The sequence below is a fragment of the Lissotriton helveticus genome, chromosome 6, assembly GCF_964261635.1.
Source record: "Lissotriton helveticus chromosome 6, aLisHel1.1, whole genome shotgun sequence".
NCBI lineage: Eukaryota > Metazoa > Chordata > Amphibia > Caudata > Salamandridae > Lissotriton > Lissotriton helveticus.
In genome coordinates, this window is record NC_136067.1 from 2,073,298,996 (window position 1) to 2,073,371,084 (window position 72,089).

The 72,089-nt window shown below is 43.3% G+C and overlaps 1 long non-coding RNA gene across 1 annotated transcript; it reads left to right on the forward strand.

Moving 5' to 3' along the window:
- The first annotated feature begins 20,066 nt into the window (after positions 1–20,066).
- Positions 20,067–60,358, forward strand: LOC144762040 (uncharacterized). Its single transcript, XR_013596017.1, has 3 exons — positions 20,067–20,147; positions 24,957–25,103; positions 59,863–60,358. It is a non-coding gene; the product is annotated as an uncharacterized LOC144762040 (long non-coding RNA).
- Positions 60,359–72,089: the final 11,731 nt, after the last annotated feature.

Below are 72,089 nucleotides of genomic sequence, written 5' to 3' on the forward strand. Positions count from 1 at the left end.
AGGAAGAGTTGTGTGCTTACATTTAGATTTTAAGAAAAATATTAAAACTGTTGGTGTAGACAGAGAGGAAAATGAGGCAGTAGTTAATGGTCTACCAACACAGAGTAAAACAATCTGGCAAGAGTCTTTAGATATTAATAAACTGCAAAAATTGCAAATTAGACCTTATACAGAAATATATTTTTCATAAGAATGTAAATTTTGATGATTACAAGATGAAACACTAATCTCAAGTGGCCAAATTGAAAAAGTGGAGAAATCCAGAGATTTATGAACATTATATCATACATCAACACTGTAAATATGGTAACTGTTGCAATATGAGCGCACAGCAGGATTATATCATACATCCTCCCGATTCAAAAGAAAGCATAAGAAACACTATTGAATTATTTCAAATGAATGAAGAAAACAGAGCTCCCATGAGTATATGGGTAAAAGTTTAGAAGCTCATTGTTTTACACAGCTATTCCCTACTGGAGAAGGTAGTCAATTTGATAAACAAGCGGTACGGATTACAGCATTAGAATACTGATCGACAAGAGGGTTCTCTGAATATCAATATTTTGGCAGTGCACTCCATATATATATTTCATCTTTTGTTTGAGGGTGATTTGTCTGCACTTTCATATGCAGTGAACCATATATGAAAAACAGGAGTTCATCTACAACATGTTTCTGCAAAGGTACTCATAAAGGAAGTTGAACAAAGAGATGAAAATTTGGAATCTCAGTTAATCAAAGTGATGTGTGTCAATGTGGCATCAATGAATAATAGTATCATAGTCATAGTGAACTTAAACACGTGTTTAGAAACCTAGGTACACCTAAATGTTTTCTAACACTTGATTGTGCTAAAATGTGTGGGATGGTTTACTTGACTACCTAGGAGAAGCAAATTCAAATGTACAAAAGCATTGAACTAAAGACAGCTGGAGAACTTTTTTCCTTGCATCCTGTCTGCACATATTTTAGCCATATATTTCAAGGTATGATGTCATGTATCTACAATACAAAACTCTTAGAGAGGATAACTGATTTATTTTGGTTAAAAGAGTACCAAGTCAGATGTGCTCCTCATATACCCAAGCTATTATGGATAAAGAATGCACCAGAATTTTCAACAGATAGTGATGTAGCTATTTTGTCTTTCATTGAACAGTATGTTACATGTGCCATTCCAGGAGAAGGAGGAGAAAAGGGCTTGATACAAGAAGTTCTATAGTTTCATAGCCATATATGTAGAAAATACTGCTTCAGCTCCAAAGTATATTAATTACTATAATCCAGTCATTTAAAAAATGTAAAGCGCTAACATGAATATTCAGTTTGCTGCAGACTGCTAAATTGCTGTTGCTCGTTAAATCACATCATATATTACAAAATCTGAAAAGTCAGAGATGAAAGAAATGTGGGAAGAAATTTCTGCAGAAAAGAGTCCCAGCAAGACATTGTACAGGTTTAGCTTGAAGATGATTTTGCATAGAGAGATAGGATCCTATTAATCTTCGGATCACTTTAGCTCAGCCAGTTTGTATTCAAAGTCAAGAAGATTCATTTGGATAAGTATAGTACTTGCCACTACATGAAATAGAGTATTGACATTTTTTCCAGGAATCTAACACTTAGCACAGTATGAGCCAGAAAGCACTGATATTTGTCAAATCTAATATGTTGGATAAATACTATCCCAAAAGAACTCTTGAAAACCTGAGTCAGTGTCAAATACTTCAACATTAAAGATTTAAAAAAAGTTACAGAAAATATGAAAGAAGATAAATATGCAGTTATTGGTTGTGATGGATGTTTAGTGAAACATGCCAAAGGAAATCTTATTAATCAAAAAAAGCTCAATTGTGAAACTCAAGATAAGAGAAAAAGTTTCTATTTAGGACGTATGCAACTGTTCAAGCCTTAGTGTAGTGAAACGAAATTACTTGGAGATTTTGACTGCTATGAAGATTTTTTTAGTGCAAGTAATGATAGTATTCAGTAAACGGTATTTCTGATTTACTTAAAATAATAAATGATGAGATTGAACAAGAAGGAACTATTGCAGCTGAATTTAGCATGAGAACGTTCACAAAGCAGTCAAAGTTCTCATCCACTGACTAAAGATCCATTTGGACAACCAATTTTTGAAAATGAAGCAGCAATACCCATGAATGAGGTGGAAACTGCAATGCAGCAAGCACAACACGATATTATTCAGCTTGAGAAGTTAGAAGAAGAACCTACTATTGAACAAAAAGAAATATATCTAAATGTGAAACACAAGTAGAACATGGCTTTCGCCATGAAAAAAAATATCAATGTTCATCTTTTCAATCTGTTCTATTGTACATTAATGGCCAAGCTGGATCAGGAAAAGGTTTCTTAATTGCAGTTCTGACAAGTTACATACACTGGACTACAGGATCACATGCAGCTAGTGTTGTAACAGCTCCAGTTGGACTCACAGCACACAACATTAAAGGTTTTACTTTACTTCGAGTACTTATGCTACCTGGTGAGCATGATAATAAATTGGAATAGCTGAAGCTGTTAGGAGAAGCTTATTATGAATGTTCAAGAATATTGAAGAAACTAAAACTTTTAATCATTGATGACGTGAGCATAGCTTCAAACCTACTACTTGCCTTTGTACAGTTGAGAATAAAACAGGTTTTAAAAACAGATTATGATGTGCTGTACTCCTGTAAAATGACAACTTGTTTTTAAAGCACTTCTCCATGATAACACAAGGACATCTTTGGAAAGTATTGGGAATGTACATATTTGTTTAAAGTTTCAATGCAAATAACTTTTTAAGATTATGCAACAAGTACATGATGCTTGTATGACACTATATATAGAGTCATACAATCACTGAAACAGTGCCTATTTGCTCTTGGAATCACCAAGCACTACATCTACACTAATTTAATTACACACACTACACATTTACTTATCTTAACACCAGAACACTACTATTGCAGTTATACAATCAACATGGTGCTACACAACTATTATTCTAAAAAAAGGCACTATCCAAGCAGCCATGCAATAACTGAGTCAGTACCTTTGTATTGATGCAATCACTAAGACAGTAACCATATACTCGTCCTGTTCCCTACATAAAACCTATATATAAATCTGATCAACTAAACACTACTCATGCCATCATACAATCAACTACGCTCAACTGTTCTACTAATTTAATCATCCAGACAGCAGTCTTGCACTTATCTAATTACCCTGTTGGTGCCCATGTAGTTATTGCACCACCTAGATGGTACTGACACAATCATAAAATTATCCAGGCACTAGTAATGCATACAAACAATGTCGTAGACATGGCTCATGCACTCTACAGTTACCCACATTATATACTCACTCAATCATCCAGGCAGTACATGGGCATTCATTTGATTACCCAGGTACTACTCATCCACACAAACAACCTTTAAGGCAGTAGTCATGCTCTCTCACAATCTTTTATGCACTACTTATGCATTCTTCCAATCACTAGCGCATAACTCATACAAATGTAAATCAGCCAAACAGTAGTCACGTATTTCCACAATTATCCAGGCACTACCCATGCACTTATAAAGTCACTCAGTTATTCAATAGCACAAACAATACAATACTAATGTACTCGTAAAATCAGTAAGGCACTAATTCATCCAATCAACTAAGCTTTCACACACTAATCATGCACTAATTACATATATATTTACAATTATAGAAATCACTCTCCCGTACACACATTTAGTCGTTCAATCGGCTTCACAACATATAATTTTTCTATTTTCAACCAGAATCGGTGGGTCCATAAGAACCTTCTTTTCTAACTATTTTGAGATTTTTTTTTGTATTTTCTAACTATCATATTTTTGGGGGTGTTTTTGACATTTATTTTTCTTTTTCTTTTTCTTTTTTATTCATCATCAGATAATACAGTTCAAACAATTATTCCATTCCATATATTTATAACATACAGCCAATGCTCATCATTTACATTTCTTCAAACGCATAATGCAATATAAAATATTAACAGAAAAAGATATACCAAGGGAAAAGAAAAATAAATAAATAAATAAATTACAAGAAGGGGTGGGGTTAAAAGGGCTAGCAACAGAAAAAAACAGTTTATAATATTATTGAGTTCATGTCCACTTTGAGCAATACAGGCTATTTTCCTATCTTTGTGAAAATATCTTTTTGTCCATTACCCCTCTAATTTCAGTTTCCATTGCTCTACCGGTGCCCAAATCCGTTTACCAATCTGCATTGCCTTACGCCCTTTTATTCATATAGAGCTTTCTCCAAAGTGTACATAGCTAACATTCTTGAAAGCCATTAGTGAAATGACGGAGCCTTAGGATCCTTCCATAAAGTTGCTGTGCAAAGTCTATCTAAAGCCATTGCGATAAATATAAATTCTTGATGCGGTATATCCTGTCCATCATTTCCTACCCCCAAAATCATAACCACATTTGTTAGCCTAACAGAGATCCCCAGTTCATCATTAAAAAATATTACAATCGCCTGTTTAAGAGGATCTAAATTAGGACACGATGCAAACATATGAATTGTATCAGCCTGCAGGCTTTGGCATCTCGGGCAAGATATTCCATTCGTTCCCCCCCCAGCGTGCTATTCTGTGCGGTGTATAGTACAGTTCATAAAAAGTTTTATAGCATTGTGCCTGTAAGTTTGCCAATTTAACAATAGAATTTGTAAATTTTAATGATTTTTCCCCCTCATTTCCAACTAAGTTTAGTTTTGTTCTCCGTTTATCAAAAGATTTTATCCTATCATCATCGTTAGATTGACACAGTGCCCCATACAATTGTGAGATTGAGCATCCCTTCTCATTTTGAATAGATTCCATCAGATCGACTCTTTTGAAATTACAGTTCCCTGCCAGTTTCCTTTGTATTACTAACCTTATCTGCAAGTATTTAAAAAAAATCTCTATGATCTAACTTATATAATTGACATGCCCTTTCAAAAGAAATTAAACCTAAATCATCCATAATATCTCCTATTGTACCCACCCCAGATTTATCCCAACGCTTCATCACTTGATCATGGAACCCTCAGGGAGGAGTTCATTTTTATATAAAGGGGTATAGAAATTAATTTGCCCTAGCTTAATCTTTTTCCGGACAGTGCCAAAGACCACTTTGTTCTCTTATAATAGTTTAACTCCTTAAATGTGAGCAATCCCTTATTAGAATCCCGAACCAATAAATCATATATGTCTGGGCTAGCTCCCTCACCCCTCCAAATATCCTTCGTATTTCCCCCTAAAAGTCCTCTGAGATAATGCAGAGCTGCTGCCAAATAGTAACCCTTAAAGTCTGGCACGGCCAGACCTCCCCGTTCCTTAGAGAGCGCCATCAGTTTTATAGCCCTCCGGGTTTACCCTTTGCCCATATAAATCGGTTGCAGATCCAAACAATTTCCTTGAACCACTTGTTATTGAATATTAAGGGGATTGTTCGGAAGAAATATAAAATTTTGGGGAGGAATAACATCTTGATAACATTGCAGCGTCTGATTATTGTTAGGTGTAGGTTGTCCATTCTATCCAAATCTAGTTTAACATTTCTGCTCACAGGGGTCAGATTTTCCTCGACCACCTAAGATAAGTTAGAAGTTATAGTAATGCCCAAATAGACAGCCGATTCTATTACTCTCACGTCATTTATCGTGACAAATTGATTTACGGCTATCTGTGTTTTAGCTTGATTAAGTTTATATCCTGACAGGAACCCATATCATTTTGCCTCTTTCTCTATTTCCTCTAGCGCTGTTACTGGGACTGATGATGTGATTGCCAAATCATCTGCATATCCCAGAATTTCGGTCTCATAGCCAATTTAGATCAATTGGGCAGATATCCATGTTTATTTCTATGTGTCTTATAAAGGAATCTATATAAAAGGCGAAGAGCAACGGGGAACAGGGACATCCGATTTTAATAATTTCGCTCTGTTCCCCCGCTACTCTCACCTTTATGACCAGACTTCTGTATAAAGCTTTTAGCCCACTTAAACATCTCTTCCCGAAGTTAAGTTTACTCATTGTTGCCCACAGAAAACCCCACGAGACCCTATCAAATGCTTTTTCAGCGTGCAGTAATATTAAGGACATAGGGTATTGTGAGGCTGCCGTTCCGTCAAACAGAGTAAAAACCCTTCTAATATGGTCAGCTGTCCCCCACCTGGGATGAACCCGTGCTGACGATGGGACACCACCTTGCCAATTACCAAACTCAATCTGGTAGCCATAACTTTAGAATAAGCCTTAGTGTCGCTATTCATCAGGCTGATCGGTCTGTATGACCCGGGGTCAGTAGAGATTTTATTTTTCTTTAAAAAAAACACCATTGATGCTTCTCCCCAGGATCCCGGTGGCTCAGCTCCATTCTGTATTGAGACCATAGGTGTATTAATATCGCCTTCTAGGATTAAGAAGAATTTCTTATAGAATTCTAACGGTATTAAATCAGGTCCTACAGCCTTCCCCGGCGGCAAGCCCTTAAAGGCCATTACTATTTCTTCGCGGGTAAAGTTTACCTCCAACATGTTCTTGTCTTCTTCAGTGATTTTATCTAGTAAAGCTGCCTCAAGATAGCTCTCCATTTCCTCCCCTTCTGGTTCTTCTCCCTCCTGGCTATGTAGTTTTTTGTAAAAGGTTTGGAATACTGAACAAATTTCTTTTGGGCATTTAACTACTACCCCTGCAAATATTTCTGTTATCTGCCCCCTAGCAGCTGCCTGTCGAGTTCTTATCGCTAAAATCCTTCCAACTTGTTTGTTATATTCATACTGCTCTTCCCTCCTTGCTAAATACATTCCTGCTGCTTTTGCCGCATAGGTTTCACCTACTGATGCTTTAGCCTGGGCTAGATTTTGTATCACCCCAGTCACATCCCCTTTGGCCCTTATAATCTTTACCAGTTCTTCCTCTAAGTTTACTACCGCCTTTATCTCTATTGCTTCTTTTTGCAGTTTATTACATCTGAGAGAATAACTTATAGTTTCTCCCCCTTATACCAGCCTTCAGTGCGTCCCACACTATTGAAGGTGATGCCGAGCCTCTGTTATGCCCCAAAAATTCTTTTAGCCAAATTTCCATATGGGCAATATATTCTGTATCCTGGAGTAATGCTCTCTCAAATGTCCATGAGGTTGGGCTTTTGTGTAGATTTAGTAAAGAAATTTCCAGAGAGAGTGGATTGTGGTCTGACATCAGTCTCGGTAGTTTTTTAATTTTTACTGTTGGCACCAACGATGGGGAGATCAAAAAATAGTCTAACCGTGCTAAAATGTTATGGGGTGCCGAGTAATATGTGCTGCCTCCCCCTCCCATCAACTGCTCCCAGGTATCCACTAATCTATTATCCAACATAAGATTAATCAAAGCTCTATGACTTTTTTTCTTTCTGCCTTTAAACCTGTTCGGGTCGTTCTGCCACAGCCCGTCAAGGCCATTTATATTAAAATCGCCACACATTATAATCGGGGGGCGGCCAATTGGTCAACTGTGTATTTATATGAATTAGGGGCCTCTGGATCATCAACTGTAGGTGCATAAATAGAACATAATGTAAAATTAAAATTTTGTATTTGACATTCAGCCAAAACCCATCGACCATATTTGTCTACCTGTTTTCTTTTCAGCATAACAGTGTTTCCTCGTGACAGTATCGCTACCCCACAAGTCCTTGTACCCTGAGTCGTACAGGCCATTAAATTATAACCCAGTTGTTCCAATAGAAACTTCTGCGATATCTCAATATGCGTCTCCTGAAGACAAATTAAATCAGCTTGCAATGTTTTAAAATATTCTCTCAGATCCCTTCTTTTTCTTGCATGTGCCTATGCGCATAAAAGTTCATTTTTTTATCTCTATTCTGTTTATTATACCACCTTCCCTTTGCCATTGGCACCTGCCTTTCCTTCCCATCATATCCATATCTGATTTCATTTTTATTCTGATGATGAGTTTTTCCCCATTTTTCCCCCTTGTACTACCTCCACCCCACCTCCCCTCTGAGCCCTCCCCCACCCCCCTCTCCACCCAATAAGGCAAGTAGGCTTATGGCCTCTGTGATAGTGTCTGGCAGTCGCGTTCCCTCCGTCACCGAAAAATCACCTAGTGTTTTTCTATACAGTTATATTCACCGACCTTACATTGCAACTAATAGTTTTACTAGCGCTACCCCTACCCAGTGACATTCTATCAATTAAACTGTGGATTTAAGTTAAATTACTAACAGAAATATTAATCAAAGTCAAAATCCACATCAGATTCTAATCTGCTACTTCCCTTCTAGATCATTTATTAGGAGCTAGTGGTAGCAAAGAAATTAGATACTTCTATTCAGTTAATCATCCGGTTTTTGCACTAGTATCTGATTATAGTGAGGTCATTTACTCTCTTGCTTGGATTTCTGAAGTGAAAACTCTGGTAGTGTTCTTATACATAATTTTAAGTCTAGCGGGATTCATTAAGTAGGCCTGAAGTCCCATTTGATGACACGGCTCAATCAATTCACGTGATCTCCACCGCCTTTCGACTGTAGAGTGACAGAAATCTGGAGTAGTACAGAAAGAGTGAGTCTCAAATGAGCGCTTAGAGTAAGGCCGAGCCTTAGAGTATACCTCTTCCCTCAAAAGAAAGTTCCCGAAGTAAATTAAAATTGCTCGGGGTCTTGGGCTCCCATCTTGTGAGGTTTGATGATTCTTTTTTGCCATGATTGGGAATCTATGTACCCTTTGGATTTCTTTCTCCCAATCCCAATGGCTCAGTTCTGGAAAAGCCCCTTTCATCATTTTCACTATAAAGGCTTTAATATTGTCTCCTTCCACTTTTTCCTCAATGCCCAGGACCCGAAGATTATTGCGGCGTTGCCGGTTCTCCAGCTCTTCTAGCTTCCACTGTACGTCGGTCATCAACTTCTCATTGCCACGCTTAGATGTAGAATCTTTATCTCGATTGTCTTCAAGTGTGCTGACTCTTTCCTCGAGCTGAGCCACTCTAGCATGGGTATCCGTGCATATTTTAGCCACTTTCCGGATCGCTCCATGTAAGTTTTTATTTGCCAACCTATTCTTCTTCCCCTCTGCCTTAATTTGCTCCTGCACCTGCTTGATCGACCCAAGAATGAGCTGTAGTGAGGAGGTCTCCCTAGGGTCTCTGGGAGCCCTCTCTTGTAAAGTTTGTTCTGAATAAACATTTCGAGTGCCTGAGTAGTCCCATTTTAACGCAGGTTCTGGGTTCGGTCCGTTTGGTGACTTTTGACTGATCCCAGCTTTTTCTTGAGAATGCGTATCCCTCTGTCTGCGTGATAGTCTCTTCTTTCTTATGACCATTTCTCTTTCTCATGAAGATCCTCTCCTTGCCTCTGAGCTAGAAATAAAGCTTAGATCGGGTGTATCTCTGTTTTCGCTCTCATCTAGCTCCTCTAGCTCCGAAGGAGTACCTTCTGATCCCTCTGAGCCGTCTATAACCGAATAGAAGTTTTCAGTAGCTTCTTCGTAACCACTAGGTACATTGGGGGCGCAATGGCCGCTACTTGCAGTAATTTCTTGAATTAATGATTCCATTGTTGTTGAATCATCTTTTTGCTTTTCTTTTGGCCTCTCCTGTAGGCTCTATCATTACTTCAGTATTAGGGGGGCCAGCTGAGTTTTGAACTAGGGCTTCAGTGTTCATTGTACTATCTGATACGGTCCCTGTATCTATCTCTACCATCTCACTCCACTGAGTAGGCCCCCCTATAGTGCCCCCTGTTATATTGTCCTTCTTAGACAGATTTATTGCTGGGCCTTTTGACTGTCCTGAGCCCTCATCTCCAAGATTTAGAATCCGACTTCCCGGGGGTTCACCTATAGCTGTATTTTTCTTAGCAGTTTCAGTCTGGGTTACTGGTGAGAAGAACCCCGTTATACTGTTGGTGTGTACCCCAATGTTTGTTACCGTATTTTTTTTCCCCTTGTGTTATGTCCAGTGTTAGCATTAGTCTTTTTTTTAGCCCCGCTCTCCACACCTTGGGTTTTCTCCTCCATTTCTTTTCTGGACTCCCTGTCTCCGTCTTTCTCCTGGCCCTGCACCTGTGCGGGTGTTTGCTGTTCCTCCACAGCTCTGTCTTTGCCTCCTCGCGTGGTTTTTGGCGCCATGTCCACCGACAGATTCTGCCACAGTACTTTAAGCACTTTAAGCGCTTTAACCAGTGAAACTCTCTTACGTTTTTTGTTGTTCTCCAAATATAAATTTACTGTTCCGCTCGTCCCGCTCAAAGCCTCGTCTGTCTCATCAACCAGGCTCTTACGGATGCAGTCCCAGGGGCAATCCAATGTGCAGCCTGTTGGACCTTGTAGTTTACCGGTGTCTCCCGCTTCTCCCGTATTACGTGCACCAGCTGCTACTGCTGCTAGTAATTCCTCACACGCTGACATTTATTTTTCAAAAACATAAAGTTTAATATTTGGAATGTTGTCTTTATAAAGAACTTTGAAACAAAACACTGAAAATCTGAATTTTTTTAAACATTTATGTCTTTTGAGGAGATTAATGATAGCATCAATCACCTTCTCACCAACACATAAAATGGTTTGGCACTTTCTACAGTGCACTCAAGGATCTGCTAATTCAGGAAAGACCTGCGGCTGTGGGGTTGTAAGTACTGCTGCACGAGATGTAGAAGGCTGGTCTAATCGCCTTGTGCAGCTTGCTCCCTCTTCCCCAACTATAACTTCCCTTGCAAAGCGAGTCGGGCGCATTGTCTGCAGGTGTCCCACATGAATACTTCTTTTCTGATCCTCTGGAGAGCAGCTTGCTGCATAGGGAACAAGTGACCTTCCTCGCATTCACCTTTTCCCACCTTCACTGATTTTGAAAAAGGTAGACCATGCTTTCCTTCCTTTTCTTTTATTGGTTCTTCAACCTCCACGATGTCTTCCAGCTCTTCTTCTTCTTGCAAATGTGCAGAAGCCATGACCTTTTTGCAAAGTAGTTGGTCAAAACACCAAAAAAAAGAAAAGTAGGTGCAGATAATACAAAAAGGTGCCAAAGATGCAGACACACCCAAAAGAAGAAGTAAGAAATTGGTGTCAAATCCTCATTCTAACAGAATGAAAACATTTTTAACCAGTCAAAAGCCTTCTTTTCATTTGACATAACGTTGACACAGAGTCACGTCCCCATCGTGTATACGTCACGCACCTGTAAAATATGCTAATTTCATTTAAAACTATAATTACTGTTAGTAAATTGATTTTTGTAAGCATTTTGGTACAAAGTCATTAACTAAAAGAAATATATAAAGTTTGAACAGTGGTATTTGAAACTTTTAAAAATCATGCCAGCGTCATGACCCCTACATGATCCCGTGAATATGTGATGTCACAGTGCACAACATCATTCCAGTTCTATAACATAACTAGAAATCACTTTTAATTCATCCTTAACATTTCTTTAATTTAATTTAACTTCTGTAGGTCTAATTGAGCATAATTTAGACGTTTAATGAAATTATTTTAACTGTTCTCAACATTGTAAAAGATAAGCGAGGTCGCGACCCACATGTAACAGTTCCGTGATGCCACACCGTCCATAAATATCTATTTTAAATGTCTTAAAAATATTTTACAACTCCACTACTACTATTTTTTACATTCAGTAATAAACCTCTTTTATTATGGTGCAAATATGTATTTCACACTTACCTTTGTGTAACTGATTGGCGCACTGAACGTGCAGGTACTCGACCAGTGCACAATGTAGTTTTTTAAATTTGAAAAAATGTATACAAAGAAGACATTTATGATACTGAGACAACAATACATCATTTACACTGTTAAAAGTAATCATAGAAAACATTATATTGAAACAACTGTCAATAAAATAATCCCAAAATACTGAATACAAATTTTCCATTTCTAAAGTTATTTCTATCATATAACATACTCTACAAAATTATAAACAATGCAGAAATGTATACATTTTCTAAAAAATGTAATCTTTCAAATAAATAATAATATCTCTATGTAATCAGCTGCCTTAAATATATTTTAAATAGGTGATTATAATGTTATAATGCCATGAGTGATGTAATATGTGAGGTCATAAGCAGTGCATTGCGGGGGTGCGAGCTATAGATCAGCTTACTATAACGGCTGAATTTCTCTGGTTTTGTATGCCTAACCATAGCGTTCCTGTAACCAAATACCTACTCACAACAGCCAGTAGGTAGTTATAGTTAGGACCAAAGTTTCCATCGGAAAATTTTTTTTTGCTTTACCAATAACTTTGGCACTGCTTGAGTTAACTTCATAAATATTTCAAAAAAGAAACTTTATTCGATTCAGCTTCTGTCTTGAAAGTTTGCGAGTGATCTATCAAGAGGAGCTGAGAAAGATGGGGAGTCCCAAAATGCTTTTCCCCCATTTTATGCCTATTGGGACTTTGCACACTGTGACCAATTTCACATTTCTAATCGCTAAACGGAATTGCACCAAATATGGCAGAAAGTTAGATTTGGTTACGCAAAATAACGCTTTCAAATAATTGATGTATTTTCCTTTAGTAGCTTTAGAGATATTTATGATTAAATAATATAGATATCTAGCAACCCGGACAATTCACGGACTCATTTGCGGAGGATCTGGAGGGTAAAGAAAGGCCCCGATTGGCTGGCCACAGCTTCAAAGAAAAGTTGCAGCTGTCATTTTTTTCCCTCACTTCATCCCAGTGCACGGAAAATAGACACAAAGAAGGGGTCACGATATAGATATGCTGACCCCTTATAACCCCAACGTTTCTTTTTTTGTTTTCTTAATTAAACTTAAAATCCATTGACCCTGCACCGATGTAGGGCCCAGTAAAAATAAAATAGAAATTCACTGAAAAAAGGCAAAGGTTACAGAGTCATTATAGTTAAGCTAATATTTTACCCATACAACCAATAGACATTCAGCAGATATAGTTTTATTTATAGTTAAACTTATCTGAAGAAACTATAACTCATGCCATGAAGTGACTTGAAGCAACGGGACTTAAGGCAATGAGACATAAGTTTAACGATAAGTATAGCTATAACTGATTAATGTTAATAGTTTAATGTAAAGGAATGCATGGTAAAGGCATATGTATGGTAAAGACTTGCGTGGTAAAGGAAATGTGTGATAAGGGCATTGCATAGGAAAGGAAGTGTGGTAAAGGCACGTATGGTAAATGCATGCGTTGCACTGACATACACCCACAGATGTTCAGTCTCTGATGTTCACTCTGCACTTATCATTGCCCATTCACTGTCTCCTGTGGTGTGGAAGAAAGGTGCTGCAGTGTCCAGCTTTGCTCATTTTTGACGTTTGATACCCCTGCAGGACACAAATATGAATGTAAGGCATTAGCACACTGACAAAGAGTCTGCTGTTCTGAGGCAACACTTGTAGATCATAATGCAGGAGTGATTATCCTTAGCAGGCTGGAATCCCCATAATTTAAATGAAAGTATATTTTGAGGGTGCAGAGTTAGAAAGAGGAAGAAAGATGTGATCTGTGATGGAGAGAGCAAAGGGCGGCGCCTTGAAATAGAAACATAATTAAATGTAATCCTACTTAGTGGAGCAGAAAAATGTAACTTCTTTAAACCCTGCAGTGGCCATCAAGAAGCTAGTCCAAGGGTCCTCAAAGTTAACAAACATGAATGTGTGCAAAATCCCAGCTGAATAAGAAGATCAGATTATAGTATGAAATTCCAGCATCTAAGGTGAAAAGTGATAGAATTTTACTGAGGCTGGAATTTAGAATACAGCCGATGAATGGCGAAATTGTTTCAGAATTTAAAGGAAATACATACTACTTTACATGAAGTACTAAAATGAAAAGGTTCTGAAAGGTATTGCCATTTGATATCTTGCAAATTGGGAACAAAGGGGCCCATTAGGATGGCAGGCGGACATAAAACAGGACCACCCGCCATAAGGGAGGCAGTCCCGTGGGGGCTATTAGGATGCGCCCGCCACACTGGCGGGCGCATCCCGCATTTTTAACATTGCGGTGGGCGGTGCTAATAGCACCGCCCTTAGCAATGCTAAAAATGCACATTGTGCACTTCAATGCACAACGTGACAGGCACCGTGCGGTGCCTGTCATGTTTTACAGTGAAGTGCAGGGGGGTACCATAGGTACCCCCCATGTGCAACCCCTCCCCCCCCGGAGTACCTGGGGGCCCGCAATGGGCCCCCACAAGACATTTCTGCATGCCTTTCCAAGGCGGCGTTGCCGCCATGGAAAAGCATGTCCCCGCCTTCACCCTAATATAGATGGCGGTGTCTAACAGATACCGCAACCATATGAAACCCTTTTCCACCCGGTCAACTCCTTGACCGGGCAGAAAACCGGCGGATGGTCTTTCCGTATGCCGCGGTCCCCCCCACCATAGTAATATGGCGGTGAGGAAATGGGTGGAGGGCGGGGAAGGATGTCGGGCGGATCGCCACCGCCCGCATGGAAGTGGCGATCCGCCTGACATCCTAATGAGGCCCAAAGTCTCCACAAACAGACGTAACTATACCTGGTATAATTTGTTGCGATTGTGTGAAAGAACTTAATGCACCCTATACTGCTGAGAGTAGTTAACTCTGAAACTTGCATGTTTCATGATACCAGACCAGAAAAATATGTAAATCGCTCTACTAAATCAAATGCCCAATGTTCTGATAAGTTTCCCATGGTCATTTTTATGTTTGAAAGATTTATTGAAGAAAATCATGGTTAATAAAAAACATCAGCAAAAACATTAACGATACATAAGTATAATCTGAAGGATTAACAATGCTAATGTCAATGATTAAGCGACAAAAGCATTTTATGGGGATTTTAAAGATACAAGAAACGGGGGAGAGGGGTAGGGGAGGAAAGAATATTGTTGCAAAATAAGAATATTAAAAGGTAGTTACAGCAGATCAACAGATGGTACAAATAATAAATACAAAATACAAGTAAAAAAGTTTATATAACATATGAAACCTGCAAAAGAAACAAATAAACAAGAAGGAAAGAGTGTAAGTCCTTCAAGGGGGTTTAACATTTTCTGACTTGACATGAGTAGCTTTCTTTACAGCAAATTGGTCCAGGTACGTGGTAAGTGGTAACCAGAAAAGATCCATGTTGCTTATTGGTTTACAGGCAGAGGCAAAGGAGACATCAAGCCTGTGAAAGTGACACAAAGTGTTCGACCAAACCTGTATGGAAATGTTTCTAAGGGATTTCCAGTTGGAAGAAATGTGTTGGAATGCATGGGAAAGCATGAGGTCAAAGAGACCATGTGAGTGCACAGGAAGATCTAAGGAGTCTGAAAGGCTACACAGAAAGAGAAGAGTGATTGAGAATGGAACACAAAGTGTGAAAATGTGAGAAAGGTATGATCAAACTTTTTCCCAAAAAGCAGCTACAACAGGACAGAGGAAGAGTAGATGTAGAAGATCAGCATTTAAAGTACCAGAAGCCCAGCATTTAGAGTATGAAGAGGGTATGAAACAGGATAAAGAAAGAGGAGAAAGATAAAGTCTATGATATAGATAAAATGAAGATTGAGTTAAAGAAGCAGAACTGGAGATTTTTAAATATCTGGACCAGAGTTTATCCCAAAGAGCAACAGACCAAGTACAGTCCAAATCCGCCTCCCAAGCAAGCTCCAATTTGGTTTTGGCACAGTCTGGGTTAGGAGAGAAGAAAAATGTATAAATAAGAGATGCTTTAGGGAGAGTAGAGAGTACTATAAGAAGAGGAGATTGAGGGATTAGTAAAGAAGAGGAGGGAAGAGAGTAATAACGATCAATAATTATTGCCATAAGATTGGTAAATTTCTGCAAAAAAGAATGAGGACTGTGAAATAAAAGTTGAAATTGGGGAAAAGAGCAAGCTAATAAACCATCAAAGAGTTGGTTTATCCACATGATACCTTTGAGTCTCCAAGACGTCCAACAAATGGGTCTATTGTTAAGAAGGATAAGTGAATAAAACCAAATGGGGGTATTTAAAAATGATTCACGCGTGATGATGGTTGGGAGAAGCAAGGGTTTTAAAAGAGAAGAAGTATGTTTAAATAAGGAGAATGAAGTATACGGACATTTGGTAGAAAAGCGTAATACTTCATCAAAAGAAAAGGGCAATAATAAAGTTTGTTCGATGAGAAGCCACAGAGGAGTGAATGGGGAAGGTTCTGAAGAAAGCAATTGCGATGCCTAAAGAGAAGGATTTATGGTAGAAACGGAAATCTGGAAATTTAACTCCACCATTAGGCTGAGATTTGCAAAGGGCTACAAGAGAAATTCTAGGTTTTTTATTCTTCCAAAGAAATTTCGAGAGGGAGGAATCAATACATTTGAAGTAGAGGGCAGGAACATATATACATTAGAATAAGGGTAATCATCATTTTAATGGAATCTAAACAACCCCACCAGGAGAGAAAACGAGGATTCCAGGAAGAGAAGAAATGATCACTTTGGGACAAAACTGCAGACATATTTAATTTATTTGACGAAGAAATGGAATTAGAAAACCAAATACCAAGATATTTGATCTTTGAGCTATTCCAGGCAAAGCCAGTCGAAGACAAGAGATGAGGAAGACAATTTTTGGTCAAGGGAAGAATTTCAGTCTTGTCTGAGTTCATTTCATATCCGGAGACTAGAGAGAATGAATCAAATTCAGTAAAGGGGGAACAGACACTTCTGGATTGGAGATAAACGAAAGGATATCATTTGCATATGCCGGAAGTTTCAATTGATTGTTACCATAGGGAAAACCGGAAATAGAGTTATTATTATGAATGGAAGTCAAAAATGGTTCAAGTGCTAGGACAAATAGAAGAGGGGATAAAGGACAGCCCCGCTGAAGAGGAAAGGATGAAGAGAGTTGACCATTCACAAGCACTGAGGCTTTGGGGGAAGAATATAACAAAGAAATGAGAGATATAAATTTGGGGCCAAATCCATGCCAAAGTAAGGAAGCAAACAAAAAAGACCAATTCACTCTATCAAAATCTGTTTCCGCATCAGCAGAAATAGCTGCAAGGGGATTTGTTAATTGGTAATATTGATTTAGCTGAAAATAGAGGGGATCCTTTGGCGGTAGTGGCATTAGATGCCGCTAATGCCTTCGATCGAGTGAGCTGGAAATATCTATGGGCGGTATTGGAGGGAACGGGTATGGGCCAGATATTCGAAGAATAGTTGCTATGGTGCTTTGGCAAAGATTCTATTAAATGGCTACTTGACTTCTAGTTTTGAAATCCAAAGAGGGATGAGAGAGGGGTGTCCCCTGTCCCCCTCTTGTTCAATATCTATATTGAGCCCCTAGCGCAGGCAATTAGGCAGGATAATAACATAAGTCCTTTTAAGTCCGGAGATTACCAATCCAAAATAGCTCTTTATGCCGATGATGTCATAGTTTATACTGCAAATCCTGACATCTTTACTCCGCATTTAGGAAATCTGCTGGCGGAGTTTGGTGCTATGGCAAATTCGGATAAAACCGAGATTATGTGCTGGAACTCGATGTATAGCCAAGGCCCAGTAAGTAAAGAGTTGAAATATTAGGGATAAAGATTGTAAAGGACTTAAATAAAATAGCTTTGATCAACTGGAAAAAGGTAGAAAAAGATGTAGACTTTCTCTTCGCCAGGTGGAAAAACCTCCCTTTATCGATCTATGGGAGAGTCAACCTGGTGAAGATGTCGGATCTACCTAAATTGGCTTTTCTTTTCGGGGCGGTTCCACTCACTTTTCCGCAGGAATGCATCAATGAAATCCAGGGGAAGATAGGTAGCAGACTTTTGGGGGAACTTATACCAGCAGAGGGGGGTAATGGACAGGATGGGTTTCTGTATAAATTTGGGGCACCCAGATTTTTCGAGCGAGTATGCCTTAAAGTTTTAAAAGCTGCCTTGCAAATATGGTATAAATTAAGGCGTACCTGGGGCATTGGATATTTTTCCCCTTATTCTCCAATCTGGGATTCACCAGGGACCCCCATCTGTCTGGGTGATAACTTGGCAGTCACGATCAGAAGAGCGGGGTTGGAAAAGTGGTCAGATTTGCTAGATTTAGAAGGAGTCCTGCCTTGGGAGGAACTGCAAAATAAAATTGGTCCTGCATTTTCAAGATTTAAGTACCTCCAGATAAGGTCATGGTTTGAGGCGGAGGCCAGAGTTACAGCTGGGAATTGGGAGCTTGAGCAGTTGTTTCAAGATGTTGGCCAAATTAATGTATAAATATATCAAACCTGCGAATATAAAGAAAAATCTTTTTTTTGTACTAAACAGGGTTTACTGTACACCAGCCAAAATGGCGAAATTTGTCTCTTCAGCTGTCGCAATACCTGTCTGCCCGAGGTGTTCTATTAGTAGGGCAGATGATATTCATATGTTCTTTGAATGCACAGAATTAGTGGTAATCTGGAAAGAAGTGGGGGACACTTTAGCAGATATTTTCCAAACACATATTGAGGTCGATCTTTCTCTAGTGATATTTGGTATAAACAACAAGGATCCTAGGGCACTTTCATCCCCGCAGATAGGTCTCCTTTTATATCTTGTGATCCTGGCTAGAAGGGAGATATGCTGTAGATGGAAGGACTTTGCCCTACCCCCCCCCCCGCCCCCACTAGAGAAGGTTGGATTAAGGCTGCCCTAAGAATTGCAAACTTAGATCAAGAAAAAGCTCTTGTAAACATTTGGTCTCAGAGAAACACCCTCAGGCGGCCATCTTGCATGGCGCTGTAGCTACTTTCCCTCCCATGATCATTTTAAAACATAATATTAAAGATTGGGGTAAATTCTTCTTTGCCTGGTTCAAAGAATGTTTTTGTGGGTATGCAGAAAGGAAGCATGTTGCTATGTAACAAGCAGTGGCTAGCCCAAAAGAGGTCTAGCTTTGGCCGCATGCCTGATGGGTCATTATTTAGTATTGCAAACATATGACACAAAAACAAAAGGAAAAACATGTCACCACTTGATTGTGATGACCATATTCTTGTAATAAGCAGTCCAGCAAAAAATAAATAAATACATATTATGGTATATGCCATTTAAAAAAAAAAAAAAAGTGCCATACAGTATAAGGATATTGTAGCCATAGGGAAGTTCCATGATCCTATAGAAAAATGAGATAAAAGGCAGAGTTCCTTAATAAGGTGATGGAACCTCTGAAGTGACGTTCTATATCCCTATCATATACAGCATGAGGTACTTTTCTAATGTTCAATACAGGGCCACACGATTACATTTCCCACAAGCCACGTAGATCCTTAGTGTGTAGCTCTTTTATATGAAAGTGAATGCATTTATGAGCATATGTAAAACCTTTCCTTGTAATTAAGACAATGAAACATGACAATGTCTTTAAAAATGTGCTTTATTTCATTAATTTATTTAATCACAGGAATGTTCATTGCGCTGCTGAATTTATTTATTTTACAGAACCTAAAGTTCCAGTGCAATCTCCATTGGAAGCTATAGAAACTAAACATTTTGTATCTACATACTCTTTAACTTCTTAAACTTATTTGTTTGGGGTTGCAAAAAGCAGTGCCAGGGGTCAAAAGGAGCAAGTCGGTGCTTTGTGGTTGATGGTTCCTGGTGCAATAGTCCTCTGCTGTTCTGATCATCAATCAACTCAACAGTTCCGATTGCGTCAATATGTTCAATATGTTCTCTTCCAGAGGAGTTCTGGAACTGACGGAGCACTCTGTCCAGCAACATCACAGAGCACATAAATTTGTCAGTATTTCATTGAGAGGCACATCCTTTGAGGCGGGTCCAAAGTCACATACTGTAGTCAAACATTTATTTTGTCTCTAACCAAGGGGTAAGACTGAAAGAACCCAATTTGGCTGGGAGTGTGTATGATGCTGTAGCATGTGATAGGTATAGTTCTGAACCGCCCTTGGCTGGTGTCCAGTCTGTCTTTGCTAGCATCATCCTTCCCTCCTTCTCAACCCATGTTATCCTATAAATCCCAGACACTGGTAAAGAAAGGATTCAGAAACTGCTGCCCGAGCCATAATGAAGACTGTAAGTGTCATCTTGCTCCTTGTCACCCTCCTTGGGCTCTGGGAGTCACTTCCAGTGGTTGAAGGTGAGTAGTCAGGGATCAGGTCCTCAGCATCTGACTGTACAATTCATCAGAGGGTTTCTGTCTCTTTCTGGAAATACTAGAATAGTCTTGTATTGTGTGAGAGACACACTACAGTGACAAACAGGTCTGTATAAAATTGATTTATGCAATGTGGGTTTTTCTGTTTTGCTTTATACCAATGATATGTGAATTACTACTTAAATATTCCTCCAGCGTCAAGCTAAGCAGGGATTGGCTGAATCCATTGTTGAATTGACCGCACTACTCTAAGCACTGGTGAAATGTTCATGCTACAAGACAAGATAGAAGAGTCAGAGAGAAGTGTATACACATTTTGAAGATAGATCTTGTGAAACATGGCAAGCCTTTGACCTACATTTTGACTTTAGAGGCTCTAGGCTCTTCCAAATATAGGGAGTCATATATGGAGGCAGCCCTAAAGAAAACTGTAAAGGCTCAAGCTGTAACTGAAATCACCAACACTGCAGGAAGCCCCAAACCCACTCCTGCATCAAAAATAGAAGACCAAAGGAAATTATTGTGTCACTTTTCCTCAAATGGGCAAACTTCTCGCTCATGAGAAGCATAAAACAAATGTAATTATTTTGGAAAAGTATGTCTCTTTTCCTACTGCACCATGGCATCTTCAAGAAAAGCAGTAAACATCTTTTCACCTGTATCATCGACCTTAGGAATGAACAAACGGTTGACGATCAAGAGAATGATGGAGCAGTAAGTGTTTTGCACACCATGGAATAATGAATAAAAAACAGTTGACCTCAATCCTGAAGTCAAGTGCCAATAGGTAGGCAGATGATAATAGCTTTGATTTATACTGGTGCATCAATAAATGTTATAGCAAAGGATTAACTTTAGTGCCCTCAAACCTCTAACCAAACAAAAGCCTACAAAAGTCAAGATGTAGGCTTGCAGCAACATTTTTGTTTATCTATGTGGCACCTTTACAACCAAATTGACTCAAAGGTAGTCTGTAGTGACAACAATGTACATCACTTAAAAGGATCAGGTACCTTGAAAAGCTGCCAAACAGCAGTCTGATAAGAATCACATAGAGCATTCAAGGAAATAATTTAGACAGCCCATTGACAGCAGTTGATATTCTATTCAAAAGTATAGTAAGCATAGAAGACCAAACTGTAGGGCACCTATTTACCAGCCCATCCAACCAATTACACCGAACCAGTAATGATAACTAGGATTGCACTTAAGGTCCAAAGTTGAAACTAAACATATGAAACATGAAAAAACTGACATCATAGAATGTGTTGATAAGCCCACCCTAGGAATTTCACCACTCATTGATGCAAAACAATATTTATACCTCTGGACACCAGTTTGATGTTCTGTGCAAAGGTGTAGCTAACTACCTCCCGAATACCTCAATCATTAGGCAATACTGCCTCACTTCAGCTATATATGACCTGCTATCCAAAGTAGATAGGTCATGATGGCTTCCTAAAGTAAATTTAAATGCTGGTTGCCACTAGCACCTTCTGTTTCCATGATAAGGAAACGCGGGATGCCTGCCATGTTGTTCATGGAACTGCAGGGGGGTACCATAGGGGTTGTGCCACAATTTAGATTCATGTCTCTTGCTAGACTTTTTGGAGTGGTGACGATAACAAATTGCTGATTTAAGTCTACGTATTATGTAAGAGAAAAATGCGTAATTTATATTTACAAGAATCCATGATATCTTGATTGCCAACTTACCCCCTCCTATAATTATGTGGATCTATATGTATATAGTAAATGCTGTACTTTGTATCCTGTTATAGACCATGGCACTATTTATACTGCATTGTAATCTCTGTTTCTGCCTTTTAATTTACTGTGGGTTCTCCATACAGAAGCAGTTCATAGTTTGCAGTGTGATGTGTTAGGTTAAGAACTTTTGAAGATTGCCTGTAACATGGCCTTCGGAGTGTGCTCAAAGCTCTATGTTGTGGTACAAACGGGGGTGGACGGAGCATCTGAACCAATCAAACACTCACATCCAGTCAACAGATCTGGGTTTAATCCATCACCGTTCTTTAGCCCACTCTGCCACCCCAGTTCAGACATGGCCATATGCAAACCAGTCTGACCCTGTGCCTCATGGGAACAGTCCAGCCCGAACTGCCAAGCCATGCCTTCCCTGGACCGGAAACAAGCTTCCGAGGACCGGTTTCTGGCATTTCAGCCGTCTTCAGCCGGGCTTGCTTGAATCCAGTGGCAAAGTGAGCAAGGGACTCACATCTGAGCATACCCGCCAACTTATGGCGAAGAGAGTGGTACAAAAGGGGGTGGTGATGGACGGAGCATCTGAACCAATCAAACACTCTCACCCAGTCAACAGATCTGGGTTTAATCCATCACCGTTCTTTAGCCCACTCTGCCACCCCAGTTCAGACATGGCCAGAGGGAAATCAGTCTGACCCTGTGCCTCATGGGAAAAGTCCAGCCTGAACTGCCAATCCATGCCTTCCCTGGACTGGAAACAAGCTTCCTAGGACCGATTTCTGGCATTTCAGCCGTCTTCAGCCCGGCTTGCTTGAATCCAGTGGAAAAGTGAGCAAGGGACTCACGTCTGAGCATACCCGCCAACTTATGGCGAAGAGAGTGGTACAAAAGGGGGTGGTGATGGACGGAGCATCTGAACCAATCAAACACTCACACCCAGTCAACAGATCTGGGTTTAATCCATCACCGTTCTTTAGCCCACTCTGCCACCCCAGTTCAGACATGACCATATGCAAATCAGTCTGACCCTGTGCCTCATGGGAACAGTCCAGCCCGAACTGCCAAGCCATGCCTTCCCTGGGCCAGAAACAAGCTCTATGTTGGGCAGAGTTTAAATGCTCTGGGCCTGAATCACTGGTTTTGTTGCAAACAGCATTATTTACTGTTTTGTCACTGAATATTTATATGCTTGATTATCCCTTGGTGCAAGTTACAAGTTATGTTTGATTTCTGCTTGTGCCAATAACGTTGCCTGTATTTTGTCATAAATGCAGGACTGCACTGTTGAGCCCTCACTGTTTGTGTGTTTTATCTTCTTCCCTTTGCTTCATTCGCATTTATGGAAGCTATCCTAATCCTCCACATCCGGTACAAATACCGGGAGTAGTCTCAGCATCTGCCCTCTGTTGAAGTTGCTACCAGCCTGCTAAGGCAGTAAGCTTGCCTTCTGCACACAAGCTCCGCTATTGGTGTGGTCAAAGCACAGTCAGCACATGTGCTGAGGCCAGAGGGGCTTAGCATGAGGCTCAGCAGAAGTGCAGACGTGTTCTACACCTTCAGGGCCCTCCTGATTCCAGACCACCCAGAAGACTCTGACAGACTTGGTATGGTGAGGAAAATTGGACAGTCTTTAGCAAAATTATAACTAATAGAAAGAGGGGAAATCTAGGCAGACCCGGGTAATATGTAATATATACTTTGCTAAGAAGACTGCATGATAGTCAAATACATAGCACATGCTGGAGGTAAGTTACATGATAGCGACTAACAGGGGACATGTCTCCCCTGACATCTGGATTTCAGCCCGGCGCACAAAGGGGGCAGAGTCAAAGGCTGGAAACAAGGTCAGAGGATCCTAGCAAATCTATTCGACAAAATAACATTCACAGGAATGTAAACAAATGTATCTAATGGAGGAACAATAAGAAATATTAATACTCAAACCATTGGATGCAACACCTCCTGAACAACACAGCAGTGATCAACCTGGGTTTGATAAATTCATCACCATCCACTTGGTTAACAAAGGACTGAATTTTTATATTTACAGGTTGGTTAGCAGTGCCCAAGACCAATACTTAACAGTGAGGCTACCTGAGCAAGTGGTAGTAATACTGGATATGTAAATTTGAAAAAAAGCATGAACACATGAGTGCAGGAGAGTAATAACAACCAATAAAACAGTGGCATTCAGCATCTTCAAAATAAAATCATGATGAAGCAGTACAATACACCAGATAAAATACACAGGGTGTTTCTGGGAAGCCAAGTGAATGAAATTGACTTAAGGTGTAAATATAGGTGAAATAAGACCTGGCCACCATAGGATATTAGGGGATTCCCAAAACCAAGAGACACAACTGTCAGTATTGGGAATTATGCCTAAGACAAGGGAAACAGTAAATGGAGGAGTTGGAAACTACTAGATAACCTGGGGCAAGACTGGGGAGAAATAACAAGCCCCTAGGCTTCAGACTTTACACTTGTTTGACACCTATGGCACACGCCAAGATGAAGGAGAAATGACTGAGATAAGTGGAGGGGTGGGAAGGATTAGATGAGATGGAAGAGCATTAATTGAGTGTATATAGAAAATATTTGCACAAGACATTCAATAATCACTCAGGCCAATGGAAAAGAGAGGAGTGGTGACTACTCTTATTATTGTAAATAGAAATCAAGGAATGAAATGTTGATTCCACTGTACTCGTTACATTGGCAACAAAAAGTAAAAATAAAAAAGTGTTGTAGTATAAGGCATTCCACAAATATAGCATTGTACTGTTTGAACTTGTGACAGGGGTGTGCCTAGCTGAGACTGTGATGCGTGTGTGTTGTGATATACACATCTCTTCAATTACGGTAGTAATTTCAATCAGGGTAGGAAATAAATGTTGCTTTTTTGTAAGGAGGTGTACAGGATGATTTTGCTGCTGAAAAAGTATATGTGAGGACATTATGCAGTTTTGTAGTGAAGTTCACAGTTGGTGATTTTGTTATTGATGTTGATTCTTGATTTGCATAATTGACTCATCTGATATGTGGTAAATGTTATTTGACTTACAGCATCGAAGCCTGGTAAGTGTCCAAGGTCTCTCTGCCCATTGTCCCGTCCTTCGTCCTGGGACTGCTTAACGGATGAAGCGTGCCCTCTTTCCCAGAAGTGCTGCCTGATCGACTGTACCTACTCATGTGCTGAGGCTGTGTAAAAAGGTAAAGTACTAATAAATGTTTGTCTATGAACAGAACAAAGATTACAGCTTGTTAGAGAATGTGGTGATGTGCACACCCTTGAGACCTGTTTGCCAAGCGCTACACCATGCTTGGATTCAGATGGTCCAGCATTCGACCATTAGAGGTTCCAAGTTGTAACAGCATTACCAAGTGTATTCCTAATTGTAGCCCTGTCGTAGGTTTTGGGAAGAACATAAACATTGGACATGTATTGCTCAAATGCACACTGTGTCATTCCAAACAATCTGTCAGTGGATGCCAGGTGTGGGGCTGTTCTTAGAAGGAATCAAAATGTGTATCTTGCTGTACCATGTCCACTGTCACTGGAAGACTTGCTAGTGGTGTGTGCATCTGCCCAATAGCTATGAAAGTATCACTACTACAGCAAAGAACTGTACTACACAAGGCTAGAATGTAGTAAATCCCCCTGAATTTTTCTCTTTTGGACTACCCAGGTTTTGACATTCACTGCGAGTAAGTCTTACAGTGTGGGACAACCAGACCAGTATCTGCATACAGGTAGCCTGATGAATGATGCAGCACCTTAGAATGCCTTGCTTATAGAACTTCACAGACCACTTAAAAACCCTTGCATGCAGAAGATACAGATGAGAAGAAATTGGACCTGAGAGCTACAGTGGAGCGAGGAATGCCCAGCTGGAATGAGGAGTCACCTGATGCCACAGCAAGAATGGGCCGAAGGATTAGAATGAGTTTTTCCAGGGTCAGTGTGCTGGCCCCTTTATGAACCCAGCTGAGCAGTTGTAGGAATGGGCCTACTTGGGACCCTGGAAGGTTGGACTGAGACTTTTACGAATTAGTCCTGCAGCTGCCTAATCCCTAACAGTATGTTTGCCACTGACTCCAATGACACACAGGTGGGGTGTTGTGTTTGTTGCTTCTGACCGGGCTGTGTAAGATGCTCCTGCAAGCCGTAGAGAGCACTAGGGGTCAGTCACAGGACCGGTCTTGTGCAAAGAGTCTAGAAATGCCCGAAGACCTTGAAAACAACCTGCTGGTGGTTAGAGCTGGCTACCACAATTGAAAGGACCCAAGAATATTTAGAATTGCCCCTGTGGGTGAATAATATATACATGTAAAGCTCAGTCTCCCTTTACATGAAAACGTAAGGAAGTGACATAAAAAATCAGTCACACTCAGTGAAGTTCCCTCAGTAGTGGAGTATGTTAAGTCACACTGCTCGCACTGATTTAAAGAGCTAGGAGCTCGTCCCTTGCTGTAAGCGTGAAAGGCACTCCACTGTATATCACTCCTGTAGGAAAGTTGGATCTGCTTTCATGGTTACACCCACGTTATGCTGGTGGCATACTGCTTTTCTGACTCATCTGACTGGGTTCCTGCTAACTTGGACCACAGTATCTGTGCGTCTCCACTAAATTGGCTATGGTAAGTACCTTGGTACATTCCTGAATGGCTACTGATGTACCCTTGGAAGATACTGCAATGTGTTAGTGAGTGTCTGTAATAAATAACTGTTTTTATAAATACACTGTGTAGTTCTTTTTCACTTAACCTACACCACACGATTATGTATTGGTAAAACAAGCTGCTTTACACTGAACTAAGCGTGAAGGCTGCTCTCCACAGCTACCACAAAGAGAGCTTTCTATGGTTGTCTAAGACCACTAAAATCACCATAAGTGTTGTCTGGATTCGTGCAGGACACTTACATGAGTAAGCACCATATACTATGGCGTCCTCCTTCAAATCCACTATGTAACCCACGCTGTGACACTCCACTGTACTCCAATCTATGGCACTTCCCAAGACTGTACAACAAATCAGAACGCTTCACTGCATGACACACCATTCCACTCTGATACGTTACTTCACTGTATGCTACACCAGGCCACTCTACTCAATTTCATGCCACCCTACTCTGCAACACAACACTCCAGTGTATTACAATTACATCAATGTGATTCTACTCAACTCCATTTCACCCGACTCCACTATACGAAACTTTACCTTAAGCTATGCCGCTGTTCTACATTCCACTATCCACTGCTGTACTCTAACAGCCACATGCATCAAGCGATTTTAGAGTCGTAAACGGTGCGAATCGCAAAATTCAGCCGTTTGCGATTCCAAAATCACTTTTTTGGATGCATCAAACAATTTTTTAGAAATCGCAATTTTTTGCGATTTCTAAAAATGCGATTGCATTTAAGGAATTGCATTTTTGCGATTCCTTAAATGCAATGCATGAATGTATAAAAAAATGCGAATTCGCAAATAGGAGGAGCAAATTAACACGAGGTTGTCATGTTACACACACACATGTCCGTTGGACATGTGTGTGTGAAACTTGCACTTAAAAAAACACCCTTGAAATGCATTAACAAATTGCGATTCGCAAAATGAAAATCGCAAAATGTTAATGCCTTCCCATTGATTCCTATGGGCCTTTTGGCCCATAGGAATCAATGGGAAGGTTTTCCTTAATTGCGATTCGCAAAATGTGAATCGCAATTAAGGAAAATTAAGAAATCGCAAAAATATTTGCGAATTTTTCATGCATTGCTGTTTGCGATTTCTAAATTGCGATTCCTTAATTTTCGCAATTTAGGAATCGCAAACGGGTGCAATGATGCATGTACCTGTAAGGCACTCTCCTCCACTCAACTCAACTCAATCAATTAATAAATCAATCAATCAATCATGTCTTACTTGTAAATCGTTGCTTGTCACCCAAGAGTGTATTCAGGCACCAGGGAAGGCCTCAGTGGAAAAGTAAGGTCTGGAGCATCTTCCTGAATTCTGTCAGTGTGGGTGAGGCGCATAGGTGGAGGGGTACTGTCTTCCAGACTTTTGCGGCGAGATTGGAGGAGCGTCCTCACGCATAAGTAAATGGATTTGTGGGAGGGAAAGGTGTGTGGAGAGGATGGCATGTTTCCAGGTGTCTGGAAAGTTGGCAGTGATTAATGAGGTGTAAAGGGTGGTGGTAAGTTGGTGGCCGATCTTGTCTCTTCCAAGGTTGAATAGTCAGTGGGAGCAGAGGTCTGTGGGTACCTCTGAGTGGATAGAGTTCATGAGGGTGGCTTTGTTTGTTGTGCTTGGCTGTTTCAAAGTGGAGAGTGGGTGGTTAGCAGTGGTGATCGATCGGAGGCTGACTGTGAAGATGGGATGGAGTTTTCCTTGGCTGAAGGGCAGGTGAACTCTCTGATGATGGTGAAGAGTTCCTTAGCATGGTAGGCACTACTGCCAATCCAGTTGGTCAGAGCCTCCCTTATTGTAGTTATGACCTGTTGATGGTAGTTGTTGAGGGCTGATTTGAAGGTGGCTCTATAGGTATGCAATATTAAGTCAGCCATAACATCCACTAGCAAACTGTATTGAAGCATGCTCGACTAGCACTGGGGACTCGGAATTTGAGCAGGTGGGTGTCAGGAATGCCACGCAGACTCAAACTCACATTCTACATACACACTCAGATACAAGCATGCACAATTGCACCCACCATTTACAAACACATTCACACACACACACACACACACACACCTATTCACAGTATTCACACTCTATTAGGCATACATCCATAAACCCAAACATGCACCAAACACAAAAAAAAAACTTACCAGGCTGCAGCTGTGACTTCAGGATACAAGAGGGACGCCTCAGTAGTTCTTGGATGGTTGGGACTGCTGCCTCCTTTCATTACCTGACCTTGGGACAGGCAGTAAGAACATTTGGCAGTGCCTTAGTTGTCACAGAGTGGGATGGAGTCAGTGACAGTTGCTGACTCCACCCCACTCTCTGAGAAGGCATCACTAATGGCACTTGATCCTGAGCACTTCAGGGCTTATAGCTGGGGCTATCAGTGATGTCCCCCACATCATGAGAGGGAGGACCGCAAAGAACATTGCCAGGCTTATAAGGTCACACCCACATGAATGTGACATCTTCAACCTGGCAAAGTTCAGCTCAGACAGCTAGGTATCTACTGACAGTACAGTGTCTGGCTGTATGACCTGACATGAAGAGTGGCTGTCAGGCTTAGCAACGGTTTGGGAAAAGGTGGAGGGACGGGTCCTCTCTGCCCTTAATAGTAAGCCATGCCTGTTGACAAGCAAAGTTACAGCACCTATTTATAGAAGACTACTTTCTGGTTTCCAAAGGGGACACCCACAGCCCAATTTGGAGTTTGGTGGCCAGGGTACTCAATTGCAAATGTGAGAGAATACCATGCCCAACAAACATTCAGTCAGCCATGACCGGATTGGGTGAGCAGTACTTCTGAGACAGTCAGTTTCAGCAAAGCTTTAAAGGAGCCTGTAAAAGTAAATTGCATTCCATACTCTCTCATGTAGCTTTGGAGAGTTTAAGTTGGCTATCACCCGGTATTTCATCAGAGCAGGCTTGCAATGCTTGTGTCAAATATAGGAATGTCTAATAGTCACTCAGCAGTGTCCGGAATCAATCCATGCCTGAAAAATTGCTTTCTATCGGATGAATAAACTACTGTTTGTGAATGAACAACAATCTTTTGAAGTCACATTATGGTTCTGTGTTCAAACCAGTATTGATTGGGTCATTTCTGTTTGCACTATAGGTGGGTGGTGGCCATGGCAAGGTGAAATGATGATGGTTCAGGATACTGGAAAGTTGTGATTAAGTGATTTATTGTAGAGCAGATTAAATCACATCTTATCAGGCAACCTGGGTCGTAACTGTCATCCCATGGAATCCGGAGCACAGCAGTGTTCCTGATTCCATGCATGACACACAATACCACACATCCCCCTTCGTGAAGGAAGAATTACAGAGACACAATGTAAAGATAAATAACGCGAACAACAAATATTAGACTTTGAAAATATTGGAAATAAAACACATTAATACTTATATCAGGAAAACATCATGCACTATACGCAAATTGAATTATCTATAAAGATGATAGTCCTTAGACCAAACAGGAACATGACATTTCCTCTGTACCCGTTGGACTGGTATTTTGACAGTAGAAGAACAGGAAGATCTAACCTCAGGAGAATGGTGAAGGGTTGTAGAATCTGTGAATTTCCTCCAATTATTTGCCCCATTGGAAGATCTCAAGCCAAAAGATTCTTCAGACTCTGGAGACGCATCCTTGGGCCACAACCACCTTGGAACCTTAACAACCCTGGACAAATTCCACACATTTCCATCTGACAGTTCGACAACTTGTCTTCCAACACGCATGACCCTTAAAGGACTGGAATACCGAGACTCACCTGACTTGACATTCCTGCATTTCTTGACACGGACCCAATCATTGACGCTGAACTGGAAAGTTCCACCGCCAGGAGCACGATCAACGTCATGAGAACTCTTTGAGCCAAGCATTTTCATCCAAGGTCGAGACAAGTTGGAACTACACCTCCTCCCTCTCATCTTTTCAAAAGGCGACAGATCACCCATGCTCCTAGGTGTGTTTCTATAACACCACAGAACTTCACTAATGGTTTGTTTGCAATCCCTTCCATCTTGCAAAGCTAGTTGCAGACCTTCCTTAAATACTTTGATCCATCTTTCTACAATGCCATTACTTTTGGGATAGTACACTGACACGCGCCTATGTTTTATACCATGGCGCTCCATAAATTCTCTCATCTCTAAAGATACAAATTGCACCCCATTGTCAGTAGTGATAGATTCTGGAAAACTCTCCCTTTCAAACACTTCGTTTAAGAACTTGATCACAACACTTGATGTTATACTAGAAACCATCTTTACCTCAGGCCACTGAGATAACTGGTCTACCAGAATTATTGCATACATCACGTTTTTGTTAAATGATAAAGGACCTGCAATGTCCAACGACACATTTTCCACACACACGTGAAGGTCTAGATATGGGAAACAATTCACACTTAACATGCTTTTGCGATTTGTCGCTTAAACAGCAATCCAGACAGCCTCTAACCCGATGTTCTATACACTTATCCATTGCTGGCCACCAGAATTCACTCCTAATCCTTCTTTTCATGGATGTCATCCCAGGATGACCTTCGTGAGCCATGTCTAAAATCTTAGGTCGTAATTCATGCGGGACTACTAATTGTAAACCTCTAAACAAAACACCTTCTACAATGGATAATTCCTGTGCAACATGAAAGAAAGGAAGTAATTCATCAGATAACAGCTCTTTACGAGGCCATTGGGTTTTTACAAAATTACAAATATCATTAAGAATAGAATCATTATCACATGCCGACTTCCAAACATCCTCATCAATGCAACCTTTGGAGATTTCACAAATTGACACAACATTGTCATCATCCTTATCTTCTTCCACAACCTTGTCATCAGGAACGGGCAATCTAGACAAGCAGTCAGCTAAGACATTTCTAATGCCAGGGATATATTCCACTTTAAAATGAAAGTCTTGAAGCTTATACTGCCATCTGGCAATTCTTGAAGTCGCCTTGCCACAGCCCTTGGTAGTAAATAAATCCACCAACGGACGATGGTCTGACCAAAGCTTAAAAACAGTGCCATACACATACTTGCGGAAGTATTCAATGCCCCACCAGCATGCCAGGGCTTCTTTTTCTAATGTGGAATACTTGCACTCAGCATCTCTCAAGGGTCTGGATGCGAACCCAATCGTCACTAATTGACCTTTTTGACGTTGCATCAATACTGCACCAACTCCTACATTACTAGCATCCGTGATGACAAATGAACTGTTAGCAGTATTGAACGTTGCTAACGCAGGTGCAGATATGATACTTTTTTTTTGTAATAAAAACTCTTTCTTGCAGTTATCATCCCAAAGAAATTGGACATTTTTTTCATCAAGTTCCTCATGCTTACAGTCTTGTCGGAAAATAGGGGAATACATTTTGAATAATATTCCGCAAGCCCCAAGAAAGATCTGAGCTGATCTTTGTCAACAGGATCTGGAGCTAATTCTATAGCTTTGACTAAATTCATTTTCGGGGAAATGCCCTCCTTACTTATGGTATGTCCCAAATAGTCAACAGAAGTTACACCAAATTTACATTTTTCTTTCGTAAGTGTTAAACCACTTTCTTGCAATATACATAGGACTTTATATAAAATTTCAGAATGATCAGATGGATTGGATGCGAAAATCAAAATGTCATCTTGAAAATATAAGACATTGACAAATTCCTTAAAAAGATTATGCATGACCCTTTGAAAGACGGAAGATGCTGATATTAGGCCGAAAGGCATCCTCTTGTACCTAAAAGCACCCTCCGATGTGATGAAGGATGTCAAATGCTTACTATCTTTGTGCAAAGCTATCTGATGATAAGCATTTGACAGGTCCAAAGTGGAGAAAATTGATGCCCCCTTCAATTTCGTGAACATTTCATTAATATTAGGGAGAGGATGTCTGTCCACCCAAACATTCCCGTTTAAATTCCTCAAATCCACACAAAGTCTTACTTTGCCGTTGGGCTTATGAGCGACAACGACTGGGGATAACCAAACAGAGGATTCTATCTCCTCAATGACGTCCAAATCACATAACCTTTTAAGTTCAGATTTTACTGCATCTCTTAAATGTAAGGGGACATTCCTTACTTTGTGTACTTTAGGTATGGCATCTTCCCTTAGAATGATTTTGTGTTCAAAGTTTTTCAAAAGACCTAACTTGGAAGTCGAAAAAACCAAAGGAAATTTTTTTTCACATTCAGAGCCGAGATCGGACTCTACATTCATGACCAAATCAGAATACCCTAGTACTTGTTCTGGATGATTGGGATCCAATTTTATCATCAAGTCTCTCTGTTGAGGCCAACCCAGCAAACAAGAGCCATCTTTGGCTACATAAACCTTTGAATTAATAGTTTTACCTTTGAAAGTAAGGGACGTATTAAAGAAACCTAGAATATCAATGGGTTTCTTGCCATATCCAAGTAATTTTATGTCTGGGGGAGATAATTTTAAACCAGGAAATTCTTTCACCCATTCTTCACCAATGAGAGTGCGTTTCGCCCCTGAATCAGCCATGACATTAATTTCTTTCCCCCCTACATTCACAGTGCAATAAGGTGAGTCTTTCTCACCAGCATTGACTTCATACACTGCAAAAAGAAATTCTTCTTCTAAATAATCGTCATCAATTTCATTTACATGTTCATCAGAACTCTTTTTTGACTAAAACCCTTGTTCCTGAACTTATTCTTATTCTTGCACATTTTGCTAAAATGACCCTTCATTCTACAATATCTGCACATTTGACCAATTGCTGGACACTTTCTGTCATTTGCTAAATGGTCTGGACTACCACATTTGAAACATGCAAATTCTCTCCCTTGTTGGAACTGTTGGTTTCTATTTCTGAAAGGTCTTTCTTCAAAGCTAGATTTCTTCACAAGATTGACTTCGGCAATGTTTTTCTCTGCGAGTTCTTTTACTCCAAGCTTCATATTTTCAAAACGATGAGCGATATCTAATGCTTTGTCTAAAGTCAAATCCTCTGTATCTAACAGTTTCCCTTGTAGCTTGACATCAGCAATTTTGTGAACCATTTGATCACGCAGCATCTGATCATGAAAGGTTGAATATTTACATTTGGATGCTAAAACTCTTAAGTCATTCACAAATGAGTCAACGGATTCACTTGGTAATTGACCCCTACTCAAGAATTTGTGACGGGCAACTACAATGTTGACTTTCTTAATATACTGTTTATCTAACTGTTTTATCGCTTCTTCAAAAACGTCAATTGTACTATCCGAAGTAGATACACCATCTGTAGACAAGGGTAAATGACTCAAGACATGTCTTCCTTCAGCACCCAAACAGTGTTTTAAAATGGCTAGTTTGCGTTTGTCAGTATAGTCATCTCCTCCAATAGCTTCAATGTAAGCATGAAAGCCTTCTTTCCATCTTTTCCATTCTAGTATTGGTTCACCTGGATTAGGCAGAAATGGTGGTGGTGCTGAAAAACTCTCCATAATAATACAAGTAAAGTATTAAAACACTATGTTGTGTCCTTCTTTTAAAATAAATGTTGTTGTTTTTTTTTTTTTTTTTATACGAATTTAAAACGAATTTATATATTAAAGGACATTATAAATTTCTCTTCTTTGAATAATCGTCAAAGATTGGTGCATAAACTCAGTTTATGTTGCAGATTGGTGTATGGATTCGTTTTGGCTCGAGAAAATCACTTATTTGCGCGATGTCTGCTGATTGTCAATGCTTTGTGTGGGATTTCTTCCCAAAAGATGGCCGCCGTGCGTGATATGACGTTATGACGTCACACGCATGCGCATTAGCTCAAGCAGCTGGTCTTAGGCTCGCGTAGACGTCGGCTCGCATGCATGCAGGCTCGCGTAGACGCTGTCACGCGCAAGCGCATGCGCACAGGCTCGAGCAGCGCGACTCACCGGGGAATCAGGAATTAGTTCAAAATTCGTCAGCTTCCTCCCACAAAAGCCTCAAATTGCGGCGGTTTCACCTTCCAGACGCTAATACAGTCGGGATCACAGCGTAGACATCGTCTTGAAGTTTTCTCGCCAGTTCGTGATCCTCCGCATCAGACGAGGTGTGATGATGCAGGTAGGGACTCCAGGTTGAATTAGGGACGTTGCCCAATCGTCGCCAGTGAAATGATGATGGTTCAGGATACTGGAAAGTTGTGATTAAGTGATTTATTGTAGAGCAGATTAAATCACATCTTATCAGGCAACCTGGGTCGTAACTGTCATCCCATGGAATCCGGAGCACAGCAGTGTTCCTGATTCCATGCATGACACACAATACCACACAGACTGTATTCCTCCATGTTTACAGCATTTGTATGAGTGCTCAGTAATAATATAAGTTAGTAGTTATATGGGCATTTATAGTGCAGAATCATATATTTTTGCATCCTTAACTTGAACTGCTTGGAAATATCTCTGCCACATCCAGCTTTCCCTGAGAAGTGAGCAGTGTGTTCTCTCTTGTCACTGCGGTCTCTACACTATGATCATCTTTATACCTGGCAGGGGAAAGCAAAAAGCAAGAGAGATATGGTCAGGGATAGGCATAACCATCGCTTGCCATCCACTTCAATTCACTTACAGCTGCGGTTCTAGCACGCTCGACCCAGCAGAATAGGAAAAAGGACCAAACTTCAGCACAGGCAAGGACATGAAACTGAAATGAAGCAAGAGCAGAGTGCAAGGTTTTGTGCAGTACAACATGAGATGATTGATTCATTGAAGACAATGGTCATCAGCACCTCTTCATTGGCGCAGTTGCCACCATTGTCCTCTTCATGAAACTCAGAGTCCAATACTGCTTAAATGCTGCTTGGTACATCTGCTTCTGTTGCCTCTTTTGAAAGAGTGTCAACTAACCTATCATTGCACCCCGAAATCATCCTGCATGTCTAGCTTCTCCTGGCACTAATGCTTAAGGGCACATTTGGATTCACTTGAAAAGCTGCAAAGGACTCCTTTCTGATGTAGTTTCAAGTATCCTGGGCCCTTACTAGAGTATTCATTGGATTTAAAATAAGGTGTGTAGGGCTTGATGCAAAAGAAGCTCTGAGTTTCCTTATTAAAAGAGCATCATTCCTTCAATAGATGTCACTTCCCTCTCAGAAAAAAGGTGAAAAGAAATCCTTGAACCCTACAGCTTCTTATGTCTTTCTTTACTGTGACTAGTGATAGAAAGCAACGTCTTGGATGGCAGTGTAGGGTCACGAGGGCTACAATCCTTTGGTGCATCCGGCACATTCTTGGCCTAATTATTATGCGTGAAGGGCAATCCTGCCAATACGTTCCCAATCAGGTGGACTACAGTACAGACCCTCACAGGTCTCATCTCATTTCACTTTCCACATTCCCACATTCTAAGTCGATTTAGGTTAGCACTGAGCTTTATTGGTTAGAAGCTGCCCTGGCAAGCAATCCCATTACATGGTACAAGATAGTCTTGGAACGGCTATAAGGACCCCGATTCGAAAACCCAAGCATCTGTTCTAGCAAGTAAGTAAGCTGCCGAGGACTTACCTCTTTTTCGCTGGATCTCCATTTTGTTTTCTGTGCAATGTGTCCCTGCACTGGATGTTATTCATTCCTCTAGGCCATTTTAAGGAATATTTAAATGACATAACAGAGGTAATAATGCATTTTCCATAAATAGTATACTTTTTTATCAATATTATAGCACTGATTATGATAAAATGTTGTAATTTCTGTTTTTAGGTTTTACCTACACAACACTTGTGCTATGCTTGTGAGATCTATGGTATTTAAAATATATCTTTAAAGGGGCTTACATCCCGTCCTTACTTTTCATTGGTTGGTGGGCTTGCCACTTACTTTGCCTCCATTTTTATAGGCTGTAGACTATTATTTCTTGTTGTTCCTCTTGTGTGTTTCTCTTATCATTGTCACCAAGTCCTATTTTCATCGGCTTTTGACAAACTTCTTTGCGTGCATGACCCCAATTGTATCGCTTATAGACTGACACTTTCACAAGGAAAGAGTGTGTTTTTGGGGGAATTTGCCCTCCTCACATTCCTTCAGCATAATTGCTTTCAAAAAGGGCCTCTTTCCCGTTCTTGCTTTCACCTGCCCCCACACATTCACATTGTCATGCATTGCATGTTTTAACTTTTATGTCTGTCCAGTGGCATAACATGCACATGCCATGCACAAACAGGTGAGGGGCGGCACCTGATAATGGGCAGAGGAGCACCACCCTTCCAGGTTTAAAAGGTTTTTGGGTCGAAATTGGAAAAAGCAATTCCCATCCACGTTTCCTTTATAACTTATTTGGCTGCCTGACTGACCTCACACTGGTTGATCACAGACGTCAGAGAGGTAGTTTACTCAAAGCACATGAATTAGTACACATGTCCCAGCAAAATAGTTTTAGTGATGCCGTGATTTTTTTGTATGGAACAAGCATTTAAGCTCTATAGAGCACATTAGTCACATGACCCTTTTGTCCCACAATACAAGAAAATAACAGATTTGGCGATTGTGAGGGTACAACCTTCCAGATCTTACTTCTTTTTTTTATTGAAAATAAACAGAACAAACAACACAATACACTTCACAAGGTAGAAAGTCATTTTCGGGAATCATGTAGGAACGGGGGGCAAGGTCGGCTCTTATGCACACAGGATTTCAGTTATCAATTCCAGGGTGAGGTGGGGGGCAGCAAGGAAACCATGCAATACATACATTAAAAGTACGAGAGCCAGGAATGTCATTTAGGGAGACAACGGAATATCAAGGGCAAAGTCTTGAGGGGGAGCACATATATTGCCACGATAGGCATTCCATTGAGACCAAATTCTGTTCCATTTCTTAGGTCTGCCCCGGGACAAGTACACCGTCTTTTCTCTGATCATGCACCAGTCCATATTTTCCTTCGATGCAGATATCGTGGGCAGTCTGTGGGAACCCCATAAGTGCGCAATGTCCCTTTTTGCAATCATGTTACCGAGGGTTGCCCAACAGATCTGTGCAGTATTATAATCATTCGGTTTCCATACATTAAGGAGACAGCGTCTGGCTTCAGGCAGGAGTGTAACCCACATAACACTTTCCATGGCGGTATGTACTCGGGACCAAAACGTAGCCACCTTGGGGCATTCCCACAGTATATGAAGGAAGGTGCCACTCATACCACATCCACGTTTACACAGACCATCCACCGAGTGCCCCATACGTACCAGACTCGGACCAGTGACATACACTCGATGCAGGATCTTGAGCTGGACGAACCGAAGGCGAGCAGGGATGGCAGCCTCCTTAGGGGAGGACACGGCCATTTGCCAGTCCTCATCGTCCAGCTCCAACCCATCAGCAATCCACAGGGCCCTAAGACTCACAAGCAAGTCGACTCTGTTGTTAATGAGCTTTTTATAAATCAGCGAAATTGTGCTGTCAGGTACGTAGCCATCAAGGATACGGTCCTCCAGAGGCGAGGACTCTGGGATCTCCGTCCCCTTGGGGAAGGCAGACAACAAGGCATGCCGTACCTGGACGTAGCAAAAGAATTCCTTATCGTCAAGCTCCTATTCAACCTTAAGCTCCTCAAAAGTCTTAACATTCCTTTTGGACCAAAGATCATTAATCTTGCTTATACCTATCATGTCCCATTTAACAAAACCTTTCGACCTCCACAAATTGCCCAAACCATCCGAGTCATACAACGGAGTTGCACGGGACAGTCTATCCCTCCAACTCAGAGCAGCATTTGCATCACGCCACACTCGCACAGCAATTTTAGTGTGTCCGGCCAGAGTCTTATAAGGTTCTTTAGAGTACAGCGCCCTGTTGAAATTTCCACCAGGCAAAAGACACTTATCCATTGCAAAAGCTGGCGTCAAGCCGGGGGCATAGGTGGCATGGTTAATAGCACTCAGCTGAGAGGCCCAGTAATAACGCTTGATGTCTGGGAGGGCAGTACCGCCATCGTACCATGGAAGAGTGAGTTTGGAGAGGGCAATGCGTGCACGCCCATCCCAAATCAGCCGCCTCTGAAGGCCCTCCACTTCTCGAAAATAGCCAGGGGGAATAGGATCGTAAAAGTTCTGGAGGGCATATAAAAATCTGGGTAGCGACATCATCTTGAAGAGAGCCGCACGTCCCAAGGGTGACAGAGGGAGCCGGCGCCATCGAACAACATCAAGCTTGAGCCGCTGAAGGGGGGCTCGGAGGTTACGGTCGTATTGAACGGCAGGATCCAAGGAAATGTAGACACCCAAATACTTAAATCCGGATGTAGCTAACTGGATCGGGAATCTACTGGGCAACGGAGGAAGCTCTCCGGCCAAAACATAAACACAGGACTTGTTCCAATTGATGACAAGGCCCGAGTTCTTCCCGAAGGAGGTAAGGACATCAAAAAGCACATTAAGGGACTTCCGAGGGGATGTGAGGTAAAGGAGGATATCATCCGCATATAGCGAAATTCGGTCCTCAAAGTCAGGAGTCCACTGAATGCCCTTCAGCGATGGCTCCCAGCAAAGCCACTCAGCTAACGGTTCTAAAGCAAGGGCAAAAAGCAATGGGGACAATGGACAGCCCTGCCTGGTACCTCGGCCAAGCGTGAAAGTGCCAGAAACCCTCCCGTTAACAACCACCTGGGCCAGCGGCCTCTCGTACAGCAACTTGACCCAGGCAATGAATGTCGGACCGAAGCCAAACTTAGCGAGAGTAGCCCAAAGGTACGGCCATTCGATGGTGTCAAAAGCCATAGTGGCGTCAAGGGAAGCCAAAATGGCCGGCTCAGGCAGAGTCCCAGCTCTCGCGAGGACTCCATGGAGCCTCCGGAGGTTAAGGGCGGTGTTCCGGTGCGGAATAAAACCAGATTGGTCCGGATGAATCAAATCACCAATCACCCTAATCAAACGAGTGGCCAACAATTTAGCAAGTATTTTGGGTTCGCCATTAAGCAACGAAATAGGCCTATACGAAGCACAACGATCACGTGGTTTACCCTCCTTGGGAATCACAACTATCGTGGCCAGACGCTGATCAACGGGGAGGACACCAGAATCAAGGACCTCAAGGAACATGTTCCTTAAGTGAGGCTCCATTTTGTCTGGCCGCAGCTTATAAAGCTCAATGGGCAAGCCATTGGGGCCCATCGCCCTACCCGACCGGAGGGCACGGATGGAGACTGCGAACTCGTCCTCCGTGATAGAAGCATCCATTAAGGCCCTTTCCTCATCAGAAAGGCAGGGCAAGGCAATATCGCGCAGCAATAGCTGAGAGTCACGTTCATCCCTGTCACTGACCAAGGCATACACCGTCTGGAAATGGTCCACAAAACACCCAACAATACCCACCAGGTCAGTAACGCACTCACCAGTCAACTTCTCAATCACAGGCACGACCCGATTCATTCTCTCTTTCTTATCCAACCATGCAATCAATTTACCAGCTTTGTCACCCACTTCAAAAATTCTACCTTGTTGCTCTCTATTCATGACTTTCACAGCGTCAGTCACAAGGGCTCTATAGTCTGCCTGCTTCAAACTAAGGGAGTGCAATATGGCAGGGGAGACATCACCATTGAGATCGCTCTCAAGCACAGTAATTTCAGATTCGATGCGTGCAAGTTCTTCACATTTAGCCTTTTTAACAGCAGCAATCAATGACAATGAATGCCCACGAACCACAGTCTTGAAAGCCTCCCACAATGAGATAGAGGAAGAAACAGACCCCACATTTTCAGTAAAGTAACAGTCAATAGCCTTCACCAGGGCGGAGCGGGTCGCAGGATTCCAAAGATACCACGGATTAATAGGAGCAACTCTACCTGCAGTACCCACCCCAGCTTCAACACTACACCAAAGGGGGGAATGATCAGAGATGCCCCTGGGAAGATGGCGGATCTCCCTAATGGAGGACGATTGCGATGCAGGCATAAGGAAATAATCTAGTCTGGAAAGGCTACCATGAGCCCCGAAATGGAACGTATACTGTAACTGTGTAGGATGCATGAGTCTCCAACAATCCGTTAGCCCAAAAGTTTCGATCAGATCACTGAGCCACATTTGGGACCTAGGCAAGTCCCGGGGGGGGTAACGATCAGAAGTGCCGGAAACCACAGACTTAAAGTCCCCGCCAAGAATCAGAAAACCTTCAGGCAGCCCCAGGAGAAGCCGCCCTAGGTCAGCAAAGGTAGTGGCCTGTAGGCCTGGAGGGACATATGCGGTGACTACAGAAAGCGTCTTACCCTCCCATCTCCCAGAAAGCGCAGCATAGCGACCTCTATCATCGAGCATTATATCGTCGATTTCAAAGGGAAGAGAGGACCTAATCAGAAACCCCACCCCTCTAGAGCCGGAGGTGAATCCGGCATGCGCGACCAATCGATACCCACGTCTATTCAACGCCTGGCAGGTATTCCCAAATAAGTGCGTTTCTTGCAGTAGGACAATATCAGGGGAGTGGCGTCGAAGGAACTGCAGCACCACCCCTCGTTTTATTCTGTCTCCCAAACCATTGACATTCCAGGATAGCAGTCTCAACTCACTACCCCCATCCCAGGAAAGAACCAGCGCCCCACCCCCACGAAGTCCCGCTGGAGAAGGAGCTAAGCAGACAATAAGTGCCTTGTGAAGGAAACAAAGGAACAAACATACCCAACCCCCACCCCCCAACAAAAACCCATTACTTATTTATTTATTTATTGCCATTTATAAAGCGCGACAAATACAATACAAATACCCGCAGGCGTCTCGGCGCTAGTTACAACACCCCCCACCCTGCACCCCTGCATATGAACTAAAAACCACCCCAACTTGCAGTGTGCCTGTCGCCCAATAATTAAACTAGTCTACACAAAGAACCCCAGGGGGAGGAAAAGTCCCCTACACCCACGCCAACCTGGACCCCTCGAAAAATAGTAAAAGAACAAATAGCAAAACTCAGGTGACAAACGATTAAGATGTCGGGAATCATAATGTCACTCTTGATCCGACGCGCCCCCCTCGGCTCCACCGGGGTGCTCAGATCGGTCATCCCTCTTCGGCAAAGAATCAAGCCAGTCACTGACACTGTCCGGACGGTCAAAGAAGAAGGTTCGTTCCCCATGTTCGATCCGAAGTCGAGCCGGAAACAGCATAGCATACTTGAGGCCCAGGTCTCGTAGCCGTTTCTTCACCCCCAGAAACCCCAGTCTCTGTCGCTGGACCTGAGGAGTAAAGTCCGGATAAAAGTTCACAGTGTTATTGTCGAACTTCAAGGGGCCATGCTCCCGAGATGCTTGGAGAATAGCGTCTCTATCTCGAAAATGGAAAAGCCTGGCAACAATTGGTCTCTGGGGGGGCACCAGGCTTCACCTTCCCGCCTGGGAAACGATATGCACGCTCAACCACAAAGAACTTGCTGAGTCCGGCGGGAGCTAGACGATTCAGGACCAGGTCCTCCACAAGTAGATCGACAGCAGAGTTATCAGGATTTTCCGGCACACCAATGATGCGCACGTTATTGCGCCTGGCCCTGTTGTCATGTTCCTCGAGCCGACGGGCCATCGAGTCGTGCGACGATCTCAGGTTGCCGATCTCAGTCTGTGCATCCGTGACATCAGCGATCAGGCTGGAGGTCTTTAAATCCAACTCTTTCACTCTCTCATTAGTTTTGGCCATGTCCGCTCTGATCAGCGTGACATCCACCGCCACAGTGTCGATTTTAGATGCAAGAGCCTCATATTGCTGTCCCATAGAGGCCTGCATGCTTGTAATGGCAGTCATAACTTCACGAAGAGAGACATCTGCAGGCACGGTCGGGTCAGCCCTGGGGTCGTCAAGAATACGACCGGTACCACCGGGGGTTTCCATCGGTTGGGTGTATCTATCCATGACGTTAGTCTGGGTATGTCCCCGGCGGACCGGCGTCTTTGTCTTGCGCTTCTCCAGCTCTGGTTTGGTGCCCATATTGGAAGCTGTGCCCGAAGGGGCCCCCTAGACTTTGCGAAAATGGCCCAACCTGGTGGGGTCAGTAAAGACAAGAAATGAGCCAAAAGTTGATTAAACGGCAGCAGAGCAGGGGGGCCAAAACCCTCAGGTGAGGCAGAGGCCGACAGCAAGGCAAAGCCGCACCAAGTCCGGAATAGGTCTTAGAGAGTGTCAGCAATTCGGAGCCCGTCGCGAAAAGCGAAACCGAAAGTGGGGATGGGGCCGACCGGGGAGGATCCCTCCAGCCGTTGTTGTTCAACTACTCCCCGACCAGTATAACAACAGAGCACCCCGGCCACGTCCGGGGCAGGCCGGAAAAATTGAAGTTGATGTAAAAACAGCTCCCGACGTCCAAATTCAAGTTTGAAAAGGATGTTGAGGTCCACAAGAGTTCGTCTTCAAAGGCCCATGTTCAAAATAAGGATATGATAAGGATAATTGCAGAAGGGCGGCACAGGTCTCTGGAGCCCTCTGCTCACGCGACCATCTTGGATGCCCGCGTAGCTCCTCCCCCAGATCTTACCTCTTTGATTATTATGCCGGTAGGCCCTATACCCGTGAATCCCCTGCATTCTTTTAATTGTGTACGGTTGTTTTTCAGATGTTCATTTGTTTCTGAACACTCAGTTGCATTAAGGTTTGTTTCCAGTTTGTTTTAGATACTAGTGTTTCATGCACTTTATAGAGCAGCTAATGTGGTGGTCCATTTTTATTAACAAGCATGCCTTTGCCTCACATTATGACCCTGTGTTTCAATACCCATTCATAATATTAGTGCATCAGTGTGGTTTTCAATTATGTATGTCTTTCTGTTTAACAGTTAATTCTGTTAATTTTTATTGCCACTTTGTTGACAATGCCAGTGTATCATGTACTTTAACATACCAGTCTGCTTTTATTAAGAAGCATATCTTTGCCTCATACTATGACCCTGCGTTTTAATATCTAATCACAATATTAGCACATCATACTAACTACAAGTGGCCAACGTGCCAGCTTCATATTATGACCCATCAGGGCTTTGCCTCATTTTGCAATGTTTGCAATTCAGTAATCTTTAGTGATTGTTCATGTTTTAATTACACTTTCATAATGAGTGTTTTATATACAGCATCCTTTTTAAGTTGCGATGTTGGCATGTCTTTACAACACTTACATTCCTTTCACCTACTCTCAGATACCACTCACCCTGCACACTGACCCACCATTTACTCTGCACAGTCTCCCTGACATTGTGCTGTCCGGTAGATGCTGCTCACCCACCACTCACACAGTGCTAATGCTGCACTCAGACACCAATAATCACCATGCATTGAGGCACTTTCATCATGCACTCTGAGTCTTATCAACCTTCATTCCTGGGGAGGCGCTAGGGGGCGCAAAGCGGAATGGCTGCCTGACATGCAGCTCCGCCGGGCGATCACACACAATGTGATCCATTACCGCTGGAAACCCACCATCCCACGCAACGCGACTACCACCATGAATGGGAAGGTAGGGAGCGTTAACTGACCCGGACCGCTGCGGTGTCCGCTCCCGCCGTGCAGAAATATTCCGAGTTAATCGCGGAGGACCGGGACTGCCTGACAAAATGGCCGCCAGTGACCGACATCTCCTGGGTTTACAGCGCGGAGGTTGCAGCTGAGTGCCAGCATAGCCCGATGTTTGCGACCGGAGGTGAGAGGATACTGCCCAGCTCAGCATAGTTGCTCAGAATTGCCGCTGTCATTGGAAACGCCGGCGGAGCAGAGCTTAACTCCGGCCAGGTGCCTGACAATATGGCGGCGCCACTCGCAGAATTGGCGGGCTCTTCGCAATGACGCTGGCGGGCTACTGCTGAGCTTTCCGCACTACCGGAACGGCGATGCTCGGTGGGGTACTGACGGGCGCCCTAACATGCGGCTTGTGAGTCTGGGGATGGCACCACACTGACGTCCTGTTCCCGCCCACACTCGCATCTTGGGAAGTGGACTCCCACTACACTGAGCGTTGGCAGGAAGTTTGGTGGGCTGGGGACGATGCGGGGCACCCCACGAATGCGACCGAAGCTATCCGGACAACGTTGGGCTGCTCCTGGGCTACCACTGACCGCATAACATACGCTATCGTTACATTCTGGCGCAAACTCTGCTGGTGGTGACCAGAACGGACGCGAGCCTGACCCCATTTGCTGCTGCGAGCTCTCACTGTCGGGGAACCACGGCGACAACGGTCAGAGTCACGAGGGCGTCTGGACCCGCGCGGAAGAAAGTACAGTCACCGGCCACTATCATGGGGAAGCCGGATAAGCAGCAGCAGAAACTGACCTTCGACAACAGGAGAGCGTCGAAAACTACAGACGATTTGACGGAGCCCGGAGGGTCTTCAGAATCGTCGCGTACCACTAACATGGAGAAGATACTTTTGGCCATTCAATCCAATCTTCAGGATATTAATGGCAAATTGGACAATTTGACGTGCAGGATGGATAGCATGGCGGCTCGACAAGAAAAACATGGTGAACGACTGGATGAGGCCGAAACAAGGATATCGGCTGTAGAGGATGAGGCACGAACGTCCACCACGAAGTGCACTGGAATGGAACGGATTCTGCAGGTGATAAGAGCGAAGGAGGAGGATTTGGAAGCGCGCTCAAGGCGCAACAACGTGCGAATCGCAGGCCTGCCGGAATCGACCAACACAGGTCGTATGGAACACTACGTAGAGGGGTTGTGCAAGGATATCTTTGGGACGGAGGCCCTGTCGCAGATCTTCATTGTGGAAAGAGCCCACAGGTCGCTGGGCCCCAAACCACCGCCCGGTGCTACACCCAGGCCAATTGTGGCGCGCATCCTCAATTATCGAGATAGGGACACGATCCTCCGGCTTGCAAGGGAGAAGGGCAGAATCACCCACCAAGGCAACACTCTGGAGTTCTACCCCGACCACACAGTTGCTGTTCAGCAAGCTCGTAAAGAATTCGCGACAGTGAAGGCTAAGCTGAGAGAGTTGAATATTGTGTACTCTATGTTATACCCTGCCCGCCTTCGAGTTGTGTGGAAGGAACAGGCGGTTGTACTGGCAACGCCCAAAGCGGCCCTTGACTTTGTTAAGACAGCACAACGAGAGGCGAGGTCTGCATCCCAAAACGATCAGAATAGAGACTCGGATTGATGCGGCGTGAGGAATGCATCAAACTACGGCGACGAGTACAACTAATCGGATGGCCGCTGTGAACTACTGCTGAACTGCGCGAGCGGCCGTCTACGAATCCACCAGAGGTGAGATGTGTGCGTTGCCATTTGCCGCTGGGAATCGGTCAGGCGGGGGGGGGGCGGGGTTGTCGAGGACTGGACTACACCCCTGCACCGAACAATAACTGCTCCCCATGGCTAGACATTGTTGCCGCGCTTTCACCTCTGGATAGATGGAACGGCGAAGGTGGTGATAAACCTTAGAACGCTGAGACACATTTCACATTGCAGGGCATGGACAAATGACTTTGCATTGCGTCTGTAAGTTGCTGATTATCGTATTCTATGTAGCCAGACAGTGGAGATGTGGGGGGGGTGTATTTCTGCAACGTTCCTGGGTCACATCCCATCCATGGGTATCTGTTCATCGTTAAGAACGGCTATACCTCCTAAATGAATGCTCCACTGCCTGCGTCTGAGTGTGCGATGCGAAAGGGTCAGAGGGCCAATGGTTTAATGGACACACACATTGCGACTATCCCGATTCTTAATAGTATCGCCCGCACCTGTACACCGGGTGTAAGTTGTGCCTCTAGCGGTCCTCCATGAGGGTAATACCCGACATGAGTTTTGCTATGAGCACCAAGTTGTTGTTTACATGGTTGAAGGGAATGTGCTCTGAAGGGATATGGCTTCGGCAGGTTGGGGATGCTGGAGTGGGTGGGATGAGGGGTAGGGGGGTTTTTGACTGTTTTGAAAGACCGATAGTATCACAAATGTACACATTATTTGGATATACACTGAGAGATGTGGTGAATGTAACATACGATGACTTTGATGAATGGGGTCGGGCTCCGGGTGTGTTCTTGGGGAATACAGGCATGAGTAGTAATGTATCGTTTGCGGAACACAGGTTCTGGTAACACAGGCAGAAACGGTTTGAACGTTCTAACTTGGAATGTGCGGGGTCTCTCACGCCCTCAGAAAATCAGACAGGTATTTGCCAGCCTCAATAGATGGAATATAGATATAGCTTTTCTGCAAGAGTCACATCTAGCGCCGAACACTCACGCTACATTGGGGTCGAGATGGGCGGGTTCATCCTACAGAGCCTCGTACTCGTCTTATTCTAGGGGGGTGATAATATTGCTCAAGAAAGGGATCGCCTTTGAGGAGAAGCACGTACTACAGGACCCCACTGGCAGGTATGTGCTGGTGACGGGCACACTGAGGGGCCAACACATAACACTCCTTAATGTATATGGCCCGAATATTGATGCACCGGAGTTCTACCGTGAAGTTTGGGGCCACTTACAGACACATGCGAGCACGCACATATTATGCGGGGGAGACTGGAATGTGACACTACAGGACGGTATGGACCGCTCCTTACAATCTGTAGAACAGCACAAACAGTCGAGACAGATGGTGGGTCACATGTTAGAGGACTTGGCGCTAGCGGATATCTGGAGACTGCACCACACGAATGACCCCGGCGCTACACACATCACAGCATCACACAATAGTTGGTCCAGACTAGACTATTGGTTGGGGTCTAAGGACGTTGCTCTATGGGCAAGACAGGTGCAGGTACTACCGCGCACATTATCAGACCACAACCCGGTACTATTGCAGCTAGATATCCCTCATTACACGCCCCCCCCCTTTCAATGGCGTTTCAACTCCCAGGCCCTCACAGACCCTGTATATGCTACCGCAGTGACTACGGCAATCAAAGACTATTTTGCTGACAATGCACCTACTACGGATGACCCATGTCTCCTATGGGAAGCCTTTAAGGCCACTTTGAGGGGCGTCTGCATCAGCACTACCATAGGTATACTTAAAGACATCAGGGGCCAAATTCGCCGCTGCGAAAGCCAAATGAGGGATTTGGAACTGCAGTACGAACAAACACAGGACGTATTGATATTACCCAAATTGCGCGAATTAAACACCGAACATGCTGACTTTCTGGCGTCAGAACTCAAATACCTAGATCGCAAACACACGGCCAGGGCTTTTGGCGAAGGGGGTAGACCAGGAAGAGTGCTCGCGCGTAAAATATGTGAGGGGCGAGGTCAATCGGCTATACTCCGTATCAAATCCGGGGATGACATGCTCCGTACTCAACCCACAGAAATAGTGCAATGTTTTGTGGACTCCTACAGTGCACTGTACCAATCTCAACCCACAGCTACAACAGATGAAACGTACGCCTATTTACATGATGTGGCAATTGGCTGGCTGTCGGATGCCCACAGGGAATATCTAGCTCGGCCAATCACAGTAGAGGAAGTCACTGAGGTGATCGCCTCGCTCCCCAACGGTAAGGCGCCAGGTCCCGACGGGTACACATCCGAATTCTATAAAAAATTTGTAGATATACTTGCCCCACACTTGGTGGCTATGTATGGTACTTCCTTTGATAATGGATTGCTCCCTCCCACGCTGCGAGAGGCGATGATAATAGCACTCCTCAAACCTTCCAAAGATCCTGAAAACTGCGACTCCTACAGACCCCTGTCCCTCATAAACGTGGACTCGAAAATTCTCGCGAAACTCCTAGCCGTTAGGTTAACCCCTCTGATGACTCGACTGGTGCTGCCAGACCAAGCGGGATTTGTTCCCACTAGATCCACCTCACACAATACCAGATCCCTGTTTGCATTAGCACACTACCTGAAGCCCTCGGTTAGGGCAGTGGCTGTACTGCTCGATGCTGCAAAAGCGTTCGATTCCATTGAATGGCGCTATATGCTGCTTGTCCTCAACAGGATGGGTTTCCCTAAACGATTTGTCCAGTGGATCACCTTATTGTACACTGAACCGAGTGCGAGGGTCCGCATCAATGGCTATGTTTCGGCCCCTTTCGATATTGGACGGGGCACGAGGCAGGGCTGCCCCCTGTCACCTCTACTCTTCGCCTTGGCGTTAGAACCACTAGCGTGCATAGTGCGTCAAAATTACAAGGAATCGGCGTTGCAATTTGTGTCCAGGCCACTACATATATCGCTTTATGCAGACAATATGCTGCTGTATGTACGGGACCCGGGGGTACATCTGAACCCGCTGCTTCGGGAGTATATCCGATTTGGGGGACACTCGGGATTAGCTATTAATTGGTCCAAGTCCTCGCTCATCCCTCTCACTGACGCCACCGATTCCTTTGAAGTGGACTATCCACTAGAATGGCAACAAGACCCGATCCGCTACTTGGGGGTCATGTTCCACAGGGATCCTGACGAAGTAATGCGCGCGAATTATGGTGTGGCCCTCTCCAAACTTGAAGACAAGGTCCATCGTTGGATCCACTTACCATTGTCTATAGCTGATCGCATAGCGATCGTAAAAATGAACATTCTGCCTAAGTTATTGTACCTTTTTAATAACATACCTATCACACCTCCACAAGAGATCTTCCGTCGCATAAAGTCCTTGGTTCTAACACTGATATGGGCAGGTAAACAAGCTCGTATTGATCTACAGACACTAACACTCCCGATTGCACAGGGCGGATTCGGGGTGCCTGATTTTCTACTATATTACCTCTGTGCTCAGGCACAGTACGCAGCTTATTGGTTCCATGAGGTCCCCTACATCACCCACGTGGCCATTGAGGAGGGAGATGCTCATCCTGTCCCCCTATCTGAGATATTGTCGCACAAACGACCGCCGCTTCACATGAAAGATATCAACACTGTAGACACAACAATCAAAGCTTGGCACAAACTGGGGCAATTGGCTCACAAAACCCCATTATATGCTCCGGACATGCCACTACGGAACCATCAGGCTTTATCGGTCACTAACGAAAAAGTGGGGATATCTCTACTGCACAAAGTTGGGATCAACAAACTGGGTGATGTGTTTCATGAAGGTAAATTTTTGGACATTAACGACTTGGCTTATATCCGAAACCAGACTCCCATGTTTAGATTCACATACTACAGACTGACGAGGGCATTACGTGAACACTACCCTTCGTTTCCAGCAGAGCCTGACACTCTAACACCTTTGCAAATGCTGATCACCACAACAGACCTCTCTCACCTGGTGTCCCGACTGTACACTGCAGCACAAACCGAAATAGCGGGACACACACTCAAGGCTAAGGGAAGATGGGATGAGCTTTTGGATAATCCATTGTCGGACACAGAATGGAGCAGCGCATGCGCACTAACGCAGATACTGACACCAAATGGAAATCTGCGGATTATTCATTTCAAGTTCTTACACCAAGCTTACTACACTCCTGTGAAAATGCGTAAATTTGGGCTGCAAGAGGAAGACAGATGTAAGCGTTGTAATGGGGAAGGTGCGGATTTTGTACACCTGGCATGGCAGTGTGCGAAAGTGGCTGATTTCTGGACGGAGGTTACTGCCGCACTCACGATCATGTTAGAGGATGAGGTGAAGTGTACTCCGCAGATTTGTCTACTAGGTATTATACCACAATTCAGGGCGCTGAAAAAGAAATTTTGTGCTGTCGCCTTGTTGTTAGCCAAAAGACAGGTGGCACAGTGTTGGCACAGCCGCAGGGTACCAACCACGAAAGTATGGCTGCGTGACATGTCCATATGTCGAGATAGACTCCAAACATATGAGGAGGACTTACCAGCCAACTCGAAACCCAAGGACATGTGGGGATTCTTGACAGACTATCTGAACTCCTTGCAGGACACCGATGAAGACTAGCGGATACACTGCTTGGGCGGGAATGGGTGCTGTCTGGAATGAGAGTGGGAGACGACCGTGGGCTACACTAGGGATACCGAGACACGATCTCACTCACTGTATAGGGTGTGCATGTGGGTACAGTTAGGTCTTAAGTTGGGGAATGTTGTCCTTTACTGTTTATGACATGTAAAATGTAAGACTCAGACTGACAGCGTGCTATGAGACCTGCGTAGAACATGCGTGGGAGAAACACTGTACATACACATACAGTTTTTTTTTTTCCTTCAGGACTACCATATGTATTTTGTACAAACAATGTGGAATGGCGGGCCGGCCTCCGGGTTGTAGGCTCATGCTGTGTCGATTGCTCTTTGTGAATAAAGGTCTTACAAAAAAAAAAAAAAAAAAAAAAAAATAAAAAAAAAAACCTTCATTCCTGCACTAATCACCCTGCGCTCACATCTTTATCCCTGCAAAATTGTACAGAAATGCATGCTTCTGAATGTTTGTGTTTGCATTTCTTTCAAAGCATGCACCAGGGTGAATCTTGGAGGGGCATTTTACACAATAGTTTCTCCTGAAAAAACTGCATGCAAGTTATATAGATACTCTTTTTCGCGGTTCCAAGTGCCCACAGGAAGTCTGCAAACCTGCAAAGCAAATAAATATTAAACTGTACAAAAGTGAGTCACACTGGACTTAAGCAGGCAGGACCACTTCTGGTCTGGCCAGTCCTTCAAATGCCTCAAACGGCCCAACAGAGAAAGAACACAATTTAACATCCACTTCTTCAACCACTCTTCGCCCATGCAAAATCTTTTGGCTTTGTCAATGTTTTTTTCTTTACATATCACACAGCGCTTGAGCTGCTGTACAACATGGCTTACACCTTTTTTGAAAGCTGTATGAATCCTTTTAACTCATCTTCTCCTAGTTTCTCCAATTCCCGTTTCACCCCTTAAATCACAAAATCACATTTTATTGGGAGAACGTTTTGGGCTGAATTTCATTTTAGTTCCATCCTCCGCCCTTCACTGTATCTCCTCATGTTGACCTTACTGAATGCATATATTTACTGTAGATTGTACATTAAAGTCATAGCCTTCGCAGAGCTTTATTGATGGCTGTATATAGTTCTCCTAATCTCCCTCTGTTTGTACGCCTTCACTCTAAACTAGTTAACAACTTCAAGGGTTGTGTAGATATTTTATTAGGACTGAATATGATTTGCGTGCTTTTCGGCTGCATGTTTTTATTGTCAACACACATTTCAAGCATGCTTGCTGCCTGCATATTTTCTTCTTTATATTCCACACTATACATAATGTCCCCGCTTTATATTACTACAAGTTACTGTACAATATATTGCCTTTCTCAATAAATAAACCATGGCAATTTTATGTTTCTGGAACTTGTATGGCATAACTGCTCATCATGGCAAAACTCAGAACTATTTCTGATATTCTATCAGAAAAAAAGAGGTGCTGTCATTGACAACTGTGTCACCACGTTTGTCTCATTATATTTCATTCCTTTGCACACTGCCTTACACAGTAGAACTAAATACTAGATTTGTATTGCTCAAATTTCTCAAATAAAATTCAGCTTTTTGCTGAGGATTCACACTTTAGGTGAGTCTGATAAGGCATTTCAATTTATCTCTCCTAATCTGGCACACTTTGACATTCCTAGACACTCCTCTTTACCACAGCGCTCCATTGAATACACTGGAAAGGGGTTTTTAGGAAATTCAGATCTCTAGGGCGCACTGCCTCAGTTTTTACGTTACAGTGTGTGATGTGAATGGTTTGTGTGTAGTGCGTGAAGAGCAGGCGGAAAAACACCCTTAACCGTCTGAAATAGTCAGAAGACTAAACATATATACACAGCTAAGCTCTCGCAACTACAATAAGGTATCACATAAACAGTACAATGACTGATGAGTATCAAAGAAACAGAAGCAGATTCTTTAGTGTGTTCTTAGTCACAGCAAGAAGATGGTTTATTCTCTCCAGACTTGAGGAATGTCATACAAAGCCGACACGTGTTTCGTCGTGTACAGTTGAGTCAACACGACTCTTCAGGGCTGGTGGTACAAGAATAACATATGCATGTTCAGTAATGCGTCATATCGTTGTGACATACTGCAAATGGTGACAAAATGTGCAACCAACATGCAGTCAATGCGTGCGTCTGAGTTCGCACATGGTGGTGGTGCATGGTGATGATGCTGAAGATCTAGGAAGTGTGCCATCACAAGGATGTGGGTGTTTATCCTTGAGCGGCGGTGCACAGTCGTGAGGTACTGTGAGATGACGTTTGGGTGTGTGGTCATTTATTACACATGCACGGTGATCCTACCGTCCGAAGGTTTGTGAGGTGGTGAAGCATCCAACCAAAAATATTTTTATTATAGTGAACTAACGTGTAGAAATATAAGTGATGGACTCTAACGGTAACGTGATATGGTGTAAAAAAAAAAGGGTAGTGTCCGTTATGAGTAAGAAGCAAACAAAGTTTAGTCTCGTCGCAAAAAAGTCTCTCTCTAAATGGCGAACTAATTACCTTAGGGCTCAGCTCAATCGTATTAATCGAAAATAAGTCTGGACTTTATGTTCATGTTCTAAATAGGTAGATAGGAGAGAGACTAGAGGAAAAAACAAAAAAGATCATTAAGGAAGCATTCCAAAGGGGGATGTCCGAGGACATCTATTCAGTAAAATAGAGGACAGCGATAACGGTGTCCTTACCACTAGTTTCTCCGTTAGTGACTAATTAGGAAGGGTATATTCAAAAGAGTCACGTAAAAAACACTTTTTTCTTTGTGTTCTGCCTTATTGGTTAGGAGAAAATCTTCGAGTGTAAGCACTCTGTTTGGAAAAGAAAGGCAAAAAAAGAGAAAAGTTGCATAGGTTAAACGGCTAAAAATGTGGTGTAACTCAGTGTTTCAAATGACATTACACATCGTGTTTGCGGTAAGCCTACAAAGGCTAAAAGTGACGGAATACCTGAATACTGGTGTGTATCAGGTGGTAGCCGGGAGGGGATCCATCCATAGAAAGGCTCGCAAGAAACGGGTGCGTTTCCTATGTGGCGGTGCGCTGCAAGGGTAAAGAATTTGTATGCGCACGTGTTAGATCTATGAGAGCCCGGTTCAGTGGGCTTTAAGAGTTCATTTCAGAAAGAGGAAAAAAAAAGTCTTTTTCTGTATCTGATTAAAGGCGAATTATACCCGCTTACCCGTGGTAAGGTATCCCTCCTCCTGTAGTTCCCGGTCGTCGTCTCTCGGGTACGAACACGTGACCTAGTGGGAGGGGTCGCTTTATAAGAATAATAGACATCAAAGATGTCGGAACATTAGGTGGCGAGAGATGGGCGCCATCTTTAAGAGGAAAGATGTTTATGGAGATATATACATACTGAGATAATATCGTTAAACCGAGAAAAAGATATAGTGTCAAAGAACCCACAGTGTGTGACCCAGAACACCAAGCGTGTCTAAACTGGACAAGTAGGCTAGTGGTACGGGTTGCTTAGTGAGAATCGTGGACATCGAAGATGTCGGAGTAATAGGTGGCGAGGAATAGACGCCATCTTTAAGAGGAAAGATGTTTATGGAGATATACACAAACTGAGATATTATCGTTTCACCAAGGATAAAATGGTGCAAACGAAGCCACAGTGTATGGCCTAGAACACGATGCGTATTTCTAATGGATAAGTGGGCGTACCTGTTCTGATCGTTGTTCCTCGAGAGATGACGCTCGATAAAGGATGATGTCAGCCGTTGTATTAGCGCAGTGCTCAGTAGTTAGGTATCATGTGAGGAAAGCCATATGAATGTCTTGGCGGCCACCAGAGTGAAGGTGCCCTACTATCACCACTTATTAGTGAACTTTTCATGTTTCTGATTCAAATCAATTACAATCTAGATTCTCACGCAGTATAGTTATATAAAAACACCAGACCGCAGTACGAGTCAAAACATTACATAGAACAGTACATCATAAAATTATGTATCATACAGTACAAACAGTAAGTAACCTCATTCTCTTCCTAGAAGGTTATAAACATTTCTAGCGGTGTCTGAGTTTAACACTGTGAGTTCCTGGCTAATATTAAGACAAAAATTCAGTTAGTGTTTGCAAAAGATAGGTCCCCAGGGCGGCTGTCTAGTCGCCCAAGAAGAATTGAAGCTCAGGATCGTAGTTGAGCCCATGTTCCACGCATTGTAAACGCATGATCCATGTGGCCTCTCTACGTCTGAGCTTCAGTTCACGGTTGCCCCCTCTGATGTCGAGGGGAATCACGTCTATCCCAAAAACACGTACTTTGATGTCATCCTCCAGTGGTTGACATTCCGCTACATGTAAGGCTACCGGATATTTAGGGTCTCTTTTCTGGATGGCTCTCATGTGTTCAGAAATTCTTTCTTTGAGAGTCCTGATGGTGCTGCCTACATAGATTTTGCCACATTGGCATTCTATTATGTAATTTTGTAGATAGCTCCATCAGGGCCTTTGAAAGTTTTAGTGCCATGTTTTCCCCAGATACACATGGAGCAAAAACCACACTTGTGGAATCCAAGGCCTCGTGTGGACAACCAGTCCCACACTGTTGTGTTATGGGGAACTGTTGGGCTCAATTTATTTCTCAGAGTGAAACCCTTTCTATATGTGATGGACGGTCTGTTCGGAAGAAATTCCTTAAGTACAGGATCATCTGTTAAGAGTTTCCAATGTTTATTGAAGCTCTTTTTGATGGAGTAGTTAAGTGCATTAAATTCTGTGATAAGTCTGATTTGTTGGCTGGAGGACTCAACCTCTGTACGTGTCTTCAGACAATCTGGTCTAGGGATGATTCTAGTCTTTCGTTCTGCTTTCTTGAGGGATGTGCTAGAGTAACCTCTCTTTTGAAACCTGTCTCTCATATTTACTATGCAGTTGTCGAATTCGATTGCTTCACTACAGTTACGCTTCGCTCTTAAGAATTCATCATATGGGATGGACCGTAACTGGTGCTCAGGGTGAAAGCTGGAAGCATGGAGTATAGAGTTGCAGGAGGTGGGTTTTCTGAACAATTTAGAATGTAACTGGTTGTCCTTCACATAAAATTCTAAATCTAAGAATTCCATATTAGTAAGGCTGTGTCGCATAGTGAAACTGATTTCCCACAAATTGGTGTTCAGATATTCGAAAAAAGAGAGAAGAAGTTCCTCAGATTCTGACCACAAGAGAAAACAGTCGTCAATGTATCGACCCCAATAGACTATGGAGTCGATATATGGTCTACCTTTGGTGCCCCAAATTAAGTCAGCCTCCAAGGCCCCCATAAAGAGATTGGCGAAGGAGGGTGAAAATTTCGAGCCCATGGCTACTCCCTTCTTCTGTCTATACCATTTCCGATCAAAAATGAAGAAGTTGTTCTCTAAGATAATCTTCATCATGTGTAGCAGCATGTTGGTGTGTGCCCATAGTGAAGCCGGTCTGTTAGAAAGAAGTTTGGTGATGGCTGTGATGCCTAGTTCAGGATTGATGCTGGTGTACAGGGACACCACATCCATGGTTACCAATCTGGTATCTTGTTGCCATTCCATGTCTGACATGATATTCAATATATGTTTCGAGTCTTGTATAAAAGACGGAAGGTTCTTGACTAGAGGTCCCAAGAAAAGATCCACATATTCTGCGATTCTTTCGGTGGGGCCCCCAATCCCCGATACTATCGGTCTGCCTGGTGGAAACGGTAGATTCTTGTGGACTTTGGGTAAAGTATATAAAACCACAGCGCTCCATTGGTTTCTTCTTGCCTTGCCTCATTCACTGTCCTTCTGTCCTTCTGTCACTGATCACATTGTTTTGATTACTGTTTCAATGTTCTTCCAAACATCTTCCGTCTAATATAAATCTTCCATAAATTCACCCCTTTCTCTCTTCCCTTGGAGGGCAGCCCCCAGACCAGACTTTTAATTTCTCTCATCTTCATTTGCCCTCATTCATCTGACTCCAAGTGACTCTCAGTGCAGCATCAGTGGAGTCTTCTCTGATCACCTCCTCTCTCTATACAAGCGGTCTTTATTTTTGTGATTGAATTCAGAGACATCCATTGTCAGGCCCTGCTATGGCACCTGTCATTATTCAGTCAGTTTCTTCAAAGATTGTATCACTAAACAGCAAAACATCAGCCCCACCAGACCTATAATTGGTATATTTACCTCCAGGACTGCACAGCAATACCCTTCATACCTTCACCCTTTGCAGGAGTACATGGGTACAGCTCTCTTCTACTTCACATCTCAAGACCAAATTGAAACATCAAGCACATCCCATATTGGGGTGATTGTGGGGCAATCTTTTGTGTGATACCCTGCATAGCACCTATCTTTAATATCCCTTATGTCCCCTATGCTGTCCTTCATTCCCCCTCCCAAATGCAGTGTATACCCCCATGCTACGTGCTGTTTTCACTACTTTTTCCCTCAATGTTCATAAGCCACAGCAGGCTCTTACTTCTTTTCAGTTTGCACCATTTGTAAACTTTCTATAAATTCTTACACATAACCTGATATTCCCAAACACTATTAATGGAATCTCCGGTGTGTAAATAAAGGACCCTGTTCAGAAAGAAAATATAAAAGTATGGGCAGAGATTGATCTCTCTGCTTGAATATATTAGACTTTTTTTTCCAATTCACAAACATTCCCTGCAGCACATCACCTATAGGCTCCTATGTCCTCTGAAGGGAATTCTACACATCATACTGTACGGGAGAAAGCATCCCCTGTGTCATCACACACTTTTGCCTGTGAAGAAATCCCTTCATCTGCACCACATTTGGGGATGATCCATCCCCCTTCCCATCACAGAAGGAGAATTAAAGTAGACTTTACTGGAATACATTTCTGACCACTTCCAAGGTGGGAAAAGGTCGGATGATAGTTTGAGAATGGTCACAAATGTACGTGTTTGTGGACAACTCTAAACCTGTAACTAGGATTTGGGATGCCCTCTTTCATCTCTTTTTTTAATTTTATTTTTTTAATTTCTTTTTATTAATCCATGAAGCCATCACAAAGCAATACATATATATCAGTTTATACAATCAATGGTTAAAGTCCATCCCACAGGTCCTACACAAAAAATTAATAAACGAAAAAGAAAAAAAATCCACAGTGCTAGCACAATACATTCATTTAGCGGAAATCTTTACACATATACTAAAGTGCATAGTGCATAGTGCAATATTCAAAAGTGCAACGTGTATTATATGCAATACGATAATTTCTCAAGGTATTGCAATTATTTCTTAACATTTCAATCACTCATATAGGCGATCACAGGCCCCCAAATAGCTCTACCTAGCTTTCTCTTTCTAACCCCCTTTAGTGCATACATGCTAAATTCAAGATTAAAGATGGATAAAAGAACTTGCCCTCCACAACTCGAATGACGGGGCATCCTTATGTAACCATATTGATGCTACACACAGCCGGGCTATGGCTGTAACTAGACAAATCAAATATTGATGTCTATATGCCAGCTGATCACATTCATCTCCCTCTGTAACCCCCAATAACACATGGGATGCAGAAAGTTTAATGGGACCCCCAAGTAATTCCGCCAGAAAATGTTCTATATCTCCAAAAAATGTACTTAAATGTCTCCACATAAAAAATATATGAAGAATTCCTGCATCTTCTGCTCCACATTTAAAGCACTTACTATCATTAACGCCCCCCCCCATTTTAATAACCTGTCTGGAGTGAAGGTTAAATATTGTCTTATAACGCTGTGCACGAAGGTTGGCAGATATCAATAATCTCCCCGCCCAGCCATTGGCATTTTCTACTTGTGTACCTTGACACCAAAGTATGTTATCCCAATTGCTATTTCGCCTATCCAGATCCCCTTCTTTAGTTTCTATTAGCATATTATACAGCAAGCCAATGCGTGCTAATTTCCTTACACCTTCAATTAGGGGGTTTATGTTAATTTTCCAGAGACACTTAAGTAAATAATCCCGTATTTGAAGGAATTAAAAAAATTCAGTTCTAGAGATATGATATATCTCCATTCTCATAGAGATCCCCAATATATTGGATACCGTTTATATGCCATCTGTCTATTGTCCGATCCCAAAATATCAGGGGCAGCAATATAGAAATGGAAAACGGAGTGTAATAAGAAATCCTCTCCACCTTATACCACTTTTGCACCACAGTCCAGACCTTGTATGCCGCATGCAGAACCTTAAATCAAGTTTTTTTTGTAATAACTGGGCTTCACATTAACAAACAGCCAATTTTTCGCATCACTACCCAGTAGCATTTGATATATTGAAGGTGATTCCGCAATATTCAATGGTTCTGTCCCTGTAAATAAAATATTCATACGTTGTAACATACAAGCAAGATAGTATAAAGAAAAATCGGGAACTGCCCATCCACCCTTTTCCTGTGGTAAAACAATATAACGCATTGCTCTCCGGGGTTTCCCTTGTGCCCATAAAAACCTCGAACAGTTCGACTGTAATGTAGCCAATTGCTTAGTTGTTAGTTCTAGAGGCACAGATCTAAAAAAGTACATGACTTTAGGTAGGATAAGCATTTTAAGGACATTACATCCCCTACAAGTGTCAGATGTAGACATTCACACCCGCCCAGTTGTTTTCGAACCGCTGTTAAAATAGCTCCCCAATTAATCTCAACTAAAGATTTCAGGCAAGTTCTTATAGTCACCCCTAAATATGATCTCTCAGTTGTAACTCGCTGATCATTAAAACACTCTTGGTTCCAGCATAGTATTTGTGTTTTAGACACATTTAATTTGTATCCTGATGTGGCTCCAAACTCTACAGCAAGTTGTTCTATCTTAGAGATGGCCTCTTTTGGATCAGGAGTGACCACTGCCACATCATCAGCATATGTTAGAACGTGATATTGTTCTTGCTTCCATATTACTGGTTCTATTTCTGCACATTGCTCCAGCATTGTTAAAAAAGGGTTGATATAAAAGGCGAACAGTAGGAGAGAGCAGGGCTACCCCTGCCTTGTCCCTCGTATGATATTTATTGAGCCTGACTCAAGACCCATAATACATATTCTTGCCGAAGGGCATCTATACAAAACTTGAATGGCTTTAGGAAACTGTTGCTGGAAGCCCGTATATCGTAATACTGCCCACAAAAATTCCCACGCAACCTGGTCGAACGCTTTTTCAGCGGACCCTCTTTCATCTCTGTGTTTAATTAGGCAAATTACATAATGCAGCCCTAAATGTTCTTCTACAAATAACCAACTGTTGCATGCTGTTCCTATTTTACAAAGATTGAGTCTCTTTTCATGAAGCCTGCCTCTATTGTTTTGTTCTTTTCAACATATAGCAAGTGCCTGTGAATGAACTGTTTTACACTTGAACTCTCCTGTGATTTGTTTTGTCAGTGCACATATAGTGTCTAACTGTGTTCTTCCATATTTCCTTATAGCAGCCTGAATCCAGTCTCACATGAAGCTCCTGCTCTTCTCTTGGCATCAGAAGGATTGTGGCCCCTCCCTCCTGCTCCACCAACACTGTAATGAGAGTCTCTTTCCTTAGTTTGTAGCAATGGCTCTCCTGGGATACTGAGGCCGGCTCTGCTTCACTCCCCGCTTGCACTGCTTCATAGATTGACGTTCTGTAGGGATAATGAATAAATTAAAATAAAATATTATCCTTTGATTTACTGTATCAAACATATAGCAAACCTTCAGTGATAATTGTTTTATGCAAACATCCACTTGTGCTGAAATGTCATAAAATCCATACAATCATTATTATACATTGTTTTCTTTAACATCAAGGAAGTTTGTCTTTCTAATGACTCCTCCATCTACTACAGTGTCTTGTTTCCCTCTGACTTTATTACTTAGTGTAGAAGCCAGGCCTTGGTGGAGGTGTTCACAATGTGATATAAAAGGATGAATATTGCAATGCATCATAAATAAAGCTCTTAAAAGATTACAACTTGTTTGACTTTTGTTCATGAAATCCTTTGCAGTTTGTATCACAGTCAATTTCATCATCCTTTGATTAAGTAAAATACTATTTTTACATGAACTTTATGCACTGTAATGTATAATAATCTTGGATCCTTTGCAGTAAAGAATGTTCCCTTCCCACATCCTGTGCTGTTTAAACTAGCAGGCTCTATGAAAAGAAAACCCAGAATGTGATGTACTAAAGTTTGTGGCACTGGACAGCACAGCAAGTATGTTTGCTCAGCTTCCCTGTGTCAAAATGAAAGAGCAGAAATGAACCATTTGTATGATATATGGCCATTCCTGTCCTTTCAGCCAGCACTGGTGCATAATTTGGTGCTTAGTGCCAATGCAGTCATCCTTGCACCATCAGTCAGGATTGCGTTTATGCGTTTATGTCGGAAGCGACACCTTCCTGTGCAAAAACAAACCATGGACATGTTTTCCCATTCTATGTGTGCTGCAGAATGCAGCACACATGAACAGAGGAAAAAAACGAGAAAAAATGAAAAAAGATCTCCTTTTTGCACCTGCTCTGGGGAGGTGTAAGGTTTTGGCGCCAGGTTTATGTGATTTTGTAAATCCTGGACAGCATTAAAATCCATGAATGTTGTGTGGTAACACCCATCTCAATGCCCATGGAACACCTCCTTGATACACAGTAAGGCAACACAGTTCTTTGCACAGCCATGCCTTACTCCATATCTACGAGGCTATGCAAATCCACGCTTTGCATCACCACAGATGTGATTGAAAGGCTGTGCCACCGGAGTGTGAAAAAAAAGAGACACTCTGTCAGCACAGGCCTCCTGCAAATAACCCCCTTTGCATTAACAATTTAGGAGGGATTTGGCCAACAAGATGGCCGATTGGATGCCTTGAGCTAGTGCTCCTGGATGTTAATAAAGAATCCTAAATAATCCTCCTGTCCCAAGTGGATTACAAGGCCCGATGACCAGGTGTTGCCGTTTATGAAGCCCTAACACAGCTGTTTGTTCCAGTTGGACCCCAGGTGCTTCCTTCTGCAACAAACAAGTGAGGAGGTGACACGCAAGCAAGGGTTGAGTTAGCCTCGCTGCCTGAAGGGCTATGAGGAGTGGGGGGCACCCATAGGAAACGGAAAGGAGTGGTGCCTGATGATGTGGGAGCAGATCAAAGGACAGAAGTCGCTTTGCACGTGACCAGGGGAGCTGGTAATGAGGGATCCTGGGGAGGGGTTAATGGGCCTACATGGTTGGATTGGACTGCTCTACATGGACGGCTGCCTGTAGTGACAGACCGTCAGATGCAGCGACAAAGCAGAGTACCTGGATCCGCTGGGCCTGATGACAGAGCTGATTGGTGCCTGGCATTGCTGTAGCTGATCAAATGATGTGGGTGGCCTTGCAGGAGACCTAGGGAGCACTGTTGCTTTAGCCTGGAACGGAGTGTTGACCCCTACCACAGAGGCCAGGTGAGGTGACGGTAGAACTGTGCTCTTATCTTGGCCTTGTGATAGGGGGGCTTTCTGCAGAGATAGGTGGTCGGCCAGAGTGGTATAGCATGGTGCCTGGAGGTGCTGTGCCTGACCTAGTAGCCACACAAAGCTGTTGCCTGGAGAGGTCCACAGAACTGATCTGACTGAGGGTTTGCATCACCAGCCTGGGTCGTTGTGCTGTGATCCAGGGGCAAGACTGCTGCTGGAGGCAGGCCCAATTGGGGGATCAACAAAAATAAATATAACCTCCCTATTTAAGAAATGCCCTCAGGAGTGGAAGGACCCTGGGGAGATTGTTGTCATTGACCAGATATCTTGGGCATTGGAGGTGGCTGCCACACACAACTACGCAGGGGCTGCTGTGGTGCCTCTACCCCATTGGACCACTAGGTAGTGGTGCGTAGCGTAGTGAAATCTGAGGGGCGCAGTGTAGGAGCTTGGGGGGTATATTCCCCTTCTTGGGCTGCGAGGGCCCTTCCTCTTGACGAATATGTGACAAATGAGGATGCGGTCTGCCCCTGTTTGGCCTATGATTGCAGAGCTACTGGAGGTACACCAGAGGCTGGAGGGACTACGGGCAGAGTGCTGTGGGGCCTTCTGTTTTCTGGCAGGGTTCAGACCCTAAGGTGGGTGAATCTTTGTCTCCAGTGGTGGCCCGCCACTCTTGAAATTGCCATTGATGGGCATAGTCCATGCCTCAAAGACATAATGCTAACTTCATTGATCTAGGTAGGTGGGCACAGTGTCTGTGGTGCTATTATAAACTGTGTGTGAGCTGCTACTCTGTCTTCCATTGTTCCAGCAACAGATCGCTGGGTTGCTAATGCCTTTGTAGGCACACGATGGTTCATTAAAAGAAACTGCATGCATTCCAGCAGGCACGGTGGATTAGTACATGGCGACTGGTGCAGCATGGGCCCATCAGGTGATAGATGCTGATGCTCTACGGACCGCTCAGGGTCCCACTGGAGCCAAAATCCTGGCAGCTATCGAGGTATACAATATAAATCTCACAATCTGAATTTTATAAATGTGGAAACAAAAACTGAACACAGTGTTTCTTCACAGCAAGCGGAGAAGAGGATACTAAAAGCCACTGTGTTGACTCTGAAAAGCCTACACATGGAGGTTGGAACTGCGTGCCGAAGATACAGATGGTAGATCCCAGATATGCAATCTGCACTTCACAGAGTTTCCTGAGAATGTGGAGGGATCTAGTCCTGCATTGTTCCTAGAAAAGTGGATCAGTGAAAAGCTTCCAGACATTGGATTGTCTTCCATTGTTGTTGGTGAATGTGCCCACAGATTGCTGGTGCACTCCCCTCTCAATTGGGCCACCGCTAAATCCATCATAGCCAAGATACTGAATTACAGAGATCAGGATGCTATATTGCAGGGTGATCCCACCTTCGAAAATCACATAATACGGATATTTTCTGACTACACCAGGACTGTGCAACAGCAAAGACAATCATTCACTGGGGTCAAGTATAAGCTATGGGCCATGGGACTGCAGTATATGCTCTTGTTCCCAGCTAAATTGAGGGTTGTCCATGGAGACTGCACACATGTTTTTTACATTCCTGGTGCAGGCGGCAGAGGATGGAGGTGACACCTGAGTCTGGGTCACGTGTGGTGGTCTGAAGGGATTGTACTTTGGACTTGAACAGCAAATACAAGAGCACAAACAGGCCAGGGGCCCCATGAAATCAGTGCAAACAAACAACAACTTCTCCCAAAACTTCATATAACAAAGACAATATGTTCTAATATGCAAAAGCCATGAATCAGACCAGTAATTTATATAGTTTACTCATCGTAAATGCAAACATATTTTTATATATGAGTCTTTTAAAAAAAAAAAACAAGTCACAGTACATATGGTTATATAGTAAAATATGCATGATTTGTGAGCCCCCCGTCAAGGAGCAAACAGTACATATATTCAATCTAATACAGCACAGAGACACTAAATATAGAACCAATAACAATACAGTGATAACAAAAACAACATACAGCAAGAAACTATACATCACAAAAAGTCACATAACAAACAACAGAGAACAAGGAAAAATCAAAAAGATAAAAATCACTGCTCATTATGCTAATTATTCTAGTATAATGAATACTTTCAGAAATGCGCTGATGTGCGTTTCGGAAGTTAACAATAGGTATTATAAACCTTCATCAGGACGTTTACTGTGCGGATTGATTCTGTGACAGAAAGCCCTCCAATTCAAGTTAAGATCAATAGAGCTGTGCACTAGGCAGGGGACTCACAGTCTTCACATTAACTGACAAAGCCAATAGCCCTGGATTGCTGTACTTGTAATGCTACTTAATGTATTATATATCTGGATGCAAAGAGAGAAGCAGCAAAATACCAGTCGGAGGACATAATGGTTGCAGAGATTTCTAACTAAGCAAACACAAGGAGATGATGGACAGAGCACTGAAACTTTTCAGAAACTCACCCCCAGTCACAGATCTGGGTTTAATCCATCATCATTCTTTAGTTCACTCTGCCACCCCAGTTCAGACATGGCCATATGCAAATCAGTCTGACCCTGTGCCTCATTGGAACAGTCCAGCCCGAACTGCCAAGCCATGTCTTCCCTGGACCGGAAACAAGCATCCTGGGGCCGGTTTCTGGCTAATTTGTCTTCATCAGCCAGGCTACCTTGAATTAAGTGGCAAAGTGAGCAAGGGATTCACATCTTGGCAACCCTGCCAACTTAGGGCGAACAAACCAAACTCAAGGAGATGATGGACAGACCGCTGAAACATTTCAGACACTCACCCCCAGTCAAGATCTGGGTTTAATCCATTATCATCCTTTAGCTCACTCCGCCACCCCAGTTCAGAAATGGCCATATGCAAGTCAGTCTGACCCTGTGCCTCATAGGAACAGTCATGCCCGAACTGCCAAGCCATGTCTTCCGTGGACCAGAAACAAGCATCCTGGGTCCGGTTTCTGGCTAATCGAATGAGGACAGGACAAATGGTCTCAGAAGTTTTTGATATTGGGCGTGGCACCCATCAGAGCTGCCCGTGGAGCCTTTGGTGAGTCACTCACCTGCAGTATAACCTCAGTGATATGGGGATGCGTGTGGGCTACACAATGCATATAGTGTCGACGTATGCCAACAACATGTTACTTTATGTGACAAACCCGACTTGCTCAGTCCTGATATGTTTACAACCTTTGGCCAATTTTGGAGTAGTGCCAGGTCTTCCTGTGAATAGTCAAAAAACAGTGCTGTTTTCCTTGGCTGCATTGGTCTTGTGCCCAGTACATTTCCTTCCGGTGCTAGATTTTCTCTGGGAGTCTAGAAATGTTAGACATTTAGGAATCCAGGTGACTCATGATAACCACTTCCATGCTGCTGACGAGCTGAGCTCGTCATGGCACACAATGCCCGTGTGCTGATGACGAGCTCTGCTTGTCATCACACCCACCCCTGAAAATTCCTCTGGTCTCTGGTGCGGGCACCGGATGGATTCCCTTTTCTCTCCCTAAGCCTCGGGAGCTGGGAAAGACCTTCCCCAGCTCCCGAGCCCCCCCCCCCTGGTTTGCCTGAAATGACGAATAGCGCGCACGTCGCACTGACGTAATTTCAGTGAAACCGAAACTGAAATGAGCCAAGAGGCTCATTTCAGTTTCTGTTTCTCCGTGCTCAGGGGATGATCTCAGCCCCCTGAGCACGTAGAAACTCAGGAGAGGTATAGTTGGAAAGGGGAGAATCTCCCTTTTACAATGGTACACCTCCCTAGTGGATCCTTGCCACACATTTCTGCAAAAGTAGACACCCGGGGGCTTCCAAGGAGTTATGGATTGTGTGGATCCCCCAATGTTCCCTTACCCAGAATCCCTTGCAAACCTCAATTTTACTGAAGAAATCATTTTTTTCACACATTTTTGTGTGGGAAAGCGTGGCACCACTAGGCTCACACATATTTCCTACCACCCAGTGTTCCCCCAGGTCTCCTGATAAAAATGGTTCCTCACTTGTGTGTGAGGTCCAAGTACTCATGACAGGCAAGGGACCAAACCATTTTTAGATAGGCAATGTCGATGTTGCCTCAAAATGTTTTGGACCCTTGACCTTTTTCAGCTAAAATTGAGGTTTGCAAGGGATTCTGGGTAAAGGAACGTTGGGGGATCCATACCTCCTTGGAAGCCCCTGGTTGTCTACTTTTCAGAAATGTGTGGGTTTGGTAGGTTTCCCTAGATGGCCGTCGAGCACGGGGCCAAAAACCCAGGTGACCCCCCTTGAAAAAGCAGGTGGTTTTGACATGGGCAATTTTGAAGTCGCCTCACTACGTTTTGGGCCCTTGCCTGTGGCGGGTACTTGGGCCTCCCACACAAGTGAAGCACCATTTTTATCGAGAGACCTGGGGGAACGCTGAGTGGTAGGAAATGTTTGTGAGCCCAGTGATGCCACTCTTTCCCACAAACAAATTGTGAAAAAACTGTTTTTTTTCAGCTAAAATTGAGGTTTGCAAGGGATCCTGGGTAAGGGAACGTTGGAGGATCCCCGCAAGCCATACCTCCTTGGAAGTCCCCGGGGGTCTACTTTTCAGAAATGTGTATGTTTCGTAGGTTTCCCTAGATGGCCATCGAGCACGGGGCCAAACACCCAGGTGACCCCCCCTTGAAAAAGCAGGTGGTTTTAACATAGTCAATTTTGAAGTCGCCTCTCTTCTTTTTGGGCCCTTGCCTGCCGCGGGTACTTGGGCCTCCCACAATAGTGAGGCACCAATTTTTATCGGGAGACCTGGGGGAACGCTGGGTGGTAGGAAATTTGTGTGAGACCAGTGATGCCACGCTTTCCCACACAAAAATGAGTGAAAAAAGTGATTTTGTCAGCTAAAATTGAGGTTTGCAAGGGATTCTGGGCGAGGGAACGTTGGGCGATCCACGCAAGCCATACCTCCTAGGAAGACCCCGGTGTCTACTTTTCAGAAATGTGTGGGTCTGGTAGGTTTCTCTAGGTGCCGGCAGAGCTAGCGTTCACAAACTACAGCTAGGCCCTTTGCCAGAAAAGAGTCAGTTTTCACTGCGAAATTAAGGTGTGACCACGTTGTGTTTTGCGCCGTTTCCTGTCACAGGCACTAGGCCGACCCACACAAGTGAGGTACCATTTCTCTCAGAAGACTTTGGGGAACGCAGGGTGGGTGGAAATCTGTGGATCCACGCAGATTCCAGAACTTTCCACCACAGAAATGTGGGTAAAATGTGGGGGGTTTTGGTCAATTTTTTAGGTTTGCAAAGGATTCTGGGTAACAGAATCTGGTGGAAGGCAGTCAAGTCACCCCATCCTGGATTTACCTGGGTGTCTAGTTTACAAAAATGTATAGGTTTGTTAGGTTTCCATAGGTGCCGGCAGAGTTAGGGTTAAAAAACTACAGCTAGGCACTTTGCCAAAAAAGGGTAATTTTTTACTTTGAAATTGAGGTGTGACCACGTTGCGTTTTGTGCCGTTTCCTGTCGCAGGCACTAGGACGACCCACACGAGTGGGGTACCATTTTTCTTGGAAGACTTTGGCAAACACAGGGTGGAATGAAATTTGTGGATACACGCAGATTCCAGAACTTTCCATCACAGCAATGTGGGTACATTTTTTTTTGTCTATTTTTTAGGTTTGCAAGGGATTCTGGGTAACAGAATCTGGTGGAAGGCAGTCAAGTCACCCCATCCTGGATTTCCCAGAGTATCTAGTTTACAAAAATGTATAGGTTTGTTAGGTTTCCCTAGGTGCCGGCAGAGCTAGGGTTAAAAAACTACAGCTAGTCACCTTGCCAAAAAAGGGTCATTTTTCACTGCGAAATTGAGGTGTGACCACATTGCGTTTTGAGGCGTTTCCGGTCGCAGGCACTAGGCCGACCCACACAAGTGGGGTACCATTTTTCTCAGAAGACTTTGGGGAACGCTGGGTGGAAGGAAATTTGCGGATACACGCAGATTCCAGAACTTTCCACCACAGAAATGTGGAGAAAATGTGGGTTTTTTTACAATTCTTTAGGTTTGCAAGGGGGTCTGGGAAACAGAACCTAGAGGGAAGCAGTAAAGTCAACACATCCTAGATTTACCTGGGTGTCTAGTTTTCCAAAATGTATAGGTTTGCTAGGTTTCCTTAGGTGCCGGCAGAGCTAAGGTTAAAAAACTACAGCTAGACACTTTGCAAAACAAGGGTCCTTTTTCACTGCGAAATTGAGGTGCGACCGTGTTGCGTTTTGCGCCAATTTCCGTCGCAGGCAGTAGGCCAACCCAATCAGTCAAAAGGGATACAAGGGGAAAAAAGGCTATATAGGGCAGTCCCCCACTCAACAAATCTGAAACAAGAAGCCCTATTCAGCCTGCATGTTGTGAATCTCGGACACCATAACTCAAGGGGCCATACCTCATATTGGCTCACCAAGCGGCCAGATCAAGCCAATGCTGCGTTACAGGTCCGGACATGCCTTAAGACATACAAACACTGATGTGCACAGGGTACAACACATAAAGAAAATATGTGTGAGAGCAAGGAAAGTACCTCACGGACGTGACACCCGAGGGGGTTCCCGGTCTGTAAATGACTGGTCTACCCACTTCTCATCATCGGTTACTTTCCTTGCTGGGAGGATGAAAAGAAGTGTGCAAGAAGCATGTGCACTAAACAGAATAGAGAGATAAAAGAGGGAGTGTGCAAGTACACTACCTAGTAGGACAGAATAAATTGTTCAGGAAAAGATTGACAAGTACCTACACCCAACACCAACAAACAAAAAAGTAAAATAGTGAGGTTTGGCTGGCTGAATCGATTTTATTCTGGTGCTGCCAAACTTCACTTGTTAAAAAATGGTTAAATTGATACCATTCAATGTCGTAACTGGACCAACATGTTTCATTGCCTTTTCATTGGCAATTTCATCAGGGCAAATGGTTGGGTCTCTTATTCTTAATCCTCCATAGTTCATATGGGAACCTGTGCACACATATACATTTAAAAACAACAGAACACAGCAGTGGTAAGATGGTGAGTCAATAGAGGTCTATACATGTATCACACTCAAGCCAGTGGCAGCAACTTGCCGCTATTACCTTGTGCTCGCAAATACTGGGTATACCGTCGAGCATCAAAAGGACGGCGTGTCAAAAGATCACGGATCCGTCTTGGGGACTCCTCAATGTGAGTCACCTATATAAAAACACATAACGCACCAGTTTTATGCATCATGATGTCCACAGTATTGTTCGATATTTACAAGACACTCGTGGAGCCCAAGGGACACCTAGAGCGTACCACCAGATTAACCAGCGGTAACGACTGTCACAAATAAGTTCAACAGATGACGGTATGTTGCTGGCGTCATCGAGTTGATAAAGTAAAGGTGTGCAACCCGGTAGGGAGATGACTCGTCTGAAAGTTTTAACTGCTCCTTTAACCCATGCCCACATGGGGGTTCCGCTTACCTGCCTGATTTATGCAGTGATTACGGGGAGAGAAACACTCGCCGCTCTAGGAAATGCCCAGGCGGGAGTGCCTACCAGTATCGGTGTAAAGTATTCGCAAATTGGCCGGGACGAAGTGCAACCGCGCCCGGCTACAACATACCGATGCCGAGTCCCTCCGGCGCTTCCGACGTCTCACAATCCAAGCCTGGATTGGGGCGCGGAAGTACCCCGGCTGGGACTCCGCCCACCACGCAACGTGGCGGCCATCTTAAGCAAGGAATGAAGTCAGGCTCAGTAATCAACTAACTTTATTCAATAGCAAGGAAAACATAGAACATAGGGCCATATGTTTAATAGCGTGGCGGCCCTCTTTAGTATTTTCGTGATATTATTCATATAGAATTGAAAGCTCGGGACCTTATGTGCAAATTATTGTTAAAAGACCTGGTTTATTCAAGCCAATCGGGTGTGCCAGCGATGGGAAGGACAAGCGCCGAATGGGCCGGCATAAAAAACAACCCAGGCAAAGAGTGGTGTAGGAGCAGACTGGAATCATAGCAAGGTCTGAAACAGGGCAATATACCTTGATCCTAAGATTACTACCACTGTCAGCCAGTAAAACTTCAATGCAGATTTCTTGGAGATAATTGCCTGAACTCGGCGATCACCATCAAGCCAGCGGATAAGGGTGGGGCAGTGGTCGTGCTCAACACCGCCGACTACGAGACGGAGGTACTTAGACTTCTATCCGCACGCACCAATTACAGCCCCCTTATGCGTGACCCCTCCCAGGAACTCGCGATTACCATTAAAAACCTGGTGACAGATGCGGTATCCAAGAAATGGGTTACCACCAAGGAGGCGGATTTCATTATTAATGTAAACCCTCGCGTCCCGGCATTCTACATCTTGCCAAAGATCCATAAGCCACAGCACCCCCCACCAGGACGCCCAATCGAATCTGGTATACAATCTATCCTCGAACGTCTGGGACATCTATGGGACATCTATGGGGGCTACATTTGCCCCGAGCCTGGCCTGCATTTATGAGGGCCAGTTCGAGGAGAATGTGATTTACCACCCCTCCAACCCGTTCCTGAGTAACATCCAGGAATGGAGACGTTACATAGATGATGTCCTCTGTATCTGGACAGGTACAGAGGACCGATTACGTCTATTCCTTGACTGGCTGAATCAAGCTGATGAAAGCTTACGCTTTACATGGTCAATCAGTAACTGTAAAGCAGTATACCTGGATGTGGATATATCAGTGGAGGATAATAAATTGGCAACCACAGTCCACCAGAAAGACACGGATAGAAACTCTCTTCTACATTACCACTCGTTCCATCCGCGCTCCCTCAGAGACAACCTGCCGGTGGGTCAGTTTCTGCGATACCGCAGGAACTGTTCCACAACTGCGGCATATGTAGATCAGTCCGCTGGCCTTGTCGACAGACTTAAGCAGAGGCAGTACCCAAACAGGGTTATTAAACATGCACGCAAGAGGGCTTTGAATACCCCTCGCGATGCCCTGCTTGAACGTAATGTAAAAATCAATCAGCCTTGCTTACCTGTGGTGACCACTTTCGACCCGCTGTCTACAAAAATCAGACAGATTATCCGCAAACATTGGACCTTACTGGATACTCCTAACGATAAGATGCCAGTCCCTCGTTTCGCATTCAAAGGGCAGCCAACCTGCGCGACAAGTTGGTACATACGAGGATCCCGACTATCAATCCAGAAATCAAATCCATCCCGGCGGGTCATTACCCTTGCGGTGGGTGCTCTGTGTGCCCACTGACCACCGCCACTAAAGAAGTCACACTACACAATGGCAAGACATGGTACCTGACCAAATTCAGTAACTGCAACACCACACACGTTATCTATAGGATTACTTGCAGTTGTGGGTTACAGTATATAGGTCTCACAACACGTAAAGTGAAAGTGCGCATTCAGGAGCATCTTAGCACCATTCGAGCAAGGAAACTTACAACCCGGTTGGTTCAGCACTTCATTGAAAAAAATCATGGGCAGAGTGATTTACAATGGACAGTATTGGAGAAGGTTGTGGGTAACACGCACAACCTAGATGCAATACTGGCGAGAAAGGAAGCACGATGGATCTATTTAGAGAAGGCAGACAAAGAGGGTCTTAACGACTCTATTGAATGGAACAAAGTGAGCAGACGGTAGACGTCGGTGCTACCTTGCCGACAACATATTTGTGGCCTCGCGTAACAAGTATTCCAACATTATGTGAGTTGAGGCTTGGCCACGATATATTGCTTTGGGCAATTATCTCCAAGAAATCTGCATTGAAGTTTTGCTGGCTGACAGTGGTAGTAATCTTAGGATCAAGGTATATTGCCCTGTTTCAGACCTTGCTATGATTCCAGTCTGCTCCTCACCACTCTTTGCCTGGGTTGTTTTTTGTGCCGGCCCATTCGGCGCTTGTCCTTCCCATCGCTGGCACACCCGATTGGCTTGAATAAACCAGGTCTTTTAACAATAATTTGCACATAAGGTCCTGAGCTTTCAATTCTATATGAATAATATCACGAAAATACTAAAGAGGGCCGCCACGCTATTAAACATATGGCCCTATGTTCTATGTTTTCCTTGCTATTGAATAAAGTTAGTTGATTACTGAGCCTGACTTCATTCCTTGCTTAAGATGGCCGCCACGTTGCGTGGTGGGCGGAGTCCCAGCCGGGGTACTTCCGCGTCCCAATCCAGGCTTGGATTGTGAGACGTCGGAAGCGCCAGA